Consider the following 71,024-nt stretch of genomic DNA (forward strand, 5'->3'; position numbering starts at 1 on the left):
GAAAGTCGGCCTGTGCCCTTGCTGATGCTTGAGGACAAAGGAAGAATCTGCCCATTTGAATGGGTGCTTTGAGCCACTCTAAGCTCATCTCCACTCTTCAATTCAAATAAACTTTCTAGGCAGGAGGCTTGGGGATGGGACAGTTGCATCTCCTTGATGATGCTAGACCTCAGAGAAGTTTGGGGTTGGGAGCCTGTGAAGCCATTTGAAGGAAGAGGGCAGAGAGAATGTGGAAATTGAAACAACTTATCCCCTGCAACTGCAGATCTCTGGCTGCTGCTAGTGGAGTCTCTGGGGGGAGTTGTGCACATACAACCTGTGCTGCTGGCTCCTGGGTCCCTCAGCGACAGCCGAACTTTGCAGCACTGGAGCTCTGCAAGGAAGAACCGTCTGTAATTCACTTCCACTTGCTGAGGTTTCCTTGCAGTTTCTACTTGTAACTGGGATGAGGAATGCTAGGTTGGCTTTTCGCGTGTTTCCTGCCCCCATGAGCCCAGAGACTGAGCAATGCACAGTACTGGGTCTCAGCATTTTCCCCCTGGCCTGTCACTGCTCTGACCAATGGATTCCAGTCTGTTGTCGAGGAAGCCTGAGTGCTGCTATTCGTATGGAGAACACTGCCCAACCTCATCCATACTGTGCACAGCAGTCACTGCCCCACAGAACAGGTATGGAGAGGCAATTAAATAAAATGTAGTTGTCTGGGCTCTAACGTTAGAGACCTAGTTCAAATCCCAGCCATGCCATTTCAAGGGCACACGTCCTCTTGGTAGCTTATCTTTGTTCTCTTGTCCATCAAAAGGGCAGAATATCCACAGGGCAACTGCATGAAAAAAAATGAGATTGTACATGTAAAGGTCTGAAGATAGTGCATTTAATAAATCCTAACTATGAACATTATTGCATCTGTATATAGTTTAGTTTTGTACAATATTGTCTTTCACTAATCACACGAAAAATACATGAAAGTGCTTTGAAAAATTTTAAGCATCATATAAATCAAAGGTGTCATTGGTAATAATCTCATGTTAGTATCTCTCAACTTTTCCATTTCCTTGAAGACTGGGACTCGCATCCTATGTCCCACAGCGAATTGCACAATCACGGGCAAACAAAAAGCCCTCAGTAAATGTTGCTTGTTTAACTGAAGCAATATGGCATAGCATAAAGAGCATAGGTTTCAGGAGACTAGGCTGGGATAACATTAGTTTAAGGCAGGAGAGCCAGTCTGCAGTCACAATTTATTCAACAAATATTTGTTGAACACTTTCTACATGCGTGATATTGGGTCCAGATAACTTCATTTAAAAGAGGCTGTGCAGGTTTCCACAAAACCAAGCCTCTGGGCAGTCTCCATAATCCCAGCCTGCTCTTGAAAGCACAAAGGATGCAGTCAGCACTGCACGAGTGGCCAGATGCTTTGGGGGGACACCCCATCCTGCCTGGCTGTCCGTAGTTCTAATTGAGACTTGGAGGGAGGGACTCAAAGTGAGTTGTGGGCTGCCTCCAACAGACCAGACAGGGACTACTGTGTGTGGTTTTATTTCTATTTACACCTAGTTAGCCCACAGCTCAATCCTCTTGCCTAAACAGTGCGCTTCTCCCAGTAGCACACCCCTTCCTTCATCTTCATGGTTCACCCTGCTCCAACCCTTGGCCCACTTCACCCTGCCCATCTGCTGTCAGCTGCCTATTGGCAGGGCGTCATGGGAATGGTATGTGTGGTCACCAGAGGGCACCAAGAGTGGGCTTGGTGGCATGTGACTCCTCACAGTCTCGGATCTCCGAGACGGGGAGAAGAATGCATGAGCCAAGACAACAAGGGAGGGAGGGTGGCAGGGGCTGAAGTAAATAGGGGTGTGGGGGAATTCCAGTGCACAAATTCTTGGACTTTATGTTGGCTTAGCCAGCACTTCTGGTTTTGTCCCAACCCTGACTAGTTCAGTTGCCTTGAGATGCTCTGGTCTGTCGGGAAGCCGTAGAAGCGTCCAGGCCATGGGCTCTGTGCCTGCTGCCTTTGGAACGATGCACCTGTCAGGCTCCTCCTCTGTCAGATGCATTGGCCAAGGTCAGAGCCTCAGTGGGCATTCCCAGCCTGTGAGGTTCCTCTCTAGCTGTCCTGGCAGAAGTTGGGCCCCTGTTGGTCACTGGCTGAACTACTAAAGAAAAAGGTGTCTCCATTTCCTGGGGCACCCCACCAGATCCCACATGTGCTTTTCTTCTTTTCTTCACACTGAGTGTCAACGAAGAGTCAGGTGACAACAGGAGCTGGAAGAAGTGAGGACAGGAGGCTGGACCCAGGGAGGAACTCTCCACAAGCGGTGCCTGGACATCCCTGGTCACACGTGGGCACAGCTCTGGAGAAGGCTCCTGGTTACATGGCTTCTTTCTCTCTCTGGGAGCACCTGCTGAGCTTCATCTCCGTCAGCTGGATATACCGAATCACATTGGTGTCTGTGAGGAGAGAAACATACCTTAGGGAACAGCTGGTGAGGAAACTATTGCCTTTGCAGAGGATGACCAGGCTGGACCTGCAGGTCACAAGCTGGCCAGCCTCCCTCAGCCAAGGGCCCTTCTGCCAACCTGCTGTGGGGCTGAGAGGCATCAGTGCTGGCCTTCTTCCTACCTGCCCTTGGCCAATGTGGACGGGTCACAGTGACCCAGGGGACAGACAAGAGGGAGGGGAGGAGAGAATTACTCCCTCATTTCCATGTAGCAGTAAGCTCAGTGGTTTCTGAGTCAGCAGTCAGTGGAGACCACACTTGGAGTTGAACCTCAGGCAGGTTACCCACTTTTCTGAACCTATTTTTTCACCTGCAAGAAGTAACCTCCAGGGATTGGTGGTCTGGTGGTAGAATTCTTGCTTCTCACAAGAAACAACCACCATTTTCCAAGGCCTATTCTGAATCAGGGTTTGAACCTTTATCTCATGTACTACTCACTGTAATCCTGCAGGGGAGGCGGATCACCCTTGCTTTGGAAAAGAGTTGACTGGGACTCAGAGAGATGAAATTAGTTGCCCAAGGAATCACACAACCAATGATGTGTCTGACCCAAACCTGCTTCTCCTAGAGACAAGAATGCCCAAAATAGGTAGGTCTGAAAATGCTTAACACAATAGTCCATATTCGTTAGTTGGAGGTATTATTTTTTAATAGGAAAAGTTAAAAATGACTTTGCTTACTTTAGTCTTTATAAGCAGGGTGAGAAAAACCTCTGTCCACAAAATGGGCCAATTCCATTGCTGAAATTAGCAGCTAAATTAGAATTTAGCATGGTGGTCAAGATGCCATCTGGATTCGATTCCTGGCTCTGGCTCCTGAATCCAGTTTCTTGCCAATGTAGGCCCTGGAGTGGGGGGCAGCAGTGCTGGTTCAAGCAGTTGAGTTTCTGCCACCCACATAGGAGATCCAGATTTGAGCTCCCAGTTCCTGGCTGAAGCCTGAATGACACCTGATCTTGGCTATTTTGGACATTCAAGGGTGAACCTGCAGATAAAAGATTCTCTCCTTTTCAAATTCTCATTTTTCAAATTAAATTAAAGATATATTTGTACATTCTGTTTCACTAACCAGATGTGAGCTTCATAGGTAGAGACTGTCTTCCCATATATATCCCTGGTGTCAGACAGTGATCTTGGCATATGGTGCAAATTCAACATGCATTTATTAAATGAGACAGCTGGAAAGATAACACATCTGTCCCTTCTTTGAAAAGGACAGCTACCCAAGCTCTCTGGTGCCCAGATCCAGGTGATGGCAAGGACTGTGTGCTTGCCTCATTCTAGGACCTGGCATACCCTAATTTGACACTGTGTTTGTCTGCACCCAGACCAGCCAGCTATGAAAGTTGTCTGCCTCATGATAGTGCTCCAACAGCTCCACAGGGAGGTGGCAGGAAGCAAAGGGCCATTGCTGCCTTACCTGTTGGCTGTCTGGTCCTCGCTTCTCTCAGGTAGTAGAGTGCCTTGTCGTAATCTCCAAGGTGATAGAACGCCACACCAGACCGGTACAGGGCCTTGAAGTTCTCGCCTTCCTTCTTCAGGACCTTGAGGCAATACTCCTTGACTCGCTCATAGTTTACCAGTTCAGCCTGGAGCAGGCAGGCTATGGAAGAACGGAGGAAAAAGGAAATGCCAACCACACAAAAGCATTAGGCTCTGAACATCTCACCGGAGAACGCTGAGTGATGTCAGGTTCCCACTGGCATTTCTGCCATGGGGTTTTCATCTAATAACTCTAGGCTTCAGGACTTGTTTCCTCACCACCAGTTGATATGACCTTGAGCCAGTTATTAACCTTGTGCTATGGGTTATTTCCTCCCAACAAAAATTATGCTAAAGTTTTAAGCCCCCAAGGTCATGAGAATACAAACTGACTTGAAGGAAGGGTCTCAATGTTGATTTTTTCCCAGAGCCCTCAACACCCACCAATGCCTTGACCTTGTCATTCCCAGCCTACAGAACTGTGAGCCCAGGCTTTTAAGCCACAGCTTGTGGCACATGATTAAAGCAACCCTGGGTATCAGCTACCAGAGGCAAAATAACAATGCCACTTGATTATTTATGGCGCATTTACCTCCTATTGATGCTTATTCAATGTATTACCTAAAGGAATTCCCAGAACACTTTGATGGAGGTACTGTTATTCTTCCCATCTCACACATGAGGGAGCTGACGCCCACAGAGTTTTCAAAATTTCTCACAGTCATGCAACATGAAAAAGGTAAGGATGAAACAGAAACCAAAATTGTCCAGCTCTGAATCCAGATGCTTCCTTATCAAGTTGCTGGGGGAATTATACAACCATGGCCATAAAGTGCATAACAGAGAGCTTGGCACACAGACAGTACAAAGCTAGTTCACATTCTTATCATTCCTTTCAGTCCTGTCCCAGTGGCACCTGCCTTGGGCTCCTGGCAACCTCCTTTTCATGCATCTCTGGCTTCTGGTGGGGGAATAAGCCGCTTGCACAGGCATGCCTCTGCACAGAGACTGCATCTGGAGCAAGAGGATGTGGAGGCACAGGGTGCCCATGGTGTGGACCTCTCCCTAGTCCATGAATAGCCATCCTTGATGAGCCATCTCCCTCCCTTCCTCACTCTTCCTTCCCCTCCTTCTGTCTTTGGTGAAAGCTTTCTTTCAGCAGCTCTGAGCCACAGGTGAAGGGCCACAGTTAACAATGGCCTTGGAGGGTTGTTGAACCATTAGAAAGTAACCAGAAATGTGTGCCATGAGCACCTTACATGATCCCAGCCCTGCCAAACCACCTCTGTTTTCCATTCAGTAACTCAACTATTTGCTTTTAAAAGTATTTACTTTTGGGAGCTGGCATCATGGTGTAGTGTGCTAAACCTCAACCTGTAGTACCAGCATTCTATATAGGCACTGGTTTGAGTCCAGGCAGCTCCACTTCTGATCTAGCTCCCTGCAAATGGCCTGGAAGGTTAGAGGAGGGTTCAGGTCCTTGATCCTCTGTACCCATGGAAGAGACTGGGAAGACGCGCCTAGCTCCTGGTTTCGGACCTGTTCAGCTCTGGCCATTGTGGCCGTTTAGGGAGTGAACTAGTGAATGAAAGCTGTATCTCTCTCATCATCCATCTATTAGTTCATCTCCTAGATACCCCCAACAGCAGGAGCTGTGCCAAGCCAAAGCCAGGAGCCAGGACTCCAGCCACCTCTTGTGGATAGTAGGAACTCAAGCATTTGAGCCAGTATTTGTAGACATCCGTGTTTGTAGTCACAGGAAGCTAGAACCAGGCATAGAGTTGGGACTGGAATTCAGGCATTCTGGTATGGGAGGCAGTTGCCCCAGCTGCACCAAGCACACTCTCTAGTCACCAACATGTTCAGTTGTTGACGGGGACTGTGAGGTATGCAATACTCTGGGGGATTATTATTATTTTCTAAAACATACCATGTCTACTTTTTATTAAGATTTATTTATTTTTATTGGAAAGTCAAATTTACAGAGAGAAGGAGAAACAGAAAGATCTTCCACCTGCTGGTTCACTCCCCAAGTAGCCACAATGCCCAAAGCTGAACTGATCCGAAGCCAGGAGCCAAGAGCTTCTTTCGGTTCTCCCATGCGGGTGCAGGGTTCCAAGGGTTTGGGCTGTCCTCTGCTCCTTTCCCAGGCTACAAGTAGAGCAATAGAAAGGAAGTGCATGCAGCCCAGGAGATGAACCAGTGCCCATATGGGATCCTGGCACACGCAAGGTGAGGATTTCAGCCACTAGGCTACTGTGCTGGGCCCTGCCTACTTTTCCAAAGTTGATCAAAACAGAGACTTCGGTAAAACTGCTGCTTCCTGCAAAGACGGTGCTGAGTAGGCAGAAAGCTGACACTACAGTCCTTCTTGCCCAGATTTTCTTACCATGGAGAGTTCCCTTGGGATAGTCACTACTTTTTAAAATTAAAAAAAAAATTTAAATTTCAGAGGCATGGGAGGGAAAGAGAGAAAGAGAGTGAGAGAGAGCCAGAGAGAGAGAGAGAGAGAGAATGCTCGCATTTGCTGGCTCACTCTCCAAATGTCTGCAACGGCCCAGACTGATGCTGGGGAGCTGGGAAGTCAGTTCAGGTTTCCCATATGAGTAACGGGAACGGCTGCTTCCTACAGCAGCACTGGCAGGAGCTGGTGCTAGCAGTCAAACCCAACCCCTCAGATGTGGGATGTGGGCATTTTAATCACTAGGCTAAATATCTGCCCTCAGACTGATTTGAATCTAAGAGGTCTACATTCAGTTCTCAGCTCTTTAATAACTTCATAAGCAGCACGCCTGCCAAGCTGCTTAAGGGAGACCAGGCCTTTCCTTGTGTGCATCGGGCAAGAATCTCATCTTTCTGCAAGCCGAGGAGGAGGTAAACATAGACTCTCAAGCTTACAGGTATGAGAAGCAGGAAGTGAAAGAGAATCAGCCCAGAGCTAGAAACTGACCTGTCAGGTTTCACCAGCTGCAGAGCAGAAGGCAAACCAGTGGACAGAAGCCATGGGCTGTTTGCTCAGGACCACAGTCGGACTGTGCACTGGGGGTCCTTCCCATGAGCTGATGCCCCAAGCATTAGCTTCCCACTTCTCCCTCAGCTGTGGAGTCTCAGGCCTTGCCCACCTGCCCACCCCAGGCTGCTGTAGCCGGTGCCATTTCAGCTCTGTATACGTGGTTGCTGGACATCCTGGATGCTACCAGCGTGGCCTTTGCTCTGAGGTCTGCCCGCAGAGTGAAAGGATTTCCTGTCTGTGGCCTCCACATGCCCAAGATGACATCCTTCCTAAACAGGCAGCCCCTCTTCCCCACCCCCAGACCCTCCACCTTCCAACAGACATCTCTGTTGGCTGACCCTGGCTGGCCAGGAAATGGATCTTTCCCAAGCAGCTTTTGAGTGCTTCTAGAAGGGAAAGAAGAAGCAAAGAGGCTTGGAGACGGCGAAGCCTTGCTTCCTACCACCCTACCACTGCAGCCTCCTAGAGGGTAGAAGGCCAGAGCTTCTACCTGGAGGGTACTGCAACCAGGCTGCTTCCACCTGCTGACACCACAGGCAGGATACAGGGAGGCTGGGAAATGGGCTGCCATTCCAAGCAAGGCTGGCTCCAAGAGGTGGAATCCAGATAAGAAGGAGGGTGCCAGGGCTCTGGGAGTGGCAGGAGTGAGTGTGGAGGCTGCTCTCACCTACAAGTGTGCTTTAGGCACCTCTCTGCTGTGGACGGAAAGCTGTTAGGATATACAGTAAGCCCAGGACAGAGGTAAATTGGAATGTTTGGAGGTGCATTCTAGAGCTGCAGAAGTTAAGAAGAGAACAAGGGGCAAGCACTTGACCTCTCTGTTAAAATATCCACATCCTATATTGAAGTGTCTGGGTTCGAATCCCAAGTCTGCTCCCAGTTCCTGCTTCCTCCTACACTGTGACAGCAGCAATGATCCACCCAGAGACCTGTACTGAGTTCCAAGCTTTGGCTTTGGCTTGGTGCCTCCCAGCTGTTACAGGCATCTGGGGGAAGGAACCAGTGGATGGAAGCTCTGCCTTTCTCTCTGCATGCCAAAATAAATAAATAAAAATAATTTTTAAAGGGGTGGGGATTGTCTGGCTGCCTCCCTGTGGTTGCCTTTCTGTCCCTGTGGTCATTCACCAGGGCCTGGTGCCACATGGCCCCTTGGAACAAGTGTCATGGCTCTGCAGCGTTCCCTTCTTACAGTTATTGATCCATTACCCAGAGACAGAGCGGGCACTAAGCATTTCACATCCTCTGTCTTTTCGTCTTCACAACAAGACTAGGAAACAAGTTCTATTTTTATGCTTCTTTCATGGATGATGAAACTGAATTGCAAAGAAACTAAGCAACTTGATGAAGGTCACTCAAGTAGAACGTGGTGGAATTAGGCTATGACTCCACTTCTTTAATATTTACTTATTTATCTGGAAGGCAGAAAGACAGAGAGATGGAAACAAAGAGACCTCTCAGCTGCTGGTTCACTTTCCACATGCCTGCTGTGTCAGGGCTGGGCTATGCTGAAGCCAGTAGCATAGAACCCAAGTATTTGAGCCACCACTGCTGCCTCCCAGGGTGTGCATTAACAGGAAGGTGAAGTTGGAAGCAGAGAAGGCATGGAGGCAGGGAGAGACAGGAGGAGAGCTCAGATCTTACCTGAGCTATCACAGGGAGCCTCCTCTAAGAAGGGGGCACTTAGCTGAGATCTGAAGATCACGTGATTCTTGGCCTGAACACCCACACTCTGGGCTGGACAGGTTTCATTATGGGAGGATGTTCTGTGCAATGCAGATGTTCTCACCTCCCTAGATGCCAGTGCTGTCAGCCAAAGCCCTTCTGGACATTGCCAAGTGTCTGCTGGGGGAAGAGGTGAGATCAGCCCTGTCTGAGAGCCCCTGTTGCAGTGAATCAGAGAAAAAGCTTTCTAGGCAGATCTGAGAGACAAAGAGTGAGCGGGCATGCGTGGCTTATCTGGGGAACCCTGAGCCAGGGTGGAGCAAAGGGAGCTGGAAGGGAATGGTGAAAGAAGGAAAAAGCTGGAGAGGCAAGAAACCAGGGCACACAATGCCTTCTTGTCTGAGACAAGGATGGCCTGGCAGGGAGGGGGCGGCAATGACAAGTGGCCCAGAATGGAGCTGACATGCAGGAGCAGACTGACGGAAGTGGCATCCAGCAGGTGGAATTGACCAGGCTTAGAGGACCTCGAAATCTTTCCCTCTGCTCGGCACAGTCCTGAGGTCACAGCCCTTTCTTTGTCCATTACGAAAACTGAGTTCCCTTTCTGGGTCTCCATTTTGCATCAGGGAAATAAAAGGACCTTGCAGCCCAACAAATAATCACTATTACTTCAGCTCTGACAGTTCTGGATACAAACGTCAGTCACTTAACAGGAAGGCAGCATAGTGGGGCCAGCGTTTGGCACAGTGGTGATGTCCCTTTGGAATGCCTACAACCCATGATCAGAGTGCCCAGGTTGGAATCACGGCTCAATTTTGGCTTCCTGCTAATGTGCACCCTTGGCAGGCAGCAATGAAGGCTCAAGGAGCTGGGAACCTGCTGCCCTATTAATCTGTTGTGGATGACATCACAATGGGAAGAGGGGAATTTTTGGTGGGGGCGGGTATAACTTACATGGGGTTGTGGTCTTCCCCTGATAAGGCACAGGAATGGACTCTTCCCTGAAGCCAACAGACTTTCCCACCCATCAGTCATCCTTAGCAGGAGCTATAGAGTCAGGAAGGCAGGCACTGGATGGGCTGGAGAGGGGGTTTGGCCCAGATTCTGAATCTACATAGTTCTGAATCCCGCGGGCCAGTAGCTACCAAAATCTGTGAATGTCCAAATTCATCCCATAAAAGGGCAGAGCATTTGCATATAACCTACACCCACCTTCCTGCGCATTTTAAAACCAGGAGGTGGAGTGGGGTGGGGGGGAGGTGAGCAAGTGTTTTGTTTTTTTGTTTGTTTTCTGCCAAGGGCCATCTGGATATTCACAGCATCATGTGCAGGCCATACAAAATTCTTAACTTAAAAATTAGCTTGCTGGGCTTGGCGCAGTAGCCTAGTAGCTAAAAGTCCTACACTTGCATGTGCTAGGATCCCACATGAGTGCCGGTTCATGTCCCAGCAGCTCCACTTACCTTCCAGCTCCCTGCTTGTGGCCTGGGAAAGCAATTGAGGCTGGCACAAAGCCTTGGGACCCTGCATCTGTGTGGGAGACTGGGAAGAAGCTCCTGGTTCTTGGCTTTGGATTGGCTTTGTTGCAGCCACTTGGGGAATGAATCAGTGAACAGATCTTTCTGTCTCTCCTTCTCTCTGTAAATCTACCTTTCTAATAACAATAAATGAAAATTTTTAATTAGCCTGCTGTAGATTTATTGAATTTTGAGTCTCGCCTGTGGTTGCCTTGGCAGCAACATACCAAATGATTTCACTGGCTTTATACAGCCTGGGGACTGGACATTCCCTATGCTTTGGCTTTAAATTATCTCTAGATGACTGATAAATACAAGTAATAGTTTACTATACAAGTTTAGGGAATAATGACAAGTAACAATATCTCTCTGTATTCAGTGCAGACACCGCCATCTCCGGCCTAATTATGTTTCCTTTAAATTTTTTTTAAAAATTTCTTTTTTAATATTGTTTACTTAATTGAGAGGAATACGCCCATCTGGGCCTCTGATTAAGGTGGGGAGGGTTGGGTGTGGATGGAGGAAGGTGGGTGAAACCAACGTTTCATTTTATTTTTCTCCTGTGGCCTCACTACATCTTTCTTTATTTTTTTCTTTTTTTTTTTTTCCCATTGGAAAGGCAGATATACAGAGAGGAGAGACAGAGAGGAAGATCTTCCATCCGATGATTCACTCCCCAGGCGGCCGCAACAGCTGGAGCTGGGCCGTCCACAACTGCTTTCCAGGGCCACAGGCAGGGAGCTGGATGGGAAGTGGGGCTGCCGGGATTAGAACCGGTGCCCATATGGGAACCCCGGGCGTGCAAGGCGAGGACCTTAACCACTGCGCCATCGCGCCGGGCCCCTCACTACACCTTTCACACGCAGCCGGTTGAATCCCTGGATGCGGGACCCATGTATACGGTGAGACAACTGCCTTGGATTTAAAGGAACAGTCTCATGATGGGAGAGACATCCTCAGTGAACTCATGACGGTGAGGCCGGCATCCCAGATAACTATCTCTAGAAACCTTTGCAAGAAAACTTACAAATCTTGACATGTGGAGGCATCTGAAATGTCCGAATAAACACTGCAGTGAAGAAGTAAAATAAACTGCCTTCCCTTCATGGGAGGGAGTGCTAGAAGAGAAGCAGTATTCCTTGGACAGTACACAGTGATGGCCATAGTGGCCAGTGCGATTTCTACAAGAAAGGCAAGTGTCAAGGGTAAGGACTGGGGCTGTCAATCTCCACTCGCCTCTCCCATGTGGAGAGTCCTCCAGCACTGCGTATCTCGGGTGGCTGCACTATGACCTTGTGAAAAGAGCAGTTAGACTTTCTTAGCTCCGCAAAGGGGTCAGAAAAAAGACTCAGCAACTTCAAGGGCTCCTAGCACATTCACATACACTGAGAAGCTCCTAGACATGAAGTTTCCCAAGGCAACCACGCTGAAACCTCAGGCCAAGGCCCGTCTGGCTCTCCCAGCCCTGGCACCTGCTTTGTTTTTATTTTTACTGGTGCACACAGGGCATAGTGACTGCCTGGGCAAAATGCCACTGCTGGCATGAGAGGAATGGAAACCAGGTGAGAGGGAGAACAAGTTGATGTAGTCATTGCCTTCTTCTTGTGGCTGACTCACGCTGTTTGCCCTGGTCAGCGAAACAGAAGGAGAGCAGAGGCTAGACGGGTAGCAAGGAAAGGCTCATCGAGGGCTGGCACTGAGTAAGATTCCTCCTGACGAGGTTGCTTTGCCCTTCTGAGTTGGAATGTGTCCTTGGGTCTTTTCCCCAAGATTTATTTATTTCATATGAAAGACAGGTTTTACAGAGAGAAGGGGAGACATAAAGGGAAAGTCTTCCATCTGCTGATTCACTCATCAAATGGCTTCAATGAACAGAACTGAGATGATCCAAAACTGGGAATCAGGAGCTTTCTCCAGGTCTCCCACCTGGGTCCAGGGTCCCTAGGTCCTGTGCCACCCTCCGCTGCTTTCCTAAGCCATTAGTAGGAAGTTGGATTGGAAGTGGAGCAGCTGGGACACAAACTGACACCCATATGGGATCCTGGCATCACAGGACAAAGGATTAGGCTGCTAGGCCATCACACTGGCCCCAGTGATGGGGTGTTAATAGAGGTCATAAAATTAATGTGAGGTCATTAGAATGGTCCCTAATCCAGTATATGACTGCTATTCTTATCCCCCCGCACCCCCAAAAAAGGAAATCTGGCAGCAGGTGTTTAGCCCAGCAGTAAAGGTTCCTGGGCTTGGTGTGATGGCTCAGTTGCTAAAATCCTTGCCTTGAACATGCTGGCATCTCATATGGGTGCCAGTTTGTGTCCTGGCTGTTCCATTTCCCATCCAGATCCCTGTATGCGGCTTGGGAAAAGCAGCAGAGGATGGTCCAAAGCCTTAGGATCCTGCATTCAGTGGGAGGCCTGGAAAAAGTTCTCAACTCCTGGCTTCAACTCAGCTTAGCTCTGGCCATTGTAGCCACTTGGGGAGTGAACCTGAGGATGGAAGATCTTTCCCTCTATCTCTCCTTCTCTCTATAGATCTGCCTTTCCAATAAAAATAAATCTTAAACACAAACAAACAAAACCACCTCATCCCACACTGGAGAACCTGGGTCTGATTCCTGGCTCCAGCTTCCTGCTTCCCTGTGCCCTGGGGCAGCTGTGACAGTTCATGCTATTGGGTTTCTGCCACCCACATGAGATCTAGATTGTGTGTCTAGCTTCAACCATGGCTCAGGGCTAGCCGTGATGGACATTTAAGGAGAGAAGCAGCAAATGAGAACTCTGTCCCTCTCTCCCTGCCACTAAAATAAACTTGTTGTTGTTGTTGTTGTTGTTAAGGAAAAACCTGGACACAAAGATAGACACATAGAAGAAAGATGATGTAAGGAGACATGGAAGAAGATGGTCACCAACAAGCCAAGGAAAGAGACTGGGAGCAGATGCTCCTGCACAGCCCCTGAAAGGACCAAAATCTGTTGAACTCTTGGTTTTAAACTTCTAGATCCCAAAATTGTGAACCAGTACACTGCTAGTATTTTAAGTCATTCCGTTTTTAGTAACGCATTGGACTTTGCTGGTTATTCCTTGGTGTGGTGGTCCAGAGAAGTGGCCGTCAATGCAAGATTGGGAAAATGTTTCCCCACTGTTTGCCAAATTGTTTCACATGCTTTCAGATGTATATTTTTCGAAGATTAATTTGTTTTTACTGAAAAGTCAGAGTCACAAAGAGAGAAGGAGAGAGAGATCTTTCATCTGCTGGTTACTCCCCAAAATGGTTGCAATTGCTAGAGTTGAGCCGATTCTCCCATGTGAATACAAGGGCTCAAGGACTTGAGCCATCCCCTGCTGCCTTTCCAGGCCATATGCAGGGAGCTGAATTGGGAGTGGAGCAGCTGGGACACAAAGTGGCACCCATATGGGATGCCAGCAATTGTAGGCAGAGAATTGATTAGTTTGCTGCAGCACTGTGCCAGCCCCTGCTTTCAAATTTATTTCAAGGAGCACTGGCCTAAGAGTAAAGGAACATCACAATTGGACAGAGGGATAGTGACCAGTATGGATCATAGACAAACCAACTGAGCAAAAACCTGTGCCCACCTGCCACTGTGCTGGCTGAAGACCAATGCTGTGCCTGGAGAGACAGCCCTGAGCTGGAACCCAAGCTCTCCTACTTTTAGTACAAGCCCTTTGGCATGTTCCTTAATCTGCCTGGGTCATTCTTCTGGAGTTAAATGAGGTAATAGGAAGTGGCCAGCCAGTTCAGGTGTTCCCAAGTTAGGTGACGAAAGAAGAGGTCCCCAGTGTGGATTTGCATGCCGCTGCCTGAAAACACTTTACTTTTCAGTATTGAAAATAGTAAAAATGAAGGGCATTATGGTTGCTACTGCCTATTCCCAGAAAAAGTCAGTGTTTCCTGGTGCCAGAACCTGGCAAAGGAGAGTGCCACAGATGGGTGTTTCCCCTAACATCACCCATGGGAGCTCAGTGAACACAGAAATTCTTGGACCCAGTTCTATGATGGATGCCCAAGAGCTGGGGTGGAGTCCTGCAGTAAGTTTCTGGTGGGTTCCACTGAGAAGGTACCTTATGGGCTAGTGGTTGAGGTATGCATTTCTTAAGAATCACTCGGTTGGTTAGACCATGAGAGCCTGGGATAGCTGAAGGAGCTCCCAAAACACCTACAACGGCAGCCAAGTGTCAGCAAGCCCCATTCCAGGGCCAGAAAGGGTGTGGACAAGCAATGGTCCTCAATCAACTTGAGACACTTGGGATATTTCTTTTCTTACTGATTTCAGATTTCTCACTGCACAACAGGTGTCCAGTCCCTGGAGATGGGAAGGGGCCAGCGGGAGGAGGAGGTTGTTATAGGAAGAGCCCAGGAGACTCTGGCCTCCCCACCTGTGGTCATTTATATCCATCCTCCCTGAGAGTCAGGGCATGTACCTTAGGAAGCACAAGCGAACTGTGACTCAATGTTCTCAACATTAATCTTGAAACCACGTAGATGGTAGACTCTAGAATTTTGCCATTTTTTTTTTCAGATGGGCAGAGGCCCAAGGAAACTGGGGCATTTGTTCAAGGTCACAGAGCTACTAGGTGTCAGAACTAGGATTTTGAGTCTAGGCCATCGGGCAACTGAGACTGTTGTAACCACTGCATATCCTAAGATGCTCACATGCCTCTAGTGATATTTCATTGTTTGTTTAGATCTGGAGAAGAGAGAGGGATGGAAGTGGGGAGAGAGGGAGTTGTCACTGTCCAAATATCTGTAACAGCCAGGGCTGGGCCAGGTGGAACATGAGAGCCTTGAACTCAACCCAGGTCTCCCACATAGGTGGCAGAGACCCAATTACTGAGCTTCATGACTGCTTCCCAGGGTGCACATAGCAGGAAGCTGGAGTCAGGAGCCAGAGCTAAGACTTGAACCTAGGCAATCCAAAGTGAGACATGAGTACCTTCACTGCCAGGCCACATGCCTGGCCCATATTTCTAATGATGTTTTAACCCTGTTCTTGTATTAGACACAATTTAAGTACAAGTTCTACTTCTTGTGTGGCTTAAATGTGAGAACTTAATGTTGTCAAACTGTGCTCACTTTCTTTGCACGCATTTTATATCTGGAAATTTCCTATATAACTTTCTGGAACCTTCTATCCAACTTGTTCATTTGTTTTGTAGAGAGAAAAAAAACCAAGTAAACAAAATCTAGTGCAGTTTCCACTGCTACTCTACTCTTCTTAAAGTTCTAAAACCACTCACTTGTTCATGTCACCAAGATTTATAGTCACTTCACTAGGGTTGATATGACACATTGCTGGTTTCTTCTAGAAATTACCTTTGCTTTATCTGGTATTTGCTAAACTACCTCCCAATTTTTTAGTTCAAATTTTAATTGAAGTGATTGTAGATTCTCAAGCAGTTTTTAAAATAAGGGCTTAGTTATTTTATTTGAAGGACAGAGTTAGAGAGAGAGAGAGAGAGATTCCATCTGCTGGTTCACTCCCCAAATGGCAATAATAGCCAGAGCTGGGCTTGTCTGAAGCTGGAGGCGGGCACTTCCTCTGTGTCTCCCATGTGGATGCAGGAGCCCAAGGCCCTGAGCCCTTCTTACACTGCTTTCTCAGCAGGGAGCTGGATTGGAAATGGAGCAGCCAGGACTTGAATTGGCATCCATATGAGATGCCAACACTGCAGGCAGAGGATTAGCATACCATGCCATTGTGCTGCCTCTCTCAATGCAGTTTTAACAAATAATGCAAAGAGATTCCCTGGACCCTTGTAAGACTATAGTACAACCGACTGACCGAGATCCTGACACTGAAACAATCCAGAAAGCTTATTCCACAAGCTCCTTTAGATTTCCCTAGCTCACTTGCACTCCTGTGTATTTATAGACCATGCTATCATGTATCAAGTTGCAGAGTAGTTCCATAACCATGAGAATCCTTCCTGCTGCTTTTTATAACTATATTCGCCTCTTTCCTGTGCCTCCATTTCCTCTTTCACCACAGAAAGCTGCTAATATGTTCTCCACTTCCCAAATCCTGTTATCTCAAAATAGTCTGTCCATGGCATCATAGAGTAGGAATATGTTTCTTGGAGCTTAAAAAAAAAAAACACACACACAACTCAGCTTAATTCCCTTGAGATGTATTCAAGTTGATACACACATCATAGCTCATTCCTTTTCCCTACTGAGTAGTATTCCTTGGTACCCATGCACATAGTTTCACCATTTATTTGTGGAAGGGCATCTAGACTACTTCTAGGTTTGTGTTAATACGGTTAAAGGGGACAGAACTATTCTCTACAGCTTTAATTTCTCCAGAATAAAGGCCCAAGAGTGCAATTCCTGAGTCCCAGGAGCAGACAGCAACCAAGCACAACGCTGTCTTTCATTAATTCATAAGTATCCTTTATTAAGAGAAGGGTTAATTCCCCATATTTGTAGCTTGTTAAGAAATGATTGCTTTTAATCATCTGAACGCTAAACATCCTGTCCAATTGTATTGCTTTCATAGAATGCATGCAGGAGTCTCTTTCTGATGAAGTCAGAGATACAGGGACAACCATCAAGTGGTTTAAGATTAAACTGTTTCTCATAGGTACATTCCCAAGTCAGAGGTGCCTCTCACAGCCATTACTAATGAAGTGCATCTTTTCCGCCCTCCCAGCCCTGCATCTCCTCAAATCCTCACCTATCAGATGAGCTGTGCTCAACAAAGGAGCAATAACTGGCTTATGTGTGGTATTTTATAATTTACCTTATCTTCACAAGGACTCTGGAAAGATGATATTAATATTTCTGCTTCTAGAAGCTGACTTGCCAGGCCCACTTAACTCGTAAAGAAAGAGCTAGTCCTATTGAACCTGAAGTACGATGTTGGTTGCATTCCAGCAGAGCAGGTGGCAAAGTGTGGAAACTTGGGCTGTCTGATCTCTCAGTCTTTGCCAAGTCTAAGGGAAGCAGGATGGCTGGTGCAAGGAGCTAGTTACTCTACAGGTGTCTGTGTCTGTGCTTCTATTGTACATCTGTTCATGTCAGCACAGGGGTTTTGCACCTGTCATCCGGAGTTCTCCTGTAACTGCCTCAGGAGTCATTTGAATTTATCTAGTGAGCTAAATTTTGTCTAATTCCATTCACATTAACTGCTGACTTTCACATTTCTAGTCTTGCACATGCTTGGACTAGATTCAAGCAAACATGGTCAAGGGGGTCCTTTTGGTTTTTTGGTTTTAATAGCACTGTTTTTGGACATGTTTACTTTTCAAACTTCCCAAGCTTCTCATTATTTTCCTAGATTCTAAATTCTTTCATGTGCATGCTTCCAGATTTGGGGCTTCTCCCAGAGCTGTTGTTTCCCATTCACCATTACTGTGTGGACTCGAAGGATAATCTTGGTAAATGCACTTAATAAAGATTCACTCATCATAAGGAATAAATGGGAAGCATTAAGAAATGCTGACATCCTCAAGGACCTCACATTCGTATTCACCCTCTGTGGGCAACTAAGTCTGGATATCCAAGGTTTCCTCAGCCATGGATTCTACCAACCATAGATTGGAAACATTTGTTTAAATTGTGCCTGTTCTGAATATGGTATAGGCTTTGACTTTAGCTATCAGTCCCTAAACAATATGGTACAACAACCATGTACATGGAATTTACATTGCGTTAGTATTGTAAGTAATTGAGAGATGATTCAGAGTATATGGGGCGTATGTGTAGGTTCTATGTAAATACTATGGCATTTTCTGTAAGACACTAGAGCATCTGTGGACTTTGGCATCTTCTATGGACACTGAGGGATGACTGCAGAGCTGTCCCAGTGCTGAGTGACAGAGCTAAGGTGGAAAGCCAGTCTAAAATCATAAAACCTAAAGGTTTACACTGACAGTCCTCAAAAGAATGCTGGAATCTGTCCATGAGATTTGTCATGCCGAAGCCTGAGGTTGAATCGGCTCTTTTACGCTCATCACATGCCACGGTTCATGGGAAAATGCACCAATCCAGTGCTATGGTGCACACCTTCATGGCATCGCCTCCTTAGCCTCCAGCTTTCACTCTTGACTTGTCGTGTTAGACACAGAGGAAGACGGCAGTAGTGAGAAGCGAGTGGGAAAGGACTCTGGAGTTTGCTCGTGTCTTCGTTAACACTCCTTCCATAGTTTGGAAGTGGGACTTGGAAGGACCAATCTGAACTCCATTCAGAAAAAAAAAAAAAAAACCCCACTGCCTGATACTATCTTTTCTTTGTCACTTCTGGCTAGGTACACATTGTTGCCCACAGAAAGGAACCCGGAGTCTCCCGGGGATGCAGGGGTAGAGGGACCTGAGCCCCGCAGGGCTGGAGGAACTCAGGAGCCAGAGTTCTACCCTGCTCCATTCTGGACTTACAAGAAGGTCTCGTCCATTTCAGTCACCTCTTGACATATCCCTCTGCAACCCCATCTCTGTGGATCCTATTACATTTTATATCATCCTTCCATTGCCTCATCAGATATGTCTGAGGATGAGTTAGTAACAGACATGTGAATACTTCCATGGCCTGTGTGTGGCAGCACTGTGTGTCGTAGCAAGTGATTAGAAGTAACCTAAATATCCAACAGTAGGAGATTGGTAAACAAATGTGATATTGGTGCAGAGAAAGGTACACAATTGTAATCACCACACTATACAAAAGGACCCAATGATACCCATAATAGTCTTTAGTGTATTTTTAGAAGTTATTTTCATCTAGTTGAAAGAAGAGAAAGAGGGAGAGAGTGTTTTCATTTGCTGGCTCATTCCCCAAATACCAGCAACAGTCAAGGCTGGGCCAAGCCAGAGCTGAGAGCCTAGAACTGGGTCTCCCTTGTGGATGGCGGGGCCTAGGCGCTTGGGCTACAATCTTCCAGATTGCACTGTCAGGAAGCAGGAATGGAACAGGAAGGACATGGACTTGAACCAGTGCTCTGATATGCAGGCATTACAAGCAGTAGCCTAACCGGTCACAATAATGTTTCAGTGGAAAATATTGTCAGAAAGAATGAAGGCTGCAGAAGTTAGTGTACTATACTTGAATGTTGTGCAAAACATGTGTGTGTGTGTGTGTGTGTGTGTGTGTGTGTGTGTGTGCGCGCATGCCAGAATGAAGAATTTGGAATAGCTGGTGTTATGGGTTGTATATGGTTCAAATATGGATGCAATAGTTTTATATTGGAAGCTTGGTCCTCGGGATGGCAGTAGATGTTTGGAGGAGGGGGACCTATAAGAGTTGAGAGAACATTGGGTGTGCTGTCCTCAGGAGGGATTAAGGTAGTTCTCTACCTATTAATAGGGGCACTGTCTCGGGGAGGGAGATTGGGGTTGTGAAAAGACCAGGGCAGTTTAGTGGTGGAGCACCTGCTAGGGAGGTGGTTGTGGAAGGTCCATGGTACATCTCCTGGTGCTCTCACTCCCAGGATCCAGCCAGAGGTTTTCTTCCCGTATTAAGAAGCAATTGCAGTGAACTGGCAATGGCGTGATGCACAACAAGGTGACAGTGTAGGTACCAGGCAGCCAGACTCACAGCTTCTCCTCCTACGAAATCTCCTCCCCGCCAGTCAGCTTGTGTCTTTGTTCAGCTCTCCAGGGATCCCCAGGAATCACCTGTGAGTCTTCTTTTCCTGTCTACTCTTCAACCCCCGCAGATCTCCTGTCTGACTCTGAGCTCGTCCGAGCAGTGGGGGAGTCTGTCCGACGTTCCTTTCCCTTACAGTTCAGTTCAAAGAAAGGATCAGGGGAATTGTGGAGCAGAGTAGAACAAGCAGCTGAAATAGGTGACATCTGAGCCTTATTTGCTGGCACAGCCTCAGGCTGGAGAAGGTGACTGGCTGGAACTCAGCATTCTCTAAGTGTTTGTGCACTGATTTGATTCCTGAGCAGCTGGAAGGGGCAGGGGTCCTGACCCAAGGGTCCCTGGTCCTTACAGAGTCCGAGTACCCAGCAGGGGGAGCCTCCTGGGCTACCTGATCACTCAGCCCCCCTGACCTTTGGAATGTGCTAGGTAGGACATACCCACACCAAAGGCTGTGGGTTGATCCCTTGTTCACCTCCCCTGATCTGTGGCCGCTCAAGGGGAATAAAACGCCTCTGAATCTTCTTTCGTCTTCTTCTGTTTGCTCCTCTGGTTCCTCCAACAGTTTCTTTGTGACCTTTCCCCTTCCTTCCTACCCTTCCTTCTGCCTATGCCTACCTTGGAGTATGAGTTGGATTTGCACCTCACCATCTTTCAGTGAGCACCTGCTTTATGCCAGGCACTGTTCTGGGCCTGGGTACACAGATCATTTGGTCTAGTCCCCATCCCACTTCCGTGTAGTACCTGTCATTTCTCCCACCCTGTCACCAACAGAAAGGCTCCCCACCAAGGTTCATGGAGGAGTGTAAGGGGAAGCCAGGACTCAAACTCACGCACATTGAGCACAGATCTCTACGTTTTGCCATCGTGCTCCCTGGGTTTTCTGGGGTTGTCTTGTCTTTTGTGTTCACCCTCGTCCTTGCATCCTGTGTGGCGCACAGTGCGGCAATGCAGCTCTTTGTGCATAAGTAGCAGAGAAGAGGCTGTTCCAGTTCTCAAGGGTCCTGTGAGCCTCATGACGTAAGGGTGCAAGCCATTTGGGAGAGGAGTTCAGTACCAACTCAGCATGACTGATATACCCAGAGTCATCTATTCTAGTACTCAGAGCTGGCCCAGACACCCCAAACCAGGCCTTGGGCCAAGGGCAGCAACTTCCAAAGATGCTGTAACTTGGCCAGCAGCTGTTCCTTGAACCTCTTGCCTTTGTCAGTCTATTTCTGAAAAGCCTGTTTTTCCCCCCTTATCCCTTTGCCATCAGTGCTTCCTGGCCTAATGGAGCCAGAACTGCCAGGTTCTCATGGTAGATGACTCCTTTGCCAGAATCACGGGATTTTGAAACAACGGGCAAGATACAGCAGCAACAGGAAAGCTTTCATAGCATCGATTCAATCTCAGGGTCCAGAGAAGATACTCATTGGCTTCAGCCCTTACAAACATTTCTTTAAAATTTATTTATTTATTTATATTGGAAAAGCAGATGTGCAGAGAGAAGGAGAGACAGAGAGAAAGATCTTCCATCTGCTAGTTCACTCCCCAAGTGGCCACGATAGCTGGAGCTAAGCAAATCCAAAGCTAGAGCTTCCGGGTCTCCCACACAGGTGCAGGGTTCCAAGGCTTTGGATCATCCTCTACTGCTTTCCCAGGCTACAAGCAGGGAGCTGGATGGGAAGTACAGCAGCTGGGATACGGACGGGAGTGCATATGGGATCCCAGGTGCATATGTGGTAAGGATTTAGTCACTAGGCCATTGTGCCAGGGTCCCCCTACAAACATTTCTCTCAGAAACCTCATGTTGGACTCCAGCATCCCAGGAGGCTATGCGCTTTGATTTTCCCCTTTCATTTGCAAGAGTCTTAATACTTAGTTGCCAGCACCTACAAGGGTCCGTCAAACATTTTGTGAAAAATGGAATTGGAAGGTGTGTCTAGAGTGGGTGTCTGCCATAGCAGTTAGTGCTCCTTGGGTTCTAATTCTAGCTTCTGTTCCAACTCTTGCTTCCTACTCACGTGCACCCTGAGACACAACAGGTGATGGCCCAAGTGACTGGCTCCTTGCCGTGCATTAGGGAGCTCTGCACTGAGTTTTCAGCTCCTGGCTTTGGCTTCACCCAACCCCAGCCATGGTGGGTATCTGAGAAGTGCGCTAATAGATGAGGTTCTGGAGGGAACTACAGATCTCTGTCTCTCTGCCTTCAAACAAATCACATAAATATCTTGAAATGTTAAATAATGTTAAAATTATTCTTTTTTTTTTTTTAAGATATGTGTTTTGGTACCAAAAAAAAAAAAAAAAGTACAATTCATCCATAGAGGTTTCCACAAAGTTCATGGAAAATGCACATCATTGAAAAACTAAGCAGGATGCAAATTTTTTTTCACTAAAATCGACTTAGTTTTGAAATCCATTTTCTATGAGCTTTTGGAAGCACCCCTGCACCACGGAACTGGAGTAAAAGAGGACTTGTCTCCTGTTTCCTTGTCTCTGGCTGTTCCCAGAGAGAGGTGTGAAGGCAGAGAGCAGGGCTGCAGCTCCACACTTCGGAAAGCAGGTTTGCAGGACATCTGAGCTAGTGTGCCATGTTTATATTTGGGGAAACTGAGGCTCAGAGTCTTGCTCCAGGTCACAGGGCAAGTTAGCGCCAGAATCTGGACTCATGTCCTGGTCCCCACGACCTTCACGCCATGGTTGAAGACAGTGGGTTCAAGATTTCCTAGACCCAGAGCCACAAGAATTCCAGACGCTGGACGCTCTACCGTCCAAGTCCTCAACATGAGGAACACGTGGCTGAAGTCTAGGTCCATTTTCTAGGACAAATTGTGATCCACTCTCTCCCTTGCCTCACCACAGTCACACAATTGCTAAGTGTGACAGCATCCACAGGTCCTTTCCTAGGAGAGTCTCACACTGCCAGGATCTAGCTCTGTATGGACACTGCAGTAGGTGACACAGTCTGAAATCCTAGAAACTAAAAATGCCCACTGCACTCTTTAAGGAGTACTGAAGGAGTGGCGCCATGGCTCAACAGTCTAGTATTCCTCCTTCAAGCACCAGCATCCCATACAGGCGCCAGTTCGTATCCTGACTGCCCCATTTCCCATCCAGCTCCCTGCTTTTAGCCTGGGAAAGCAGTAGAGGATGACCCAAAGCTCTGGGACCCTATACCCATGTGGGAGACCTGGAATGAGCTCCTGGCTTTGGATTTGCTCAGATATGGCTGTTGTGGTTATTTGGAGAGTAAATCAGTGGATGGAAGTTCTTTCTGCCTCTCCTTCTCTCTGTAAATCTGCCTTTCAAATAAAATTTTAAAAAAAATTTAAAGGAATTCTGGACTCTGCTCCAAAGAGTTGTAACGTTAAAGCCTGGGAAAGTCACGAATCGGGGACAATCGTCTCATGAAACACCAAGAGAAGAAGTGTGGTTTGGCGTCACTTTGCTTGACATCTTGAGTCTCACTGTTTGGTAACAACAGTGAAGGCAGAGGGCATACCCAGCATGACATGAATAAGTGTGCTTCTACTAGGAAGTCAAATTTTCTCCAGGAAAATAAAAAGAAAACAAAATGTATCCATAATCCCTTCACACAGATAACCAATGCCATCATTTTGTTCCCAAGAACAGAAGAAATCTAAAGTTAAAAAGTCCAAGGTTGCAGAAAGATTTGCTCCCTTTCCCTAATTCCTTGCCCAACCTTTTTCTTTTTCCTTCCCAAAGGTAATCATTAACTGTTTTACTGGTATGATTTCAGATAAGCTTGAACCAGAATGTATGTTTGTTCTGTTTTCAAACTTCACACACAGGAAGTCATGTCACTGTTCCACTGTCTGCCTTCTATGACAATGCGTTTTGAACACTGGTCTCCTATAGGCACACGTGGAGCCCCTCCACTTGGCACAATGGCAGCAAAGTGTGCGAAGAGTTTCAGGGAGTGGTCTTTTTTTTCAACTGCTGGAAAGCATCCCAGAGATCTCAGGATCTGGAGATTAGTTTTTATGAATGAAAAAAAATCATGGCCTAAAAGGTAAAATTCCCCGACCCCAGGCATTCGGGGAGTCAGAGGCAGGACTTGCACCCTTTGTATTAAACTATACTTCCGCTCTGTTTTTTTTTTTTTTAAGATTTATTTTTTTTTATTGGAAAGGCAGATATACAGAGAGGAGAGACAGAGAGGAAGATCTTCCGTCCAATGATTCACTCCCCAGGCAGCCGCAATGGCTGGAGCTGAGCCGGTCCCAAAGCCTTGGGCCATCCTCAACTGCTTTCCCGGGCCACAGGCAGGGAGCTGGATGGGAAGTGGGGCTGCCGGGATAGAACCGGCGCCCATATGGGATCCTGGGCGTGCAAGGCGAGGACCTTTAACCACTACGCCATCGCGCTGGGCCCTTCCACTCTGTTCTTAAAGAAGGTGATGAGAGCCAGGGCAGCTGTAGCCTGCAGAGAACACTTGCTGCGTTCTGCTCATCAGGGCTCAAATGAATGCCAGGCCTCCCACATTTCCACTTGGATTTCTCAGGATCCCGTGGCTGGAATGTACAATTTCTAGAGCATGGGAGGGCGGAGAAGAGGAAAAAGGATGGGTGGGATTTTTGTAGTCTCTACATTAGAAGTTACAGCTCATTCCTCTCTGTCTACATGCTTGTGTTGCCTTCCTAGTGACATGGGAGGACCCAGGGCAACTATGTCCTTGTCATAGAACACAGGACATTTCTCCTTAATCATCCTGAATGGCCACAGAATGGGAATCCCAATCACACTGGGTATAAGCACAGTTCAAAGGGAAAGACTGGAGACCACAGCGCATCCTGGTTATGCTGATGACGTATATTCTGTGCTATTTCAAAGAATGAGATAGGCATGGATGGTTGGAAGTTTCAAAGGGTTGGCACCAATGCAGGCTAAGCCTCTGCCTGCAGTGCTGACATCCGTATGAGTACCAGTCTGAATACCAGCTGTTCCTCTTCTGATCCAGCTCTCTGCTCATGTGCCAGGGAAAGCAACGGAAGATAGTCCAGGTGCATGCGCTCCTGGCACCTAGCTTCAGGCAGGCCCAGGTATGGCTGTTGTAGCCACTCGGGAGTGAACCAGCAGATGGAAAATCTCCCTCCCTCTCTCTCTGCTTCTTCCCCTCTCTGTGTAACTCTGTGAATACCTAATGAAGAAACACCCTGAGATGGAGACTGTGGGGAGTGAATGGCTAACACTGTAGTCTTTGGAATGACACACCTGGAGGATGATTAGTCTACTACCTGAGCATGGGCCACTGCATGAATTAACCATTCCAAGGCTGAGTGTTTTTATGTTAATTAACTTACTGTATTTAATTGAGAAGCAGAAACAGATAGCCTTTCCACTGGTTCACTTCCTGAATGCCTCTGACAGCTGAGGCTGGACCGAGTCCAAGGCAAGACCCAAGAACTCAGTGGGGCTCCTATGCGGGTAACTGTGACTCAGTGATTTGAGCCATCACCTGCTGCCTCCCAGGCACACATCAGCAGTATGCTGGAATTGGCAGTGGAGTCAGGACACAAAGCCATGCACCCCACTGCGGGATGTGGACATTTCAGGCTGTATCTTCACTGCTACACCAACATCTTCTACATCCCCTGGCCCAGGCTCAGTTTGTTTTATACAATTGTAAATATCAGACAATGGGTCTGCAAAAACTGCATAAAAGATACATATAAAAAAAATCTGCATGGATTTTTTTTGGTACCAACATAAGTGTATCTTTTTAATTTCATTTTTCATGATGTTGTTGAAGTGTCCTGTACATCTAAATTCATTGAAGGTAGCAACTTGAGTCCATGATGGAATTTATTGGCTACGTAACATGAGACAAATGACAGGATAAATATTTTCCCTCACTTCCAGTGCATCTGTGGAACATTGTGGGCGCGTGCCAGGAACAGGGTTCATCACTGCTGTTATCATTGCTAGAGTTGCCTGTTCACTCTAGGTGATGGTATCTCTATCACAGACATGCCAAGCGCATGCTGATGACAAGCTGGTAATGCTGACGAGGGCATTCACGTATCTGTGTAAGACTTGTGACCATATGCAAATCTGTCATCATAATTCTGATTTCCCATAACTGTTGAGCTAACCACTTAACACTGCCCCACACTCTTTGCTTGCTTCACAAGTTCCTCCATGGGAATTGTATCTGTGATACACAGTGGCCTTTTTACAGACCTTTAAGCACAGAAGGGAAAGCAGAAGAAGCGGCCACTTGAATCCAGCCCAACCTGGGATTCTCCAGCTCAAGTCTCAGCACTATTCACCTTGCTTCCTTTCTCAGAAAAACTTGGGAGCAGTTGGTTGGGTGTTTTATTGGATACAGTCTTCAAGGGTCGATGAGAGACTGTGCATATATATGTAAGAGAGATAATGAATTTTACAACTGCTTATGACTAATTTCAGGGCCATATGAGTAACATCAGGAAGCCTAAGCTGCCTTCACCCTCAGTTGCAGTATGTTTTTCCTTGTTTATAACTAGTACCACTGTTCATGCTAGAGCTTGCGATTGCTGCTCTGGGATCAGGAATAGGTCATACCAGCCATCTAGGTGAAAATGGAAAACTGTGCTCCAAACAGGGATATCCCCATAAGGAATCAGGAAATCTCTAATTGTTTAATTGAAACACTCAGTTTTCATCCTAGACATCTGCAGCAAGCACATGCTGGTTGTGAAACATAAACAACAACATCAACAACAACCAAAAAAACCGGAAAAAGACATCTCCTTTTTGTAGGTCATTTGACCTGTAGCCTTCTTGTCTGCTCGGCTACTGAGTCTCCTTGTCTTGGAAAGGGTACTCTCCTATAATTTACCTGTAGGGACTCAAGATGCCCTAAAGAGTTTTTGGCTAAAATCTACCCAAATCATTTCACTTGGAGGTGGCTAAGGAGCTCTAGAGTCCACTCTAGAAACCGTCCAAAATTTAAGTTCAGAAATATTCACCTAAGTACCTTCCTTCTACAAGCATTCTACAAGTTTCAGTTCTCAGATCACTCCTTGGAAGATGGTCTTAGAAGTCACATTTATGGTGTCCTTAAGATTTAATGGACCAGGTGCTACCCAGGAGTAGTCCAATATCACCAATATGTTGGTGTAACTCTTAGGCAGGTGGCAGGATCTTAGCTGAGTAGCATAGCACAAGGTCCCACTGTCTCTCTTTGACCAGTCCTACCCCAGAAACACTTCATCCGGCTCCTTTTTCTCTTTAGCTCCTGACCTCTTTCACCGCTCATGTTTCTGCACTTGTAATTCATCCATCCTTACGCTTTGACCTCTTGTTGTTGAGCAGCCTTTGTTTTCAAACCACAGATAGAGTCTATATCTAATTAGATCTATGCCTTCAGTGATCTTCTGGTATCCAAGTGAGGCTTGGTTTCCAGTGTAGGCCACTGGGTTCAGAAGGGTCCTGTCCTTGGCCTACTGTTCTGCTGTTGCCTTCTCAAAATTATTAACAATTTTATCTTTGAACTTATGTGCTTTCTAAGTGAAGTCTGATGGGACAATGGAGCATCAGCAGAGGAGATAAGATAAAACACCATCTTGGTGGATTCATTAGCATACAGCATTTATGATGCTCTTTGAGCACAGAATTCAAGTAGACCCTCAGTGGGTGAGAGTTTACTAAGAAGCTATTTGAGTACCATGTGAAGATGCTGTGCCTCTAAGTAAATGGACAGTGGTAGTTAGAGAGGCCATGCTTTTCATTTGAATCAAAAAGAAAGCAATTACATTTTAAGAAACTCAAATGGCTTAAAGAACCCTCTCTTGTCCTCTCTTAGGCTAGTTCTCTGGACAACCAACAACTTAGGGTGAAAATGATGACAGAAGGCAAGAACAGGATAACCTTTACCTTTTCCTCCCTTTGCTCATCACAAGGCCTGGTAGAAAGAACACATATAAAGTGCGGCTAGAAAGAAGTGAAATCAAAACAGCTGAGTCCTAGGAGGAAAAAGCTATTTACATATGTATGAACTATATAATGTAAATTCCATCATTTTAATCATTCCACATACAAGTTAAATGTTCTTATATTTTCATCTGAAGCTGGCAGTGTGCAATATAAAGATGAATCACAAAAACCATGCTGAAATTGAAAAATTTTAATCATCTTTACTTGCAATGATTTGAAACAGAAAAAAAAATTATCTCTTAGGACCTTAAATGACACAATTTTCCTTAAAGTTTGAGTAAGGAGTAATAAGTAACATTTTCATTTCACATTAGGCCCTGCAAATCACATAGCTAACCCTGATCCTATGGCTTTACACACACACCTGTCAGCACTGATAAGGCTGGTCTCAGAGGGCACAGCCCAGGGCTCTTCCCAATGTGACTTTTCCCAACTTGATCATGCCCCTGTACTTTGTTTTTATAACAAAAAATCCCAATTTGCTCTAAATTAAAAAAAAAAAAAAAAGAAAAACAGGTTAATGTAGCAGTAGAATCTTATCCAAGGTCGTGAGGTATATCATGGAGGCAATGCCCTCAGATCCAATGCCCTGGGTCTGCTGGCATCCATCCCCATGGCTGGTGTTGGAGCCTCAAATATCATTGGAAAATACAAAGTCATTGAGTGTTGCATCCTTTGATCTCATCCCAGCTGGGGCCACCACCAACCCATAGGAACAGATGTAGAGTGCAAGGCTGTGTCCTTCAGTGGATTCTGCACAGAACATTCCAAGGCCCCAGCGGAGTCCTAATGTCTCATTCAAGGTCAACAAGAGTCAATCAACAGGCCAATATATTCCTCCTCTTGTAGCCTTGGTAGGCATCAGACTTCTGTATCTGTCCAGGAAGGTCCCGATACCATTTCTAATAACCTCAACAGAGCTGCTTGAAATTCTGTAGAAAAATTTCTTTCCTTGAGTTTCTTGGAAAACAAGCTATGTAAAATCATGTCCAGGCACCTTGCACAAATGGCCAGACTTCTCCCAAACAAAAGTATACCCGAGTCAGAATATCCTACAGCCTGGAGCATCTTGCAAACTGCCTGTCTGCCTTTCACATGGTTTCCTCAAGCCATCCAAAGGGAGTTTCACACTCACGTCTCCTAGCACATTCTAAGGGCTTCCTCACTGTTCTTTAGGAAGCTTCTGCTGAGCCTGGGTTTTCTGCAGAAGCCACACAACAGCCTCTTTGGAACACAGATACCCTGCTCTCCAGGGAACTTCTTGGCTAGTCCGTGTTCTCTCTAAGCCCCAAGGCTTCTCCTTAGGCACATCTCCAGGTAGGAGGCCAGATTCTTGAGAAATTATCTCCCAGTCCTGCCCATTAGCCTGCTCACCTAGCTCTGTGTCAGCTACCTTTGTGCCAAAATGAACTCCAACTGCTGGCCTCCTTCCCACGAACAGTCAGGAGCAAAGGGGACTTCTTGGGCCCTGCTGCAGTGTTCTGGAGCTAACAACAGTGAACACATAATTCCTTCCTTCCTATATAAGATGAATGGTAAACACATTTTAAACATTTTACGTTGCCATTTAAAATAATTCTCACAAAAATATTTTAAGAAAATGCAGAAATACTTCTGCAATCACGGGAAGTGGATTTAACAGCAAGATGCACAATTGTGTAGAGAGAGAGGAACCCTAGTTTGTGAACAGTTTGCATTACTCACAGGAAAAAAAATGCAGAAAGAAAATACACCATAATGGATTTTTTTTTAGGCAGTGGGTTATGGGTAATTTTACATGTTCCTTTCTAATTTTTCTAGCACGTTTTCTTAAAAACAAAACAAAATGGTCCAGATAACTGTTGTTTTTAAAGTCCATCAAGAAAGGTTTTTTTTTTTTTTTTCTTCCGAGTTATCAGAAACCAACTTTTTCCACTGCCCAAGGAAACCAGCATCAGCTTTCTGTATCGCCCCCAAAGCGATTGCCAGGAACTCTGCCCCTCTCCTGCTGACTCTTCTATTTGCAACACAGGATACAGATTTTTTAGGTCTGCTAAGTTTGCTCAGCTTGTAATCGTGTTTTTCTTTCTTACATGAATCATGGCAATATTTGGAAGCATGTAGCCTATCAGAGCCTTGACTCAACATTTCTTTCTCTGGTTACTAGGGCTGAGAGCTCCCAAAGGCATTTTTAACCCAAGACTGGGCTCAGGGGAAAGAGAACTGGAGGATGCCGACTTTGTACACCAAGATTGGATGACTTGCCCTTGGAGGAAGGCTGGCTTTTCTCTGCAAGGCAGATGATCATATTCCTTTTACATACATTGTATAGATCCAAAAGACAATGTATCTAGCCTGCCTAACTGCACACACAATAAAGCACTCAAAGACGTGGGTGCACGGGTGGAAAAGCCACTGCTCCAACTTTGCATTCTCTTAGTCCTGAAGTTTTCTCAAGTGTACGCGGGGAAGGCATGGAAGTGGAGGAGCTGTGCAGACCTCAGCCCCGCCCTGACTGGCCAGCCCAAGGACACATCTTTGGTTTCACCATGGAAATGTAACCACTGCTTGGGTGGAGGGCAGGCAGCGCTAGCCACTGGCTGGCAGCCAAACACAGGGTGAGGGATAGCCCTAGAATGCTCATGGCTGGTACTGAATGTAAGACAGAGATCACCACGGTAGCACTCCAGCACGCCTCTCCCCCCACCCCCAGGCCTGCTGTGCCCTTTAACTGTTCACTGGGCTGCCGCCAGGATGCCAGACTTACGGGAAACACAGGGAATCGAGCCATATCTGTAATGGATTGAAAAACTGTCACTGCTGTACTGCTTTATTTGCTGCCATTATCGCTAGTGCTGCCATCAGCACCACTATTTCTACAATTGACAAGGTGCCTCCCTTTGCTTGGGTTTCACCTGAGCACACAGGACGGACTGATACTGGGCATGGCCTTACGGAAGAGCAGAGGTAGCTTGGCACTGGAAACCCCGAAGGGAAGAACAGGATAGAATGATTAGAATTTATTCACATCCTGCAAGGGCCTAGGGACCAGATACCTTCAGTTCCACCCTCCATCCTACCCTGCTTTAACAGTCCCTGGCAAGTTCAGGCTACTTCAAGGGTTAAGCACCAGTAGAATGGCTTTTATTTGTCCAAGAAGCTCACCTATGCCAAAACCCCACCCGGTGGGTGAGAGGAGAGGATGCTTTAAACACAAGGAGATTGTCTCCGCCTATTTTTTTTTCTTTTCTTTTTAAAAAAGATTAAATTTTCCGGTGTCCAAGTTAAATAAAAAATGTGGGCCTGACATGGGCATTCATTCCCAAAGCGAACTATGGAAGGCACACCTCCGTAGCCTAACAGCAGGGTGCCCTGCTCGCTTAAGCCCTCGCCTCTGCCCTAGGGCCAGGGGCAACCCAGGACAGGCAGAAGGCCAGGAACAAGGAAAAGCTCAAGCTCTCCACCCCTGGGGGCAGCCAGCTGCCCCCTGAACCCGCGGGCTTCACCTGGCAACCGGGAGCCTCGGCAGAGCTGCGAGAGAAGTGGCATTTTGGAATCCATTTTGCTCAAGATGCTGAAGTCATTGTGGCAAACTCCCCTTTGCTACTGGGATTCAAGAATCCACAAGGATGTGGGTCGTTGGGGGCCAGCTGGGGACCAACCAAGGTATTACTGTCACTTAAAGCAGGCAGGTGCACTGGCTATCCTGAGGACTTGCCCGCAGGCCAGCGATGGGCTAGGACTGGGTACTGGGGCCCAACCTCCACTCTGTTTCTGCGTGTCGGGGCAGGTTCCCTGGCAGCGGGACCAGCAGCTGTTGTGGCCAGACCAGCTGGGTCCCTTCTCTGTCCAGTCATTTATAAACGAGATTTACCTGCATGCAGAGGAAAAGGGGCGCGAGGTGACTACGGCCTTCGAAAGGCATAATCACGAAAATCACACTCCCTCGCATCACCCCCAAAGCGCTCCCCTTACCGGCTACCCTTCCCCCGAGCGGCGCGGTCTCAGCCCGGCGGGGCGCGCCGCAGCGGATCCCGGCACTAGGCAGGCGGGACGCAGGCGGGGAAGGCGGGCGGCGCGGTGCGACGCGACGAGGCTCACCTGCTAGGCTGTTGTAGCAGTCGACCTCGATGGCCTCCACCGTCTTGCTCTGCTCCTCTGACAGGCGACAGGGCTTGGGGGTCCCAGCCGGGGATGCCGTGCGCGAGTCCCGCTCTCGTTCCCCGGGGGTCGGCAGCAGCCCTTTCAGCTCCAGCAACGCCCGGTGGTATTTGCCGATGGCTTCGCGGAATTTCTTGTCCTTGTAGCACTGCGCCCCTTGGCTCTTGAACTCGTGCGCGCGCCGGATGAGCTCGGCCGGCTCGGCCGCCGCCCCAGCCTGGCCCCGCGCTGGGGCCCCTCCGCCGCAGCCCCCCGGGGCGCACAGCGGAGGCGGGGGCCGCTGCCCGTCTCCGGCCACGGGCGGACTCGGGTTCCCCTTAGCCCCGGCCGCCGAGCCCTTCCTCTCCATTCGGCCGCCACCCGAGCGCTCGGCGCGCACCGCGATCCACCCGCCGCTGCCGCCGCGCCCTCCTGGCTTTAAAAGCGGCGGGCGCGGACTCCGCGACTCCCAGGCTCGGCCGCAGCCGTGACACCCCGCGGCAGCCGGTGGCCCCGCACTCCCATTCTCCTCGCCAGGGAGGCTGCTCTCGGCTCCTCCCGCGGCTCCGATCGCCCGCCCGGGCTCTCCTCCCTCCCCCACTCGCGCGCCGCCCGCCCTCCTCCCCGCCCTCCTTCTTGCCCGCAACCTGCCCGCCGCGGCAGCCCGGCCCTAGCGCGCCCGGGGACTCAGGTGTAAGGGGACCGCGGGCCCGACTGGGGTAGCGGCTACGGTCGCTGACCCGGAAGAAGCTTGGCTCACCGAGGGAGGGGAGGATGAATGACAAAGACGGCCCCGCTCTTTTCCATTCAATCCTGTTCCAGACGAGCCGGGTCGGAAGAAGCCTGATGGGGGAAGGGGGTCCGTGTGTGAGGGCGGGAGCGGAGGCGAGGCCCGGCTTCGGATTCACCCCTGATGGATTCTGGAAAACTCGCCAGCGTGGGGCGGCGGGCAGGAGGAGGTGGACACAGGCCACGGCTCCCGGTTTTTGCAACAAAGCAGTGCTATTTTGAAAGGAGCAGGGCCTCCTTTCTGTAGATGCAGGCGGTCACGGAGGTGTATGTTGGAGGAAGCACCATCCAGAGCGCGATGCGCCTTTCCCCATGGGGCATAGTGTTCTGGCCGTCTTTATATACTTGCCGAAGTGTGTGTGTGTGTGTGTGTGTGTGTGTGTGTGTAGCTGTGCACAGTGTATCACAGACATAGGAGAAGGAAAACACCTGTTCCTTTCTGTCATTAGGCTGGCCCTGCATGAGGTCCTGGTTTCCCTTTACAGACTAGTTCCGTACCCTTCACTGGCAGATTCCAGTCCTTCATTCATCCTTGAGTTAACCCTGAGTGGCAGCTGTTCACTGGGGATTTGCTGAAGCCAAGAGACAGGATGGGCAAGTCTCACCTGTACCCCCAAGAAACTCCATAGAGTCGCTGCAGCAGGTTAAGATTGAAGAGGAACAGAAAGAAGCTGTGGAGCCCTGCGGGGAGGAGAGGAGAGGGAGGTGGGTGCTGGTGGAACCCAGCAATGAAGAAAGTAGTGTTTGGAGGCTTTGAAGGAAGGGTGACATTTGGGCTGGAGGAAATAACAAATGAACTGAAATCAGGCAGAGGTCCTGATGTTTGTGATGTCAGGTGTGTTTAGGTCATAGATGTTGCCTTTTGTAGCCCCAGTAGAGGGCATGGAAAATGACAGGCTGTGAGTTGAAGCTGGGGTTTGATTTGAGAAGCAACCAGGAAGACTGGCATTTCTTGTGCTCCCACCCCGTCTGTTATGATGCTAAGAAACAAAAATGTTCTAAAGCAGCAGTTGTCCAAGTGTGGTTTCCAGACCTGCAACATCAGCGCATTGGCTGGGAAACTGCTCAAAATGCAAATTCTCAAGTCCTGCCTGGACCTACGAGAGCAGAAACTCTGGGGATTGGTTCCAGCCACCTGCACTTTCACAAATATCTCACTTGGTACACACGTGCTTCTCTCAATCCTTGATACTCAAAGGATGGGACTTGGACTGGTGGTATCAGCATCATTGGGGCCTGGGGACCTGTGGGGCCTGCCCAAACTCACTGACCCACAAGCTTCATTTTAATAGAGGACCAGGTGATTTATATGCCTCCTGGCAGGAGAGTAGGATGGAGTTGGAAAGTATGGAAAAGTACAAATAAGGAAAGTTTCAATCCTCTATTGACACCCAGATGCATTCTTTGTGTTTCCATGTAATTCCTACCAGTTTTTTTTTAAAGTTTGTTTTACTTATTTGAAAGAGAAGGTTACAAAGAGAGAGAGAAGCACACAAAAAGAGAAATCTTCCATCCATTGTTTCACTCCTTAAATGGCCACAACAACTAGGGCCAGAGCCAAGCCTGTGGGATGCCATTGTCACAGGTGGCAGCTTTACCTGCTGCACCACAGTGGCACCCCCTTGATAGGCTGTTACTTTCTATGCTACATCTGCATGTACAGAATGTTCTAATGTAAGTGGTAGGGGACACTATTTGTATATCCAATTTGCTTCCTGTTCTCTCTACTTTCCTCCATTGCATCTGTTTAAACATTCCCTTGAAGCATGTTTATGGCTGTTTGTATTGAATTCCATGCTTATACCATAGTGTGTGTAGCTATTTTTTTCTACCATCAGGCAGATTTTATTATTATTACTGAGGGGAAAAAAATAATGATACCACTTTTGTATAGTGCCTACTTTGTGCCAGGCACTGAATTCATTTAAAAATGAATCTGAGAGACAATGAGGGCTTCCCTCTGTTGATTCACTCCCCAGAGGCTCCAGATCACCTGGATAAGTCAGTCCAGGTCTCCCACGTGAGTGGCAAGAACCCTGGCTGGGCCATCACCAAGGTAGGTCTCCAGGTTCTGCACAGAGAGGAAGCTCTCCAGCTTCCTGACAAGCTGGAACCTGCACCCAGACACTCTGATGTGGGACACAGGCGCCTTAAGTGCAGGGCTACGCTCCCGCCCCAGACCTGCGAGTTAAATCCAAGTAATCTTGGAGCTGGCAAGGTGGCTCTAACCCTCTGCCTGTCGCACCAGCATCCCATGTGGGTGCCGGTTAGAGTCCCAGATGCTCCACTTCTGATGCAGCTAGTGACTCAGGAAGGAAGTGGAGGATGGCCAAGGCCTTGGATTCCTGCATCCATGAGGAAGATCTGGAAGCAGCTTCTGGCTGCCTACTTCAGACTGGCCCTGCTGTGGCCATTTGGGGGAATGAACCAGAGGATGGCAGATGTTTCTCCCTCTCTCCATAAATCTGGTGTGAAATAAAGCAAATCTCTCTTTTTAAAGACTTATTATTATGATGATGATTATTTTTAAATTGGAAAGTCAATTTCAGAGAGAAGGAGAGACTGAAAGATCTTCTACCTGCTGATCATTCCCCAAGTGGCTGCAATGACTGAAGCTGAGTCAGTCTGAAGCCAGCAGCCAAGAGACTCTTCCGGGTTTCTCCTGTGGGCGTAGGGTCCCAAGACTTTGGGCTGTTCTTGACTGCTTTTCCAGGCCACAAGTAGGGAGCTGGAAGGGAAGTGGAGCAGCTTGGATACAAAGCAGTGGCATTATGGGATCCCAGAGCATGCAAGGCAAGGACTTCAGCTATGAGACTACCATGCTTGGGCTCGAAATAAAACAAATCTTTGAAGAAATCCAAGCTATATTTAGAATTTTCCTTTGTATTCTTCTTATACTTGGCTTATTATTATTGTCATTATTTTATTTCATTTAATGACACAGTTTCATAGACTCTGGAATTCCCCCAACCACTCCAAAAAGTCCTCCCCCATACTGAATTCCTCCATATTGTTGCAGTAGTACAGTTCATATCCAGTCATTATTCCTTCATTGCAGGCATGGACCATGCAGAAAGTCCGGCATCTTATTGTCCAGTTATTCCTTACATAAAATTATTATACCAATTTTTAAGAAAGTCTTAAGTTGTGTTGTCAGCTTGGTTCACAGAGAGAAGGTACCAGCTTGTGGTCCCACCAAAGCAACTTGACCTACATCAAGCGTGAATCTTAAAAAATATCTTTTGGGTCTGGCACCATGGCCTAGCGGGGAAAGTCGCTGTGCCAGGATCCCATACGGGTGCTGGTTCTAATCCCGGCAGCCCCGTTTCCCATCCAACTCTCTGCTTGAGGCCTGGGAAAGCAGTCGAGGACAAGCCAAAGCCTCGGGACCCTGCACCTGCATGGGAGAGACCTGGAAGAAGTTCCTGGCTCCTGGCTTCAGATCGGCGAAGGACCAGCCGTTGTGGTCACTTGGGGAGTGAGTCATCAGACAGATCTTCCTCTCTGTATACCTGACTTTGCAATAAAAATAAATAAATCTTAAAAAAAATTTTTCTGATTTGGTAGATATCAAAGTAACTGGGATTTCTTTCATCATGAGGGTAAATATTTCTCGTGTGTGTCGTTGCTGTGGATGGAGCCTGAGGGGCTCTGTGTCGGACACAGTTTCAATGTGTTAAAGTACGATTATGTTTTAAGTAGCTGCCTTAGCTAAGGGCTTTCACACGTCCTGTCTCATTTGAGTTTTGTGTAGGCAGCAGAGAGAATATAGGGATGCTCTGGTCATGGGTGTGTACAGTGTCTTCTGACAACTGAGGCGTCATGCACATGCAGTGGCTAAGAGGCCGAGGACTCAGATAGGCATGGACTGGAATTCTATCTCTGCTACTTTCTAGGCAAGTTATTCAACCTCTGCCAACCTCAACTTTCCCCATTCATGAAATGAGGATAGTTGTTATTTCATAGAGTTGTTGTAAAAGCACAGTGTAACTGCTCAACAGATGGCAGCTTTAATTATTAGTCATTCAATTCTGTCATTATTGGATCCCCATGATAATGTTGTGGCAGAATTCCAGAGCATTCACAAATACGTGCCAGTCCCTGGTTCCCTTCGAAAGAATGTGTCAGGTGGATGGAAGGGAAGTGCATAATCCCACTCAGGTAGCAAAGTTTCAGGGGCTACTTTTGGCCAGAGAGCCAGGCCTAGGGTTTAGGTGACTTTAAATCAGGTCCTTGTAGTCATGACCACTTAAAAGTGAGAAATATTAATGTGCCAAATCGCTTCTTGTTAGTTTCTATTGTGTCCTTCAGTTTTGGGATTGAGGGCAAGGTTGCCAGAAACACGTAGCCCACTTGGCACTAAGCCGTGGATGAGCAAAACTCAACCCAAAAGCATAGCACTAGCTCGGATGGAGGCAAGCAAGGAACAGTGTGGGTGGAGAGATCGAGGGAGAGGAGACTACTCTGTTGCCCATCTGTGTATGATGTCTGGAATGGTGTTTGCTTGTTTGTACTGCACTTCTGTCCGTCGAAGCTACTCTTCCGTAAATGTGTCTGGTTTCTCCTCCCTTCAGATGGAATTTAATAGGTGCCAACAAATATTCCTTCATTAACTAGTGACCATATGCACAGTGCTATTTTAGGAAGTGAGTGACAAAAGATTTGAGTGAATTTAGAAATCACAGACTTGGGCGTCGAGGACAGTCCAGTGCTTTGGGATCCTGCACCCGTGTGGGGAGACCTGGAGGAAGTTCCTGGCTCCTGGCTCCGGATCAGCACAGCACCAGCCATTGAGCTCACTTGGGGAGTGAATCAAGATCTTTCTCACTGTCTCTCCTCCTCTCCATATATCTGACTTTGTAATAAAAATAAATCTTTAAAAAAAGAAAGAAAAAGAGGCTTAATGCATATCAAACGTTAGCGTGTGAATGTCGGATTCTGTTCATCTAGGTGGGCCCCAAGATTCTGCATTTTTTTTAAATACTTATTTATTTTTATTACAAAGGCAGATATATAGAGAGGAGAGACAAAGAAGATCTTCCATCCAATGATTCACTGCCCAAGTGACTGCAATGGCCGGTCCTACACTGATCCAAAGCCCACGCGGGTGCAGGGTCCCAAGGCTTTGGGCTGTCCTCGACTGCCTTCCCAGGCCACAAGCAGGGAGCTGGATGGGAAATGAAGCTGCTGGTACTAGAACCGGCGCCCATATGGGATCCCAACGTGTTCAAGGCGAGGACTTTAGCCACTAGGCCACACCACCGGGCCCTGATTCTGCATTTCTAAAAGAGCTACGCAGCAATGCTGATACCTCTGGCCTTTTTAAAATTAAATTAAAAAAAATTTTTTTTATTTGGAAGCCTCCATCTTCTTGCTCCTTCCCCAATGCCTAAACACTCAGGGCTGGGCCAGACCAAAGCCAGGAGTCTGGATCTCAACCAGGGTCATGAGTGGCACGAATCCAAGTCTTGCAGCATCACCTGTTGCTCCCCAGCCCTCATGGCGTTCATCAGCAGGAGAATGGGTTGGGTGCAGAGGAGCTGTGTCTTGAACCTGCACTCCCATAACCGAAGTAGGTGTCCTAAGTAGTTACTTCACTCCTGAGCCAGGCGTCCACCTTTCCACTCCCTCATGGCCAACATTTTGAGGATCAAGTTTTACAGGAAAGGGAAGTAGCACTTCTCCCCTTCTTTCCTAGTTTTTACTTTTGCTCAGTAATGAGAGGATTTGCTCAGTAAATGAGCCACGTTCCCAGAGACTCACTGCTCCACATTTAACAAGAGCAGAGTGATGCTTCTCCATTCAACTTTCTCCACAGCTTTGTGCTGCAGAAACAGGAAGCTGTATCAGGCTCTTCTGTTGGCATCTGGTCATCTGTTTTCCTTGCATGCATAACCAAACACACTTCTCATTATTTGGGGTGTGTGTGCGTGTGTGTGTGTGTGTGTGTGTGTGTGTGTGTGTGTGTGTGTATTTGTGATGGGGTGGAGCTTGAGAGAGAGAAAGAGAGACAGAGCTCCCACTGACTGGCTCATTCCCCAGATGCCCAGGCTGGGTTAAGGCTGAAACCAGGTGCTGCGAACAAAAATCCAGATTTCCCAAGTAGGTGGTAGGGACCCATCTCTGCCTTTTAGGACATGTATTAACAGGAAGCTGGAGTCAGGAGTTGGAGCTACTACAAGGATCCCAGATGTTCCGAGGTGGGAAGTGGTATCTTCAACTGCTATACCAACCACTGGCTCCCTAATTTTGTTTTTAAAACAGCTCTGCACAAAGAAATCAGGCACTTATGCAGATGACTATAGTATTTTGATTTCCCATCTGCCAGTGGCCCTTGGCTGTATTGCTGAATGTCACAGGGAAGAAAGATGACTGAGTTGTGTAGCAGGTTTCTGGTCATCACAGTCCTTTGACCCAATATCATCAAATCCTCTCCCTTCATTCCTAAAACACAAACCCCCGAGCATACACCCTTAAGTCCCATGGATGGGCATATTATGGAAGGGATAGCTCTTTACTGCTGAAATATGTTGAAAAGTTTCTTAGAGAGTGGCAGTCTCAGGCACCAATCCCCTGGGGCCTGCCCTCAATCCCTCCCAATCCCCGCCCCCCACACCTTGCAGACAAAAAGGCCCCCAGGTGCGGCTTTGTCTCTCCTCTCTTCTCCTTCCCCTTTTCCCGCTGATCTCCACCACCTCCCCCCCCCCCATAAACCTCCTAAGATAAAAAAGAAAAGTTTCTTAGAGAAAACATGTGGCGCTGTCATGAAGGAAGGAGCTTCACATGCTAAAAGCAGCGCGGTCCTCCTGGCTCTTGGGGCCTCGTCCCCTGTACCTGCTTTGATGCTGATTTGCTGTTTCTTGGAGTCTCTGTCCCCTTCACTGCCCATCATCTTAGAAGACTGAAAAACTCTTCTTTTACACACTCACACTTGGGTCTTGCACACTTCCCAGATGGTTGACTTCTTCCTCGTCTCTCTCTGTAGCTGTTTCTTGAGCACATGTAATAAATGCCTTTGAACCAATCTGAGATATTCGGGGTTGGGACACCTGCCAAGAAAAGCAAAGCTATTTGGGGGATGTTTTTCTATTTGCATTGAGCTTCACAATTTACCTGAGAAAATGACAGCATTTCCCATCCTCACATTTTAATCCATATTCAATGTTCAGTTATCCCCTTTTTGGAAAAGTGGGAGATGTTCAACTACCTCATTTATAGGTGTAGCTAACAAAAGCTTTTTATTTTCATTTATCCCACTTCCGCTCCCTCCACACCTCCTCTAACAACAAGCTTCTCTATAGTTGCACAGACTGCTTCAGCCTGGCCTTCGAAAACTAAGGCTCTACTGCTCCCTACTTGCTCCTATCACTCACTCAAACCTCCAACTCCCCATCTTTCTTGTTGGCCATGGGGTTAACCTCTTCAATCTGCTGACATTTCTTCCTGGGCACACTATCCCTTGCTCTGTTCCTTGTGACCCAGTACAGCCTTGGTCATGGGCTGGCTCACTTCCTGCCCTGCGCCCTCTTTCCACCTGCTAGCACCTATTTCAAGCTTAAGCCAGTTGCATTTCTCCAGCATCCCACACCGTAGTAGATGCATTCAGGCAGAGGCACACAAACAAAGTAGAGATAATCATAATTTCCTCTGAGAATTATGTGTCTGTTTCCCAGGCATTAGGAGAGAAGGGTTTTGTTTTGTTTAGTTTTAAGATTTCGCTTTTTTTTTTTTGTAAGGCAGAGATACACAGAGAGAAAGAGAGACACAGAGAAAAAGCTCTTCCATCTGATGTTTCACTCCCGAAATGGCTGAACTTGCCAGAGCTGAGCTGAGCTGAAGCCAAGAGCCAAGAGTTTCTTCTGGGTCTCATACATGGGTAAGGGATCCTCCTTCACTGAAGTGGCACTGCTGGGACTTGAATTGGCACCCATATGAGATACTGGCACTGCAGGTTGAGGCTTGGCTTACTATGCCAGGGCGCTGCCCCCTCCCCCGGTTCAGTTTTCATTTTAATACTTTGAATGTTTTTCTACTTCCTTTTTGCCTGCACTGTCTGCTGAGAACTCTGCTTATAAGCTTACAAAAACTCCCCTTTGTATGATTCGTTGCTTTTCTTTTGCTTTGTCTTTGACTTGAGACGTCTGATTGTAATGTATTTTGGTGTGGATCTTTTTAAATTTATCCTAGTTGGAAGAATTTGAGATTCTTAATGTTGGAAGAATCTCTGCCTCTCCACTAGAAAGGCAGATAGAGGATGGAGAGACAGTGAGAGCTTCCATCTACTTCACATCCCTACACCTAGCAAGACTGGGCCAGACCAAAGCCAGGAGTCCAGAATCTGATCTGGGTCTCCTTCATCAAGGCGGTGCTTCCCGGGGTACACATCAGCAGGAAGCTAGAATCAGAAGCAGGGTTAGGATTCAAACCCATGCAGCCCTGTGTGACATGTGGGTGTCCCAAATGGTATGTTAATCACTGTGCCAAATGCCCACGCTTTGAGTTTTTTGACTTTTAAAAAATCATTACTTATTTTTACTGGAAAGAAAGAGGTACAGAGACAAGGAGACAAAGATTTTCCATCTGATGGTTCACTCTCTAAGTGGCCACAACAGCCAGAGCTGAGCTGAGCTGATCCAAAGCCACGAGCCAGGAGCTTCTTCTGGGTCTCCCACGCGGGTGCAGGGTCCCAAAGCTTTGGGCTGTCCTTGACTGCTTTCCCAGGCCACAAGCAGGGAGCTGGAAAGGAAGCGGGGCTGCCGGGATTAGAACCAGCGCCCATATGGGATCCCGGGCGTGCAAGGTGAGGACCTTAACCACTTGCACCACCGCGCCGGGCCCCCCTTGATTATTTTTAAAAGACTTAATTAGCTTTTATTTGAGAGGCAGATTTAGAGAAACGAAGACTGCATGTGGTCTTCCATCAGCTCATTCACTCCCCATATGGCTGCAACAGCCAGAACTGCACAGGTCTGAGGCCAGGTACCAGGATGGTCTCCCACATGAGTACAGCGGAGCAAGGACTAGAGCTGTCCTCCACTGCTCTCCCAGGTCCTTAGTAGGGAGCTGTATTGGAAGTGGAACAGCTGGGACTTGAACCAGTGCTGATATGAAATCCCGGTGCGGAAGGTAAAGGCGCTGGCCCCTGCCTATTTTTCTACTCATGTTTGAGAAGTCTTTGCACTTCATTTTTTTCCAGCAAGCTTCTGGTCACTTTTCTTCTCTGAGTTCCATCAGGTGTATATTAGTCACTTGGTAATGTCCTATAAGTCACCTAGGCTCCCTTTATTTTTTAATTCATTCTTTTCTTTTTTTGCTTCTCCGGTTTCTTAACGTCACATAACCTGTCTGTAAATTTGTAGATTTTTTATTCTATAAATGAAATGTGCTGCTGGACCCCTCTAAATTTTTTTTTCAGTTAAATTATATCTTTAAGCTCCGGAATGTCTGCTTGACTCTTTTTAAAAGTCATTTGGATGTCTGTTGATATTGTCACCTTGTTCTTGTCTCATTTTCCTGGTTGTTTAGTTGTCTCTGTTCTCTGCTCATTGAGCATCATTAGGACAATTACTTTAAATTCTAGTCATGTGACTCTTAGATTGCATTTGTTAAAACTGATGGCTGCAGTTTTATTCTGATACTTTGTTTGGGCTCCCTTTTCATCATTCTTTGCCTGTTTTGTCATATGTAGCTGGATTTGGACTCATCTTTCCCAATTGTCAGCTTCATGCAGGGAGGACCTTTCTAATAGTCCAGGGCCTCCAAGCCTTTTCTGATCTCTTGCGCCTCCCGGTGTCTTCCTTTGGAACTGTAGATTCAATTTGCCATTTTCTTCCACTCATCAGAGGTTTCTTGATCTTACCCTAGTCCTATCATCTCTCAAACTCAGGTGAAACAGAAACTATGAAACCAAGGCTTGGTGACTGAATGGGACACTTGAGGTCCAGGGGCTGCAAGCAGGAGCCTGGATCTCAGTCTGGGTGGCAGGAACCCTGTGCTAGAGCCCTCACCTGCTGTCGCCCAGGGCACATATTGGTAGAAAGCTAGAATGGCAAGAAGATTCAGTACTGGATCCAGGGCAATCCCATCAGGGATGCAAATGTGCCAAGCAGCATCTTAACCACTGTCAAATGTCCACCACTGCAGTCTTTACATCAACCTTACCAGGAGGGAGCAACAGGAAGTCTGCAGATGGGAATACAAAAGAGTGCAGTTCTTGTAATTTCTAAATTTGAATATGCTCATAGACATACCCATGGCCCAGACACCCCATTTCCTACAGGCATGCATGCCGAGATACACCAAGGCACAGATTTAAGAGTGTTTGTGCCAAAATATCCTAAAATCAGAAACATTATAACAACAACAACAACAAAAAGCCACCAAATTGGGGAATATCAATCTAATCAAACACTATTCAGCATTGAAAATGAGCACATTACTGCTGTAAGCATTTCAATCAAGTTCAAGCAAAGTGGAATCATGGAAAAACTCCAAATATGAAAAAAGACATCCGTATATTCTCAGTTGCATAACTCATCCCTCTTCCTAAAGGCAGACGTCACCTATGGTGTTCAGGAACTCATGGTTGTATGGAGGAAACATGAAGGAAAACAGGGGAATCATTATCGCGTAAGTCAGGGCATTGCTGCCTTCCAGGAGGCGAGGGGAGCTGGGACAGTCATACTCTGCCTCTCTAACTGCCTGTGAGGTGGTTACACGGTGTTCATTTTGCAGTTGTTAGCTAACATGTGCATGAAAAGCTTGTCTCCTTCCTCTGTGCGTGCGTGTGTCCTTTTGCTTAAAAACAAAAAGGCAATGAGGTAAGAAGCCAGCTTTACTTTGCTTGGAGGCAATCAAGCTTAGAGGCTAAGGGTATGAGTCAGCTGTTGAATTCTCACGTGACTCCACTGATGATCAGCTACCTGCCTCTGGGAATTTTGGCCTTGCTAAGAGGCAGTCACCTGCTCTGTAAAAATGGGACTAATAGTAACATCCTTCTCTTGGGATTGTCATGAGAGTTAAAATGAAATGATGTTTATGCTTTGTATCCCAGGCCTGATATTTGGCTCAGTACATGGCAGCCACACCTAATATGTTTTTTTGTCCTGACTTATATAATTTGTTGGGTGACTTAGTCCATTCCTGCAAGTGTAACAAAATGCCACGTCTTTGGTAGCCTATAAATAAGAATGTATTTCTGGAGATTGGGATTTCCAAGATCAAGAGGGCTGCAAGTCCAGTGTGTGGAAAAGTCTTGCTTGCAAGGTGGCCTCTGGTGGTTGCAACCGTACATGGCAAAAGCTGTAGGGACAGAAAGGGGCAGGCAGCTCTCTATAGCTTCTTGTTTTAGTTAATTTTATTTGATCAGAGAGACAGATGAAGGGAGGTCTTCCACATGCCAGTTCTCTCCCCATGTGCCTGCATCAGCAAGGGCCTGCAAGAACCCATACGGGATGCTGGCACTACATGGTGAAAGATTAGCTTGATGTGCCACTGCCACGCTGACCATGGCATCAACATTTTTAATCTAATTATGTAAGAATCTCTTTGGTTGAGTCCAAGGCATTTGTGCTTACAATTCTCTAGGAATTCCAGGGTAAAACCAAACAGAGAATATTGCCTGGAGCTGAGCTTCTCTTTGAGTACATGAGTTTTAAAGTCCACTCAACAGAGTGTGCTTAACAAACTTTACTTCTGGATAGACGAATCATGTAACAAAACCTGACTGACAGTGAGGCATCCTGAGTTTTGCGCTTTGGTTCTGCTACTAGTTGGCTGTGCACGTCACTTCGCCTTCCTGGGCACGAATGCTTTGTCTCTAAAATGAAAACGATGGGCCTGATGACATGTAAAGCTTTTTCCTGTTCCAAATTACCCTGGCTCGTGCTAACTACTTCTATTTTCAAGCCACATAATAGGATTCTTAAAATGTTTGTAAGATTTTATTTTTTTGTTTGCAAGATAAATAAAATGGAAACAGCGTCACCCTTCTTGAGCCAATTAATTTTCACTGACAACTCTATATTTTTAATCTACACATTTCTAGGTGTTGAGCATTGGACAAAAATAAGATCATCTTTTACCCTACCAGAATTTAAAGTCTTCTGAAGAGAACACAGGGCTAACCCTTCACCCCGCCCCCGTACACACAGGGCAGGGTGCTCACAGATTTGGGGAGGGAGAAGGAGGCAGTGCTTGGAAGAGGCAGGCATCAAAGACAGCTCTGTGTTCTGTGAAGCTGAGGACTCATAAAAGGAGTAAATTCAGCAATCTTCAATCAGTGCTCATTGAGCTTTTCCTATGTTTTAGGGACTACTCTTGATGTTAGGAAAGAGCATTGAAGAAAAGAACGTTTTGGGCATGAAACGGAGACAGAATCAGATTGGAGGCTGTGTGGTGTATGTGTGCATGGGGTGGGGGAGGGGGAAAGCTATATTCCAGGTCAAGGGGAAGATCCTGTGGTCAGCAGCCAAGTCTTCCAGAAACTGAAAACAGGCGCCCTTGCTGGAACAGTGAGAAGACGGTGTAACCTGACTGAGGAGATGGACAGATGCCTGACACAGGATATCTTACAGGCCACGGAAAGGCATTAGGGAGAGTTGAACAGGCATGGTCTATAGAAATCACCCAGCGTGGATTTGAATTGAAATCAGTTCACACTAGGTTCTCCAGCTTTGTTGGTGGCTGGTGGTTTGAGCTCCTATTTCTACCTCTGTAGCTGCAATCTTGAACCTAGAAAAATGTAAGGACTTCTGCAATGTCTGGAGCAATGTTTTCCCAGAGGGCTGTTGTGATAATCATTCGGTGGCAGAACTACGGCTGTGAGGGCTATGTGTGTATTTCTGGGATGGAAGAAGGGGCTATTGCCCTTCTGTATCTTTAATGTTCAAAAAAAAAAAAATCCAGAACCCATTAAAGAAGAGGCCCGTCAAGGGAACGGATTAAGAGAGGTCTGAAGAAACATTGGTGAGCATATTTGGGCAAGTATTCATTATTTCATACTTATTGGAAGCTTACTGCCACAGGAATTGGCCCAAAGACACAGACGATTTGACTATTACAACAGGATGTGATTGGTGCTAGGATAGAGATGTGCCCCAGATGGTACAGGAGCATATAAGATAGCAACTTAGCTCCCGGGAGGGGCGGGTGTGGAAAGAACTCCAGCTTTGTAATGGAGACATAGTAGATAGGAAAATGGAGGCCATGACACGAAGGGCATCATAAACCACACTGAGGCGTTCCGACTGCTTCCTGTGGACAGGGATAAACCACTCTACAATTTTAAGCAACAGGGTGACGCATTATTGCTTCAATATTGAATAATAACAGCTAGCAGTTGTTGGCTTGATTTTTTTTGCTGTGTGTCAGGCCACTCTTTTGGCAACTGAGAACTATCACATACAGTGACTCAATCCTTTCCGGACTCTTTAAAGAACTATTATTAGCACCATTTTGGCAACAAAGAAGCCACAGCATAGATAACGCAGGAACTTTTCCCAAGAAAAGTTAACAGCTAGTCAGTGGGTGAACGGAATCTAAAACCAGACTGTTGGTGTCCTAGAAAAGCACCTCATTACTGCGCTGATTATTTTGCCACTGCAGGTGTGGTTTCTCGGGCTGCAAGTATTAGCATTGCCTGGGAGCTTGTCAAAGACTCATCCCAGACCTGAATCAGAATTCTAATTTTAACAAGATTCCCCAGGTGATTTGCATGCATATTAATGACTGAGAAGCACTGGCTAGCCCACATGAAATGAAACAGGTAGAGGGCCAGCTAACGAACTGCACACCAATCACCCAATTTAGAGAGGAACAGTGCTACAGATCCAGTTAGCTGGCAAGTGCCAAAACAGAGAGCATCCTCACCCCTGCTGCAGGCTCATTTTTCACATTTTTGTAGAAAGAAAGAATAAAGTTGTTTTTGCCTTTTTTTTTTTTTTTTAACTACCACATTGGGATGGGTGCTGTGGTGCAGTGGGCTAAACCATCATTCAGATGGTCTGTGTCCCATCTGGAGTGCTGACTGGAGTCCTGCCTACTCCATTTCTTATCTATCCTCCTGCTAACACACCTGGGAAAGCAGTGGAAGATGGCCTGTGTTCCTGCCACCCATGTGGGTGACCAGGATGGGAATCTAGACTCCTGACTCCAGCCTGCACCAGCTACTCTGGGAGGGAGCCTGCAAATGTACCATCTCTGTATGTCTTAGTCTCAATCTCTCTCTGCTGTCACTCTGCCTTTCGAACCAAGAAGTAAGTGCATCTTTAAAACAACCCACGTTAAGGAGGACATCACTGTGTTGACTGCTACCGGATGTTTGCAAGTAAAAGGCGACCTAACAGCTGCCAGTTGGAAATCTTTGGCTTGCATCTGAAAAACCAAGGAGAAGGGGAAGCTTTTGTTCTCCTGACTCATTTGTAGCTACTGTTTGTAATTACGAGCGTGATGGATACTCGAGGAAATGATTAGGGAACATTTCTAGGAGTAGGTGCTGAGGAAGGCCCTCCACCTGTTTCATTTCGAGTTTTGGAAACTGCCTATACAAAATGACACAACCTCCTAGATCTTATCTGGAACATTATGGTGGTGGAAGACTCCAAGTCAGGGTTTGAGTGGTGTGGTAGGATAGTAACATTTCAGCACAATGGGTTAAACCACAGCCTGCAACACCGGGATCCCCCGTACGGGTGCCAGGTCACGGCCTAGTTGCTCCATTTGCAATCCAGTTCCCTGCTAATGTTTATGGGAAGGCACTGCAAAATGGTCCAAATGTTTGGACCCCTACCACACATATGGAAGACCTGGGTGGAGTTTCTGGCTCCTGGCTTCAGCCAGCCCTAGTCATTGGAACCCATTGAAGAGTAAGCTAGTAGGTGAAGTCTCAATCTCTCACTCTCTCTGTCTCTCTGTCTCTCTAGCTTTGCCTTTCAAATACATTTTAATCTTTACAACGGGAAATCTGGGGGCTTATGGAGGGTGTTGCTATGAGGTCTCAGGCCCCCTTGGACCAGCAATGTTTACTGCATTTCCAGTCCAGGTGTCTCCATTCAGATGCATCTTTAATGGGGTCTCACCTGAGACACATCCCAGGCACCTCCATCAAAACCTTGCTGTTAGGGGTCTTGCCTAGGGTAGTTTTCTCTACTTTGAATCAGCACTTTCTTCTCTGAACCCTTCTCTCTGTTCTGATCTATGGGTCCATAAAAATATAGGAACCAGGGACCAGTGCTACAGCCTAGCGGCTGAGGTCCCCGCTTGCATGCACCAGGATCCTATATCGGCACCAGTTCAAATTCCGACAGCCGTGCTTCCCTTCCAGCTCGCTGTTTGTGGCCTGGGAAAGCAGTAAAAGCCTAAAGCCTTGGAACTCTGCACTGGCGTGGGAGACCTGGAAGAGGCTCCTGGCTCCCGGCTTCGGATTGGCGCAGCTCTAGCCATTGCGGTCACTTGGAGAGTGAATCATCAGACAGAGGATCTTCCTCTCTGTCTCTCCTCCTCTCTGTATATCTGACTTTACAATAAAAATAAATAAATCTTTAAAAAAAATACAAGAACCTCTCTCTCTGGGCCAACTATGAGATCATTTCTGCCACTGCCACCTATACTTCTTTTTGACCTTTGCCTGGTACCATTACATGAGGAAATAAACGTCAGGAACTCTTTTGCCTATTGCTGGGATGGTCCCATAAAATTAACAAGAAGCTTGATTACAACCTTGAGTTTGGCTTGTGTGAACTGTGACCACCTCAACACCTGTCAGCCTGGCACACATCTGCTAGCTTTCTCTGGAAGGAGGAACAGGGCCATCCTACTCTCTTTGATTACGGCTCTGGGATCTCAAAAATGAGAGGTGTTTTTTCATTTATTACATTATGCGTATTATACTTTTTTCTTCTCATTCTAGTAAAATTAAAAATTTTCAACAAAAAATAATGGATAATCTAGATGCACATGCGGCTTACATTTGGTACTTTACAGAAACCTCTAAACCCAGATATTTTTGCATGGTACACAGAATAATGTGACTACTTTGGGCAGATGGAGCACAGTTATGAGTTAGCTAAATGTAGATTTGGGATACGAAGCAATGACCCACTTCACAGCTTTAAATTACACAGATGAGGCTCTGTGCCCATGGTCATTTAATTATTTTCTTGGAAGACATTACACTTTTTAGTTCAGGAAGTCTAATGAATTTTACAATTGCTCCTTCCTCTGATTATTGTCCATCTGGATTGCTAAAGAACTCATAGCCAGAAGCGTGACTGATGTACAGGAGACGCAGGACCGCATCTTAGGTTAAACTACTTTTCCATCTCCTCAACAGCTGGCTGGTGTGTTTGCACTTGTGGGCCTGGAGGAGGGCTACACAGTTCTTCAACCTCTCCAAGGTCTGTGTCTTACTACTTTGTCGGTCCTTGTCTGTAGTCTCTCTCATGATGGGCCCTGCCTTTAGTCCACCCATATTGCATCTGGATTGTTAGGAACTCATGTTCAACATGCATTGAATTTGCCCTCCACACTGACGTCTGAGTTTTCATTCGAACACAGTCCTCCACTGACTGGATCCAGTCAAAATCCTCAGCCAAAAGAGGTGCATAACAAACTGAGGCCCAGCATCCGCTCCCGTCTCACTGGCCGGCACTACCACATTATATGCTCCGAGTACACGAGAAAACGCATGTGCTCATACAGCGTTTCTCTGAATAAAACCCCTCCCAATGCTGATTCTATCAACACCTCCGAAGTCAGCTAAAGCAAAGTGACCATTCTTTTTCTTCTGTCAGGAAAGTCAGACAAGTTTAGATTTCAGTCATTATGTTTTATTTACACCTATTTTAAATTTCACTTGCTGTGTTCAATATATTAAAGGCAAAATAGCAAAATTGAAGAGTAAGTATTCTTCAGACATGGGCTTCATCTTTTTAATACTATTTTATTGGAAAGACAGATTTACAGAAAGGAGAGATGGAAAGAAAGATCTTTCACCCAAATGGCTGCAAGGGCTGGTGCTGAGCTGATCTGAAACCAGGAGCTAAGAGCCTCTTCCAGGTCTCCCACGTGGGTGCAGGGTCCCAAGATTTTAAGCCGTCCTCTACTGCTTTCCCAGGCTACAATCAGGGAGCTGACTGGAGCAGCTGGGACACAAACTGGTGTCCACATGGGATGCTGACACTGGCATTCAGAGGATTAGCCAGTTGGCAATTATGTCGGGCTTCTCCACCTCCATCTTTTTTTTTTTAAGTCTTTTTACTTGGGAGACAGTAGCTTAGCCAGTCTGAAGTCAGGAGCCAGTTGCTTCTTCTGACCCAAGCAGAAGAAGCCCATCTTCCTCTGCCTTCTCAGGTATGTTGGCAGGGAGGTGGACCAGTAGTGGCCAGAGGGGTGGGTAACATGGGGCCATAAGGGATCAGTGCCTAGGGCCATGGGTGGGCCACAGGGGATTGTTAGATGCAGCAGTAGGTGGGGACTAGGGGAAGGGGTCACAGAGGATTGGTGGACAGGCCCATCCAGTATGGCGCCATGAGGTTAGAGTGGATTAGTGGGAACACGGTTATGAAGGTATAGCAAATTAGTGAAGAGGGTTACAAGGAAAATGGCACTGAGTCCAAAATGGTGGTGGGGGGGTCTTATCAATCTTCAGGACTCATGTTTGAGTCACTCCTTGAAGGAGAAAGTCATGTAACAGGGGCTTGTGAGAGTCAGCCGTTCATTCAATTGCCTGGACAATTAGGTGTTTGAAAAAAAAAAAAAACTCATGGAGGCTTAAGAAAAGTTGTGCAGCAACAGGGAAAGGATGAAGAGAATGGGGCTGTTAGCTAAAAAGTATTATTAACTATTTCTAGCCCTCTCTTTACTCACATATTCCCTTTTAACTAAAATCACATTAATCACCAATTATCAGCATTTGCAGAGTGACACAGTTTTCTCTATTTTTTGCTCATTCTAATCTTGCTTCCATGAGTAAAATTTTCCAGGCATATACCCTTGTGAGGGACTTACTGGGCTGTAGTCCTGCACTAAGATAGAGAGCATTTGTATTTCTGCGTCCTATCCCAGGGAGCATTTTAATTCCTCTCTTACTCATCATGCTCATCCGTTTTTCACTGACTCCCTTGTGATTCTTTTATCTAATATCTGTAATGATTTACATCCCCTCCCAAACACTCTGTATTAATGTAGGCCCCGCTTAATTTGTAACAACCTCCTGAATGTACTTTCAACTTTCAGACTTACAACCACCTTCAATTCACTCTCTTCAAATAACGTTTCTAAGATAGAAGCTTGATCTCATTATTCTATTTGCTGCAGGATGACTGAGTTCCCAGGTCTGGTTTACTACATATTTCTTCATCTACAAATCCACAATCTTTCCTAATCTCCTTCTCTCTTCATAAAAATACTGGAAAATAGGGCCCGGTGGAGTAGCCTAGTGGTAAAAGTCCTTGTCTTGCACACATTGGGATCCCATATGGGTGCCAGTTCTAATCTCGGCAGTTCCACTTCCCTTCCAGTTCCCTGCTTGTGGCCTGGGAAAGCAACTGAGGATGGCCCAAGGCCTTGGGACCCTTCACCCACGCAAGAGATCCAAGGGAGCCTCCTGGCTCCTGGTTTCGGACTGGCGCAGCTCTGGCCTTTACAGTCGCTTGGGGAGTGTATCATTGGACAGAAGATCTTCCTCTCTGTCTGTCCTCCTCTCTGTGTATCTTGACTTTCCAATGGAAAAAAAAAAATACTGGGAAACAAAACCAGCAAAAGAAAACAAACACCTTGGTGTTTCACACTTTCATTGCATGTGGTATTTCTCCTCTTTTGGAACCGTTTCCCAGCTCATCTCCCCTGAAACTGGGTCTTCTGAAACATTTCTTCCTGGAAAAAACATTTCCACAACCCTGTTTTGTGCATATACATACTTTTGTCAGTCCTCTCAGGCAAAATTCCCAGCTCAAAAACAGAAGTGCACAAAGCCATATATTTTCATCCCACTAAGACAAGAAAAATTCAGAATTCCTTATCCTCAGTTAACTTTATGGGAGTCTCCCTCCCTCACCTTGCCCCTGAGTTGTGTTTAAGGTGGGACAGCCTCCGGTAGTCCTAGAAACTCTCTGCCACGTAGTCGTTTCATAACTTGGTACCTACTCCTGATCACCTGGAAAGCAGACACTGTTAACTCTCCTTAACGTTGTTAATATTCACACCAGAAGCATTCCTGTCTTTTTGATGGCTGTTCGGTTTCAGAGGCATGGAATGATTTCATTGGTTAGGCTTTAAATGAGCTTGATCATATCGATGGCCGTGATTCCCAAGCTCTCCCTGCCTAAGTCCTATTCCATTCTCTGCTTTTAGTCAGACAGAAGCTGATCCAGATGTTGGCCAAAACCCAGCCGCAGAGGAGCTTTCACATTCCTTCTCCCAACTCTACAGTGTCAGAAGTTGCTTTTTGACAATCACAGGAGGACAGGTGTCATTTTCGAATCCTTCGCTTCAAGTCTTTCCTTTACCTCCCCCAGCCCGGACCCGAACCCTTCACCTCCTCCAGCTCAGCCCGGAACCCTTTATTCGTCCAGTCCGGCCCCGACCCTTGTTCGGGGTTTCTACGCCATCTGCCGGCCAGGCTTCTTCACGCCCGCTCAGCCAAACGCCAGTGCCGTCTTCCCTAATTTAGGTCCTTCCTCTCCATCCGTACGCTTCCGTCGCCGCGTCGTGACGCGTGCTCTGCGCCGGAAAAGGAGCCCGAAGGCGCTGCGAGAACCATGGCGGCGGTGGATACCCGAGGTAATTGAGGTTGTTTTGGTGTCTGTCCGTAACGCTCAGAGGCAACGACGCTCAAGCCATTCTGAGCGGTTTCTGTCGACGGCAGAGCCGTCGTTGGGCGAGAGTTGCCGACTGTTTTGGGGTTCCCGGGGGCGGTGTTCGAGGAGCTTTGGGCTTTGGACAGCTTGGCTGTCCGCGGAGCTCGCAGCCTTGGGCGGATGGAGATTCGGTGCTACAGCCCACGGATCTTCGGGCGTGACCCCACGCGCCCACGATCTTTTGGAATCCATTTCAACACCCTATCCTGAGCAGGCGTTGTTTTCTGTTGTCTTTCGCACCCGTTCTATGGAGAGATTAAAATATGTACTGAACCCATCGGGGAATAAATAAATAAATTGTGATTCCTCGGTGACTGCGTGGTTGTCTTGGTTTGTACATCCTTGATTTCTACCCCCAAGCATAAATGCTTCTCTGCGATCCAATTTTGTGGATAGAAGGATTTCCCCCCTAATTTCTCCACTCCCCTCTTATTATCACAGTAGTTTGTAGGACGTTAGTAATTGTTACTAGTTTAACATTCTGGTTAAGTATAGCATGGCCCTGTGTGATCTTAGAAAAGATACTGGACTTCATATTTCAGGTTCTTAATCTGTGAAATCATACCATACTGCCAAACTCTTTGAGTTGCTGTGTGATAATGTGCCGGCTATATAATCAGTGCTTGAAGTTATAAACGGTAGAGCCTCCACTTGTATTGATTTTACATTATGTTTGCCTTTTCATCTTTGAATGGTTTACTAGATGAATAACTTGTCTGATTGATGTAACTGCTAGTCCAGAAACTTGCGAGCATGAAAATAGTTGGTGATGAAAACTGTAGGGAGGTATTGAACAATCATTTGGAACAGATGACATTTAATTCCTTCCAATTTGGGGAGTCTGCTTAAAGTTAGAATACTCAAACAAAATTCCTTATTATTTCCCAAAGTGAATTATTGCTCTCTGGCTTTATGACTAGTTGATAGGGAAATTGTTATTTTTCTCTGAAAGATGCTTCTGGATTCCTTTTTTTTTTTTTTTTTTTGGTCTTTTTAAAAGTATATGTTTATTTTTATTGTAAAGTCAGGTATACAGAGAGAGACAGGAAGATCTTCCATCTCATGACTCGCTTCCTGAGTAGCCTGAATGGCTGAAACTGAGCTGATCTGATTGAAGCCTCCCCTGGGTGTCCAATGTGGGTGCAGGGTCCCAAGGTGTTGGTCATCCTCAGTTGCTTTCCCAGGCCACAAGCAGGGAGCTGGATGGGAAGCAGAGCAGCCACGGTGCCCATATGGAATTTTGGTGCATGCAAGGCGAGAACTTTAGCTCCATTCTAGCAGTCGGTGTTATTTACTTGGTCATTAACATACTTTATGTATCTGGCTTAGGCCTGGCCCAGCCCTGGTCATTGTGGTCATTTGGGGAGTGACCCACTAGATGGATTTCTCTCTCTCTCTACCTAACCTTCTCTGTCTTTCCTTTCCTACCACATTGCCTTTCAAATAAACTTTAAAAATATAACTTTGTGTTCCATGTTTTCTGGTTTGAGGTTTAATTCTCTAATATGTTAAAATGTCTAAAACTAAACTGAGGTTTAGGTTTTCATCAGGCTCGTCTGTAGTTAAGGCTTCTGAGTCTCTAAATGCGAGTTTCCAAGATGGTGTCTGTGTTTGCTTTGGTGTACATGCTGTCTGAAAATTTTGAGTTAGTTATCAGCACATGAAAACTCATGATTTCCAGTTTCTCAAAAAAAAAAAATCATTTTTTTAAAGATTGCAGATCTCAAGCTGCTTTCAATAATCACAGAGCCAGATGGATCTTTCATCCCTTGGTTCACTTTCTCAATTCCTGTAACAACTGGGACCAGGCCAGACTGCAGCCCGGAGCTTAGAACTCCCTCCAGGTTTCCTGTTTTGGTGCTCAGGGCCCAGTTCTTGAGCCATCACCTACTGACATGCCAGGGTACCCAGGCACAATATGGTGGGGAATGTGGGGGTCCCAAGAGGTATCTAAACCACTATGCCATGTGCCTGCCCCCACTCAAATTATTTTCTAAATCTGTTATAAACTTTAGATTTTCGTACCTCTGTGTATGCATTCTGTGCTCCTTTCTCTTTAACATGCATTCCTAAAACTTTACTCTTTGCTCCTTGGAAAATCAGAGTTCCCAAAGCAGTGTATTCTGCGTCTGTGCTCTTAACACATTGATCCTTACCTTTTATGTGACAGTTCTGTGGTATTGTCATTGCTTTCCTGGCATGTTTCTCTGGTCAACAGTGGGAGTACGTAGACAAGGATCAGTGTTGTCTTTAGATCCATAGTACTCACTGCATAAGATGCATAGTAAATGGTGGGCTGTAATTTTCCTCTTTGCTAATTACTTCTCATTTTCTTTCTTTCCTATAGATAATCTGCTGGGAATTTCTTGGGTCGACAGCTCTTGGATCCCCATTTTGAACAGTGGTAGCGTCCTGGATTACTTTTCAGAAAGAAGTAACCCTTTCTATGACAGGACATGTAATAATGAAGTGATCAAAATGCAGAGATCAACATTGGAACACTTGAAGTAAGTAATTTTAAGCAGGTAACGTCGTAACCTGCTTAAAAGATTTAAATGTTGACCTGATGAGTCATTTTAGCAGTGCAACTGTCATTCTCAGCCAGCCAAGCACAATTATTGTGTCTTTTAAATTTGATTTTTCATGTCATAGTCTGGTTCTAGAAGATTGTTCTTTGTGTGGCAAATAAAATAAAATTTTAAGTAAACACATGTAAAATAACATTCTTCAGACTTAGGATGCTAAACAATTAATCTATTAAATATTATTCTTTGATAACCATATATGACTGCTAAATAAGGGGGCAGGAAGGGATTTCATGAAATTAAATTTTGGTAGTATTCATTTATTTTTAAGGTTTTTTGTTTTTGTTTTTGTTTTTTTATTTGAAAGGCAGAATGACAGGGAGGAACAAAAAGGTCTTCCACCCACTGAGGCACCGCCCAGATGGTGTCTTAAATGGCTTTATTAGGAGGCTGAGGCAGCTACCAAGACAACTTGTTTCCTTTAAATAGCTCATCAGGTCAGAATATTTTGGAAAGCCAAGATAACATTTTTTTTTTAATGTTTCCTGATAGGGTGGAATTTGTAGTTGAATCTTAATTGTTTTGTTTTGTTTTTACTGTTTGTATGTGCTTATAGGTCTTGCTGGTCAGGAAGCGTTGTGGTACTTCAAATGTCTTTTTTTGTACTTTTGTACAAAGTACAAAATACCCAGATTAAAGTTGATAATAAATTTTTGCAGATGGATGATTAAAAATGAAGCCTCCTTTTTCTGTATATCATTTGCCTGGGAAAATAGCCAGTTTTATTCAGTAGACACATTTTAACAGCAAACATGTGCAGTTTTAATTTTATTCACAGTGTTATTTTTTTTTTTACAGTAATCTGCATGGCTTATAGGCATTCATAGAGCTAGATTTCTGTGTTCTGTTTCAGTCAGATGGTTGGTGTTGAATACATTCTTTTGCACGCCCAGGAGCCCATTCTTTTCATCGTGAGGAAGCAACAGCGGCAGTCCCCATCTCAAGGTAAAGTGTGTGAGCTTCCAGCATTTTTTTTTTTTTTTGTCAACCATCATATTTGTTTACTTCAACACCCATATGTTCTTATTTTGAGGACAAAGTTCTGTTTTGTTCATAACTTTGATAGGAGGATTTTTGTAGAGTCAACTTACAGTTGTAATCACGGCCAAGAGTTGTTAACAGCCGTTAAGTAAAGGTACTCATCAAATGGAGTCTTTAGGAATCCATGTGCAAGTTTCCTGCACTTGTTCTCTTGTGAAAAAGTTTACTGAGTTGATTCTCTTACGAAATACTTGGCAGATGCAGTTGTATTAGATTAAAATCAATTTTTTTTTTAGTTTCATTTTTTTGTTTTTACTTGAATTAATATCACTTTTTGAAACAATGAACCTTGAGTTTTACTCCAGTTATGCTACCAAGTAACACTGTGAAGAGTATAGAATCCAGATTTGGTTTTGTGTTATACACTTGTTCTAGAGACAAGTAGAACTTGAAGGACTTACCTTGGAATCATGTCAAGACCATGGATAAGATCAAACTGAAGAGAAAATTCAAGGTAGAGAATCCAGATAATGTCCCAGCTGCATCACCCTCGACAAGGTGTTTGGGAGCAGCCCTTTCCCTGGTGTTAGTTTCAGAGAATGACTTGCTAAAGAAACTGTAGTTCCCAAACCCAAATTTAGTTTCATAATGGAAGATTTAGACTCTTTTCCTGGAGAAGAAGAGAGCCCTAGAACAAAGGCAAGAGCGAGGACAGGATTTCCATGGTCAGAGGGTTCAAAGCATATTAGCTGTGTAAAAGTCCTCTTGTGGGGTAAGGATTGGCATAGCTTTCCTGTGAAGGGCCAGGGATGAGAGATTGTAGGCTTTATGAAACTCAAGTCTCTTTAACAGCTACTCAGTTGTTCCCCAAACAGCAGTAAGTAACGTGGAGTGAGTTTTGCCAGTACAGCTTTTGTTTTTGTGAGAATCTCTTTAGCAGTTCGTATCCATATTTATATTCATAAGCATTTTGCTTTCTTCCATAGTGTTCCCACTAGCTGATTACTACATCATTGCTGGAGTGATCTATCAGGCACCAGACTTGGGGTCAGTCATAAACTCCAGAGTGGTAAGTGTCTTCACGTTCTTAAGCACTCAAGAAAGCTTATTTGAGCTACCTTGCTTCCAAGAACCAGATAGGAGTTCTCCCCGGAAGCCCTCCTGTCCGGTACCTGAGCATCTGAAGATATTGGTACCTGCAGGGAATTGGCTGTGTTCTCTGCAAATGTAATATCTTGCAAGCTCTTACTTTGGAAATGCTGGGTGACTTAATGAGAAATTGAGCGTTTGCTCTCTTTCAACAGCTCACTGCAGTGCATGGTATCCAGTCGGCTTTTGATGAAGCTCTTTCGTATTGTCGGTACCATCCTTCCAAAGGGTATTGGTGGCATTTCAAAGATCATGAAGAGCAAGGTAGGTACAACATCCTGTCCTTCATAAAGCACTTTTGATCTCTGAGAGTGAAGCTGTATCCTTGAGAAAAAATGGCTATTCACGTTTCCTAGGAGTGCTTTAATTTTTTATTGGATAATGATATTGCATCTTCGGATAATGTAACTAGATGTGGTAATGAAAGCTCCCACATAGAAACTGATGAACATTTAATCTGTCAGGAAACTGATAATCTTTCTTAAGTTTTTCAAGATTTTAAAATACTTGGAACATAAAGAGGAGAAACAAGGATGAAGAATGAGCAGTGATGATATTCTCTACCTAATTTTCTTTGGCACATTTTTCTAAGTAGGGGAAAGGAAAAATAGTTCTCAGAGTCATGTTTCCATCTGACTAGTCTGTTTTCTGCCACTTCTGTGTCATAACGGTCATGGTGCTGGGTCCCCTAGTTAACAAGCCTGCTAATGTGCTGTTTTCTTTATCGTATTTTACTAACAAAAAATACCTGCAGGAGTGTTATTTATATGTGTGTATATTTATATATCATATATGATTTAGAAATGTATGTGTGATATATACAGATATATAGATACGTTTATGCCTACATACACATCACATATATGTTATATGTATGATATTAGTGTTATGGTCATATAGATCATGTATCATGTGTGATATATACAAATATGTATTTATATGTATATGCACACACAGATATATATCATATGTTTGTGTATAAATATTGATGTGTCACATAAGTTAACTGAGAAATAGCAGCTCAAGATAAACTTGTGAAGGAAGATAGACTTTATGTAGTTTTGAGACCTGTGCATTCTGCTTTACAATTACGTCTATTAATGGCAGGCCCAAGCAGCGCCGTCTGATGTAGCAAGTTTGTTGTAGTTGAATAAAATTGACCCCAGCAGCTGTTCCCATGCCCCAGTGAAATGAATTAACACTTGCCTGGATCTCTTAATTCTGAGTCATTCCGAAAACCCTGCCCTGCCAGGGAAGCACCACATGGGAATAATTTCAGAGCTCCTGTTTTAGTTTCTTTTCTTTTCTTTCTTGTGATCTTTTATGTTATATACATACATATATGTTATTTTTTTTTTCTGGTGAGTTACAGTCTTAATAATTGAGCATGGTCATTTGAGTTTATCAAGCTTGCATTTTCCATTTGTTTCTAATTGGTTTTAGGGGAGAAAAAGCATTTAATCCACTTGAAATACACAAAATGTAATTTCAGGTCAATAATCAGGATTGTGATATAGGTAATTCTGAGAAACTTTAGTGTTGTCTTATCTGTGGTTATGCAGTAGAAGTGCAGTATCTAAGACACACTTATCAGCTTTTTAGGTTGATTTCAGGTGAGGAAAGTTAGAGCACTTTATGTTGGTGTTTATTTGGGAAATTTGCTTTTGACATAGCAGCTGTTAGAAATAATGTAGCTTGCATATGTTGATGGTGGTAAAATGTTAGACATGAAACCAGGCAATGTTTTCATTTGAATTTAATGTTTTAATAGAGAAAGTCAAACCTAAAGCCAAAAGAAAAGAAGAGCCAAGTTCTATTTTTCAGAGACAACGTGTGGACGCTTTGCTCTTAGACCTTAGACAAAAATTCCCACCTAAGTTTGTGCAGGTAATGAAAGTGTGATTCATGTTGATTTGACATTTTTCTTCTTGACGTGTTTATTTTTAGTTAAGGGCTGTTTTAAGGGTCTCTGAATTAAAGAAACGATGTGAAAGATGTAATGGAGGAAACTGATCATGGAAATGGAATTCACACTTTTCTGTAGTCTTGATTAAACTTTTGCGAGCTGTACAGGACTGGCTGCATAGAGGCAATATCTCCCATCCAAGAGAAGGCTGAAAGTGTCACAGGTAGTAATGAAGCCTTACATGCTGCCTTCTCGCCTGATGTGATACAAGAGCGAACATTTTTGTGACAAAAAGAACAGAACACTGAAGGTGTAGAGGGTTTTATCATAAGAGATGGGAGTGATAATAAAGTTACACGGATTGGTGTTTCAGTTATATGGATTGCGCTGTGTGATTCCCCGGGCGGGGATGGGGGGAGGGTTTTCACAGCAGCTGCAAATCCATGTGCCATGACTTCCTTACACTTCTTCCTTCCCATGAAGAGTTATATAGACTGTGTTTTTCCTTCCACAACAAAACTACAGCAATGTAACAATGCTATTTTGTCCGTGGAAATCCATTAGGAGAATGAATGTGCTTTGCAGAGGGAAGGTGGGGGGATTTTGTCGTATAGGTATCCTTTAACGTGTACCCAAATTCTGCAGTCCCCAAAAGAAGACAGCTATTCAGCATCAGCCCTGTTGGTCATACTTTCTAGGTATGGTGAGCCACTGTCATCAAGGGTGTTCCTAGGTGTGAACCAAGGGCCAAGCTGGGCAGGTGGGCTTTTCTGAGGATAACAGCGTCAGGGGTTCTGTGTGACCCTTTCTATGCAGTGCCTAGTAGTTTGGAGCTCAGTTTTTGGTAAAGATTCCTAGTAGTTAGAGTTGGTTTAGGTTTCTAGGCCTCGGCATCTGAATCTGAAAGGAATTACACAGGACAGTTTTGAAGTCTTGATTCATGGGAATAAGTGATAAAGCTTAGGAGGGCATCTAAATTCTCAAAGAAGTTTAGAAGGCAGATGAAGTCCTTAACTTTAGAAATAAAGGACTTCTTCTGAGGTGCCATGAAGGGTATTTTAAATGTATGTGGGGAGGGCATTTGCCTAATGGCTAAGATGCCTCCCCCCCTCATTGAAATGCCTACGTTCAGGTTTTGGCCCTGGCTTTTGTCCTGGGCTTTCTGCAAATGCAGACCTGGGGAGACAGAAGAGATGACTCAAGTTGGGATTCTGGCTACCCGCAGGGAGATCTGAATTAAGTTTTTAGCTCCTGGCTTTGGCCAGCCTCAGTGGCCATCTGCATTCATAGGGAATAAGGCAGTGCGGGTAGGTGCTCTCTCTGTGCACTGTATTTATGTAAAGGCATAATAAATTTGAAGGCAGATTGGAAGACAGGCCATGGTATTCGCATCCTGTTTTGTTTTTAAACATAGGAAGCAGAGGACCATTGCCTGAGAGTAACAGAAGGTAGTGAACCTTAATAAGGAGAAACAGGGTGTTTTAGTTCCTTTAACTTGGGTAATGGGATGACGGAGATGACAAGATCAAGTAAATGGGTGTACAGAGTGGACCTTGTTCCTAACGCCACGTCACTTTTTTCTATAATTTCATTTTTTGAAGTGTTTATTTTATCCTAATTTGAAAGGTAAAGTTACAGAGAGAAGGAGAGAGAGAGATCTTCTGTCTGCTGGTTCACTTCCCAGGGGGCCGCAGTGACTGGAGCTAAGTTGATCTGAAGTCAGGATCCAGAAGCTTACCTCCGATCTCCCAGGCTTTGGGCCATCCTCCACTGCCTTCTCAGGCCACAAATAGGGACCTGGAAGGGAAGTGGAGCAGCTGGGACACGAAATGTCACCCATGTGGAATATTAGCACCATAGGCGGAGACTTAACACTGCCATGGCGCCAACTCCTGCAATTTGATTTTTAATAGTACAGGCATTACAAGCTGTATGGTCATAGAAAAATTTATTTTCTTTTTCTAAATGACTTTTGAGTTTTTTTTTAAGATTGACTTTTTCTGATTGAAAATTTACAGAGACAAAGAGAGACAGAGAGAAATCTTTCGCCCACTGGTTCACTCAAGTGATGTCAAAAGCCAGAGCTGAGCTGATCTGAAGCTAGGAGAGTCTTTCGGGTGTTCCACACGGATGCAGAGCCCCAAGGCTTTGGGCCATCCTCTGCTGCTTTGTCAGGGCACAGGCAGGGAGCTGGATGAGAAGTGGAGCAGCCAGGGCATGAACTGGTGCTCATATGGGATCCCAGCGTATGCAAGGCAAGGATCTAGTCACTAGGGCTTTGTGCCGGGGGCTTTTTTTTTTTTTTTTTTTAAATAATTGGAAAGGTGCATGAGAAGACACAGGAGAGACAGAAAGAGATCTGTGTGCTGGGTCATTCCCCAAATGGCCACAGTGACCAGAGCTGAGCCAATCTGTAGCTAGAAGCCAGGAAATTCCTCTGGGACACCCAAATGGGCCATCCTTGACTGCTTTCCTAGGTCATAAGCAGGGAGCTGGATGGGAAATGGAGTAGCTGGGACAGGAACTGGCACTTGAAGGTAGAGGATTAGCCGTATAAGCCATGGTACAGGCCCTGAAAAATCGCTTTTCCATTATTCCTGATAGCTACTAACTTTAAAAGATAGAGTTCAAAGTGTCATTGTCTTCCAGTCTGTATCCCCTAAGCAGGCAAGCTTCTGGAGTCTTGCAAAATCCCAGTATTTCCTGCCATTGGACTCTGCATGGCCACTTGATGTGAAGTGTTGGTATCCTCTTACAGAGGCAGAGGTCCTTTTAGATATTCAAGGATTTTTATCAGATGTTCTGGTTTTAGGTTTGCATCTTTTCCAAAATGAAGGGTACTTGGAAAATTGGAAATTTCCTTTTTCTGGACATGAATAATGGTTTTTTGAAGTAATTTGTAATGTAATTTGTGTATAATATTATTTTAATAAGAGTTATGAAGTAAAAAAAAAATTTGATCTTTCCTTTTGTCTAATTTTTGTTTTCCTTCTTCCACTTTACTCCACTTTTTAAAAATTATAGCACAAGTCTGGAGAAAAGCCTGTTCCAGGTATGGTTTTTCTGATACAAAACTACTAAAATAAGACTCAATGTTACTTTTGTCACTGTATCTCATGAGGTTAGCTAGATTCTCTCAATACAGTTACTTCTAACCTTCAAGAGTCACTGAATTGCCAAGAGGCAGTGTTTTATGGTAGTGCTACCGAATTCTGAATGATGAATATGAGTGGAAAGTGGGTATTGAGCAGATTGTTTTTAGTTCAGATCTTAGTGTGAAAAGATCTATTTCTTGTGGAAAACAGGTATTGAACAATCCATAAAAGTGGGAAAGGATAATTGTATCTTGTGTATGTATAATGTGTCATTTAAAGACCATGTTTCCCCGCCCCGCCCCCGTCTGACATCAGGAAGTTTTTTTCCTGGTAGCAGATTGCTTGGTTTGTAACTGAATAATTAGTTACCATGCATCTGCCTGAGCAAACAGCTGAAGTCAGAACTCGAGATGAGCAGTTACAAATTATTTTAAAAGAGTGAAGCATTCCTATAGATCTTTGACCAAATTATCACATCCTTCTACTCTCCCTCCAAAAAAAAAAAAAAAAAAACCAACCCAACCTGCCTTTGATGTCCAGTGGATCAGTCCAAGAAGGAGACGGAACCTGCACCTGAAACTGTGAAGGCTGAGGAAAAGGAGCCTAGCAGGAACGCCCAGGCAGCGAGCATGAAAGGCCCCCCCGAGAAGCGAGTGAGGCTGCAGTGAGGTGGGACGCCAGGGCGACAGGGCTGCTTCGGGGAGAGCTGCTGACTGGCCAGCTCGAGCTTCGGATGTGACTTCATGCTGACTCTCTCGTTTGGATGCAGTGACCTTGTTCTTTAAGGAAGGCTGCAAGCCCAACTTGCTTTCTGTGTGAATATGTATTTTTTTCTCCTTAAAAAGAAATAAAGATATTTGTTTATAACACTTCATCATGGTACTTTCCCCTTATTACTTTGAGGTTTTTCAATATACTTCGCAGACACAATGGATTGATACGTCGAGTAGTAACTGACCACATTTGCCTGTATTATAAGTTGGATATTCTTTGGTGTTACATGTGTTGGGAAGATGGTGGGAGAGCCTTATTGACTGTCACTGTACTAGTGTTGTGAATTTTCTTTAGGCTTATTTTTCAGTGCGTGAATACTTTTTAAACCTTAGTTTTGAATTGTTTTGTTCGTAAAATGTTACTTGAATTATTGCATCTTTTGCAAATATTTCCCCATGTTTATACAGTTTTTGGAGACTATCATAGTGATTGAATACTTCCTGTGATTATATCTCTGTTTTCTCGCACTTTTCCAGTTTCATATTTGAGTTTTTCCTAATTTATTTAAAATGAGGTTGTAGTTAACTTTTGTGTCTAGTACTTCTTCAATATTTGGTGTTGGTTTTTTTTTTAAAGTTTAATTTTTAAGAGTTACAGAGAGGGCCTGGTGTGGTGGCCTAGCAGCTAAAGTCCTCACCTTGAACGCTCTGGGATCCCATGTGGGCGCCAGTTCTAATCCCAGCAGCCCCACTTCCCATCCAGCTCCCTGCTTGTGGTCTGGGAAAGCAGTCGAGGACAGCCCAAAGCTTTGGGACCCTGCACCTGTGTGAGAGACCTGGGAGAAGTTCCTGGCTCCTGGCTTCAGATTGGCGCAGCACTGGCTGTTGTGGCCACTTAGGGAGTGAATCATCGGATGGAAGATCTTCCTCTCTGTCTCTCCTCCTCTCTGTGTATATTTTTAAAAGTTACAGAGAGACAGGGATCTTCCATTTCCTGATTCGCTCTCTAAAAGGCACCACAGCCAGAGCTGGGCTGATGCAAAGCTGGGAGCTGGGAGCTTCTTCGAGGTCTCCCACATGGGTGCAGGGTCCCCAGGTTCTGGGCCGTCCTCTGATGCTTTGCCGTGTCATTAGTAGTGAACTGGATTGGAAGTGGAGCACTGAGACTTGAACTGGTGCCCAATGGATGCTGCTGCTGCAGGAGGCCTAGTTTGTTACACCACTGTACTGGTTCCTGATTTATTTTTTAAAATACTTATTTTTTATTTGAAAGGCAGAGTTGCAGAGAGCTCTGCTGGTTCACTCCCCAAATGGCCCCAACAGCTGAAGCTGAGTCAGTCTTAAAGCCAAGAACCCAGTCCCATGTGTTGATTTTGTAATGATAGAGTTTGAGTTTCAGAGGTAGAATCTGTGTTTGTTTTGTTCTTAGTCCATGTGCCAGGTTATGTGCTGTCCATTTGCCTCATTTTTGGTGGTGGTGATTTGATGGTGACCACTTCCTTAAGGTAGTATGTGTCAGGTTGCTACATTGTAAAGTTTTTTTGTCAGTTAAAGATATTCTGGGAGGGCCCAGCGCGGTGGCCTAGTGGCTGGAATCCTCACCTTGAACATGCCAGGATCCCATATGAGCACCGGTTCTAATCTCGGCAGCCCCACATCCCATCCAGCTCCCGGCTTGTGGCCTGGGAAGGAAGTCGAGGATGGCCCGAGGCCTTGGGACCCTGTACCCGCATGGGAGACCTGGAGGAAGCTCCTGGCACCTGGCTTTGGATTGGCAAAGCACCAGCTGTTGCGGTCACTCAGGGAGTGAATCATTGGATGGAAGATCTTCTTTGTCTCTTCTCTCTGTATGTCTGCCTTTCCAATAAAAATAAGTCTTAAAAAAAAAAAGAAAAGATACTCTGGGAAATATGGTTGGTTATTCTTCCAACTTTTACCTACTAGTTTTCCATAGAAAGATCTTGCCTCTGTTATTTTTACTGTGAGAACCCTCAAATAGTTTAATTCTATTTTTTCTTTTTTAAGAATAAATTATTTATTTGTAAGACTTTCAGAGCAAGAGGTAGAGGCTGAGATCTTGCACCTGCTGGCTTACTCCCCAGATGGCCCGATGACCAGGGGATGGCCATGCCAAAGCCAGGAGCCATAAGCTTCATTTGGTCTCCCACATGGAGAGACCGAATGCAGGGGCTCAAGCACTAGGACCATCCTCTGCTGCTTTCTGAGGCCATCAGAGCGCAGCTGGGTCTGAAGAGGAACAGCTGGCCCACGAACTGTGCCCACATGGGTGCCAGCATCACAGGCAGAGGCTTTACGCACTATGCCATGGCACTAACCTTTCCATATTCTTCGTGTGTTTGTTTTTTGGCTCTGATAGTATAAAAAAAGAGCTTTCACTTTTTTCTGCTTATTTATATCAAAGTGTGCACCTAGATTCTGTCATTCAATGGACTGCATTTCTATATTATTATTTATATTGATGCTCAGATTGTCAAAAATTGGCCCAGTGGGAGCTCCTTCAACCTGGTTACCGTGTCTTCAATAAAATCCCATCCTCCTCTGAATGTTCCTTCTGTTTTGGCATAGTAAGGTGTTCCAGATTTGTCACAGCCTCTGAGACAGCCGTTTCAGAGGATCCGCATTGATTCTAGTGGAGAATGGCATTTAGAAACTATGAAGAACATTCCAGGTGTGCTCACGGCTACCGGGTTCTTGTTTCCTCTAGATCCTAGGAAACAGAGCCCTGCTGAGCTGTGTGTAAATGAACGTCTTTGCATTAACAGGCTTTATCACTCGTTCACGCTGATACCTCTAACTCGAGTTCACTCTCTTGCGTTGGGAACTGTTTTCCGAGTTTGCATAGTTTTTATCTAAAATACCAAAGTGGGTTTAGAGTTGTTGAACTATACCTGTGTAAAAAAGAATTTCTTGTAACGATTTTATTAATTTTTCTTAGGTAGATTTATGGAGAGGAGAGACAGAGAAAGATCTTCCATCTGCTGGTTCAAACCCCAAGTGGCCACAACGGCCAGAGTGAACTGATGTGAAGCCAGAAGCCAGTGCCCATATGGGATCCCATAAGGACTTTAGCCACTAGGCTATCACACTGGGCCCCCAATTATACTTTTATGTATGTATTTCATAATAATTTACCTGAAAAGGAGATTTGATGGGAAAAATACTGGGAAAATACTTTTAAGTTGGGTTGCATTTCTTGAGGTTTGTGTTCTGTGTTTTCTAACTACTTGCTAAATAGATGTAAATGTGTTTAATTGTTTAATTTATCATATTAGATGTTCTTTGTAACTAGTTCATTTCTTTTACCAATTTGATTTCTGAAGCTTTGGCCAATATAAAATAACAAATTTCAACTATTTTGGAATAGAAGCCATTTCCTCCCAATTCAGATTGTAATTTTTCTCCCCTGGAACATGTTGCCTCTGTCATCAAGATGGAGCAGTCGGAGTATGTGTTCCTGAGACAACCGTGTGTTACAGGGCAGATTTCCTAGCTGAGGTCAGTACAGAGCCTCAAGCTAGAAGTGCCTGGACATCTCAGGAGAGCTGTGGGCTCTTTGGTTCATAAGAAAAATTAGGGTTACTTGTGAGAAACTAGATACTCAGAACCATTCCTATCTACCTGAAATTTCCCGTTTTAATCCTCATGTTTTTCTGAGTTTATGTGTCTAAGCCTCCCATTAGAGTGTTAGCGAAGTCTCTGTATGTAACTCAGTGTGATTCTACAGTCACTACAATCACTGTGCTTTTTAATAAGGGTAGTCCAATAAAACAAAGGAAAAAAATTCATGTCCACCCTTGTAAGCCCTCTCTTTAATCTTTCACCTCCTGTGTAAATTCTCCAGTTATTCCATTCCTCAGTCCCTGTGGTGCCCGCAGTCATCACAGCAGTCACTTGGTTCCCCTGCACCACTTACAGAAACAGTGAACTTCATCACAATCAACTCTGGTAATTGTGATGCTGCTACATGCCCATCCCCTATTGGATGTGTGTGACTATACCTAAGCAGATCCCAGATGTACATTCTGGTTTTTGTTTTGTTTTGGAATCATCCCAGGTATCAAGTTATCCTGTACTGTCAAGATCCAGTTCAGAAAAGAGAAGAGAAGTTACTATAGGAACTATTTGAAAAGGTATTAAAAGATTGAAAAGATTGAAGGTGGACACTGAGATATATACATGGGGTGGGAATTACTAGTATGAGAATGAGGTTATTATAACCTAGATGTTTTTATTATAACTTTCTTAGATCTGGAATGTGAAGGATGGGTGGTGCAGATAAGTTAGGAACTTGGGAAAGCAGTGTTCTGGAACTGCTAGCTGGACCTCCTCACAATGCTAGGATGGTACAGGTATCTTAGGGACGTAGAAGAAGGCCCTCCAAAAACTGCAGCTTTGATCTTGGAGAAAGGGTACTATATACTTGAGACTATAGGCATGACCTGATACTCATAGACTTTGTAATAGAACATTTGAGAAAGAGACATTGACAGGCTGGTGTCGGTTGCCTGGGGGAACTGGAGAATTGTCTAGTCTACCCAGTTCTTAGAGTTTTGAGGAGGAAGATGTGTCCTGTTGGTACTTACACACCTTTGAAGGGGCTTGGTGACTCTGGCTCTGTGTATTAGAATAAGCCAAATGTTACCACCAAAGCAAAGACTCGTTGCTGGGATATTCAGAAATAGTAAGCAGATAGGAATTAACAAGTCCTTTTTGTCTTTTAGCCTCCTCTGATGCTCTCCTAGGCAAAATTTTAAGAATTATTAATTAATTTAGCAGAGAAAGAGTCTCATCATTTGGTTTGCTACCTACATGCCTGTAAGAGCCAGGAATGCAACGGGTTGAAGTTGGGAGCAAGGACCTCACTTGAGGTCTCCCACATCTAGAGATACATACTGAATGCCCATGTTTTCACCATCCACTTTAGTTATCCACCTAATTTCAAAGTTTTTATTCAGTTGGCATACTTCTCTCATATACATATGAGCATATGTGGTATTATACATGCAATATGTATATTGGACAGAATCCATGCCTTTACTGTTTTCAGATATCCTACAATTCATGTTAGCATCACTTTCTTCAACTTTCCCACCCTTCCTCCCCAATCCTTACCTAGCTCCTCTTTATTTTCACCTTCAGCACAGCTGCGCAGATGATGTTCCACCTCTGCCTGGACACAGATTCATAAAGGTCAGCCTGGGACCCCAAGCGACTCACAGGGAGGAGCCAGACGAGCACTTCCTCCCACCAGGCACTCTTTAGCTCTGGACACCTGGCTCCGTAATGGCAGTGCCAGGGACCCCGATGCCCTTCAGGATCACTCTTGTGCTGCTCTGGTTTGAGGTATCTCTGTTCCTTCCTGACCTCTCCCAGGCCAGGTCCTCGCAACAGTTCAGCTCTGTGGAAGTGGTGATCCCCCTGAGGGTGACGAGCAAGGGCAGAGGTGTAGGGTCCCCAGGATGGCTCTCCTACAGCCTGCGGTTTGGGGGCCAGAGACACGTTGTCCACATGAGGGTCAAGAGGCTCCTGATTTCCACACACCTCCCTGTGTTCACCTACTCAGAGCAGCATGCCCTCCAGGAGGACCACCCATTCGTCCCTGAGGACTGCTTCTATCATGGTTTTGTGGAGGGGGACCCTGAGTCCCTGGTTGCTATCAGCACCTGTTATGGGGGTTTTCGAGGAATGTTACAGATAAACAACCTCATGTATGAAATTGAACCGATTGAGTACTCCACCACCTTTGAACACCTGGTGTCTCAGATTGACAGTGATGACACACAATCCCCACCCATGAGATGTGGCTTAACAGAAGAGTTGATAGCTCAGCAACTGGCATTGCAAGCGTCATATAACTTCACTGTGGAACCACGTTCTCGACTGAATTGGTGGACACACTGGCGCTATATTGAGCTGGCAGTGGTTGTGGACCATGAGCGATATGTTTTCTCTCAAAGCAATGAGTCACGAGTTCAGTATGATGTATTTCATGTTATTAATGCAGTGGATGAATACTTTAAGCACATGGAGGTTGATGTCATTTTGACTTGCCTGGAAATCTGGAATGCGAGAAACCAAATAGACACAGCAGGTAACTTAGAAAGTCTTCTTTGGTACTTTTGCTTATGGAAATCTGTACACCTTAATGTGAATGTTCACAATGATGTTATACATCTTTTCAGAGATGAAGGACCTAATGGAGATGATGAGATTGCCAGTGCTGGATCTGTATGCCAAACAGAATCTAATTGTGGAGTTGATATATTTCGAAAAACAGAAATTTAGATCTTTTTGCACTTACTGTGACTCATCAGCTGGGTCATAATCTAGGTATGGCACATGATACTGAAGCATTTACATGTGGTGAAACAATTTGTATAATGAATGCCAACAAAGAAACTTCTCGGCTATTCAGCAACTGCAGTTATTCCCAATATATGGATACTGTGACCACTACTGGCACATGCATTCTCTCTCCCTCGAGTCCAGAACACATTTTAAGGTTGCGAATATGTGGGAATCGAGTGGTGGATGAGGGAAGCAGTGTGACTGTGGATCCTTATGGGAGTGCACAAAAGATCCGTGCTGCACATCAACCTGCTCGCTGAAGCCTGGGGCTGCTTGTGGTCATGGAGCTTGCTGCAGACAATGCGAACTGCTGCCTTCTGGGACTGTATGTAGGGAGAAGACCAATGAGTGTGATCTTCCAGAGTGGTGTAATGGGACATCACCTGAGTGTCCAGATGACGTGTATCTGCGGGACGGTGTCAACTGTGCTACAGATACCTACTGCTATCAAAAGTCTTGTAATACTCGTGATATTCAGTGTAAATTGATTTTTGGCACAGAGGCATCAAGTGCATTTTCCGATTGCTACATTAGAGTGAACACGGAAGGAAATCGTTTTGGCAACTGTGGTATTCGAGGCACCACCTACACAAAATGTAGCTTTCTTGGTGTCATGTGTGGGCGGGTCCAATGTCAAAATGTCGTCACAATTCCCATATTCAAAGACCACTTTACAGTGTATCACTCTCAAGTCAACAACACCACCTGCTGGGGCACAGATTATCATTTAGGACTGCCGTTTCCTGACATAGGTGAAGTGAAGGAAGGCACGGTGTGTGGTACAGGCAGGGTGTGCCTCACCGTAAGTGTGTTCATAGGATTCATCCGTCATTACGCTGTCAGAGGTGGCACTGCAACATGAGAGGCGTCTGCAATAATAAACAGCACTGTCACTGTCACCCAGGATGGGCACCTCCCAACTGCACTGTGGAAGGCCTTGGAGGTAGCGTAGATAGAGGTCCACCACCACCAAAAGAAGTTCCAGGGACGACTTCACCAATGCAAAAACAAGGAAACAAAATTTTCACATCTGCACTCATGTTTATTCCTTTGATTCTTTGATTTTTTTTCCCTTGTGTTATACAAGCGACACAAAGACAAAAAGGAAATGGAGAAAAAGTCAAATGTGACAAAGGCAACAAAATAAGAATAGGGGAGAGAAAAGAAAGAGGGAGCAGAACTAATACTCAAAGTTCCTTCAAAAGGATCTAATTTTTGCTTTTATAAGAAAAAAGGACATGTCTCAGCATTTGGACAAGAGCTCTATGGTAACTCATGTTCTAGTATTACATCTTACAGCATGCAATTCCTATCTTTCGTGCTTCTTAGTATTTACAGCACATTAAATATCATTTTCCTCAAAGTTGTCTCCTGCTTCCTGAGCATAGGTAATAAAGAGACACACATTAGAACCGCAGCTCTGCATTTGGAACCTATTCTCATGTCTTTATTTTGTAATCTGTACGACTTACTTTCTGTTTGATACTTTAGGCTGTGCACAAGATGGAGGAAGCCTCCTGAAGTGATCCGTAAGAGCAGAGTCTGTCCTTTGTCCTTGGGGTTTTTGATTTTTTTTTTCTTGGCTGAGGTTATTACTCTGTTAGCCCAGATAAGTTTTGATCCCACTGTTGTGTTGACTGGTTGAGTCCCTTGCGTTCTTGCTGAGAGTTCTTGTGCAGTCTACCGTCAATGTCCTCTGCCTGTGACTCAGATTTGATCAGCTGGGTGTTCCTACGTTGGATGAATTCCTGAAGCTGAAGTGCC

At 45.6% G+C, this 71,024-nt stretch overlaps 2 protein-coding genes and 1 pseudogene across 3 annotated transcripts; 2 read left to right on the forward strand and 1 right to left on the reverse strand.

Moving 5' to 3' along the window:
- Positions 1-2,169: 2,169 nt before the first annotated feature.
- Positions 2,170-32,187, reverse strand: TTC9 (tetratricopeptide repeat domain 9). The gene is made up of 3 exons (XM_040975616.1): positions 31,779-32,187; positions 3,924-4,106; positions 2,170-2,454 (listed from the first exon to the last, which is right to left on the reverse strand). Exons 1-3 carry the CDS (start codon positions 32,185-32,187, stop codon positions 2,375-2,377), a joined length of 672 nt encoding a protein of 223 aa, XP_040831550.1. The 3' UTR covers positions 2,170-2,374.
- Positions 32,188-52,332: 20,145 nt separating this feature from the next.
- Positions 52,333-63,022, forward strand: MED6 (mediator complex subunit 6). 2 transcript variants are annotated; one of them, XM_040975366.1, is made up of 8 exons: positions 52,333-52,385; positions 54,810-54,969; positions 55,901-55,992; positions 57,015-57,101; positions 57,313-57,441; positions 58,949-59,064; positions 62,108-62,135; positions 62,719-63,022. In XM_040975366.1, the coding sequence occupies exons 1-8, from the start codon at positions 52,364-52,366 to the stop codon at positions 62,844-62,846; spliced, it is 762 nt and encodes a 253-aa protein (XP_040831300.1). In that variant the 5' UTR covers positions 52,333-52,363; the 3' UTR covers positions 62,847-63,022. The 2 variants fall into 2 exon arrangements, with proteins under 2 accessions (XP_040831300.1, XP_040831301.1); XM_040975367.1 differs by having other exon boundaries at positions 57,015-57,097; positions 57,333-57,441.
- A 4,907-nt stretch (positions 63,023-67,929) lies between these two features.
- Positions 67,930-70,322, forward strand: LOC121153227 (annotated as a pseudogene).
- Positions 70,323-71,024: the final 702 nt, after the last annotated feature.

The sequence above is a fragment of the Ochotona curzoniae genome, unplaced genomic scaffold (assembly GCF_017591425.1).
Source record: "Ochotona curzoniae isolate NIBS_2020 unplaced genomic scaffold, NIBS_Ocur_1.0 contig_2688, whole genome shotgun sequence".
NCBI lineage: Eukaryota > Metazoa > Chordata > Mammalia > Lagomorpha > Ochotonidae > Ochotona > Ochotona curzoniae.

Coding starts and splice junctions, on each gene's coding strand:
- TTC9 (XM_040975616.1), bottom strand. CDS start 32,187: ATGGAGAGGAAGGGCTCGGCGGCCGGGGCTAAGGGGAACCCGAGTCCG. Junction 4,107..31,778: donor CTGCTACAACAGCCTAGCAG/GTGAGCCTCGTC, acceptor GTTCTTCCATAG/CCTGCCTGCTCCAGGCTGAA. Junction 2,455..3,923: donor GAGGACCAGACAGCCAACAG/GTAAGGCAGCAA, acceptor CTCTCCTCACAG/ACACCAATGTGATTCGGTAT.
- MED6 (XM_040975366.1), top strand. CDS start 52,364: ATGGCGGCGGTGGATACCCGAG. Junction 57,102..57,312: donor CATAAACTCCAGAGTGGTAA/GTGTCTTCACGT, acceptor TGAGAAATTGAG/CGTTTGCTCTCTTTCAACAG. Junction 57,442..58,948: donor CAAAGATCATGAAGAGCAAG/GTAGGTACAACA, acceptor ATGTTTTAATAG/AGAAAGTCAAACCTAAAGCC.